The sequence below is a fragment of the Vicia villosa genome, linkage group LG2 (genome assembly GCF_029867415.1).
Source record: "Vicia villosa cultivar HV-30 ecotype Madison, WI linkage group LG2, Vvil1.0, whole genome shotgun sequence".
Lineage (NCBI taxonomy): Eukaryota > Viridiplantae > Streptophyta > Magnoliopsida > Fabales > Fabaceae > Vicia > Vicia villosa.
The window spans coordinates 169,805,990-169,857,764 of record NC_081181.1 but is presented as its reverse complement, the minus strand read 5'-3'; the positions used below and the strand labels follow the sequence as shown (position 1 = coordinate 169,857,764).

General features: G+C 32.5%; 6 protein-coding genes and 1 long non-coding RNA gene across 11 annotated transcripts in view; 4 read left to right on the top strand and 3 right to left on the bottom strand.

Annotated features, from left to right (window-relative positions):
* Positions 1-5,561: 5,561 nt before the first annotated feature.
* LOC131650618 (uncharacterized) lies at positions 5,562-7,267 on the bottom strand. Its single transcript, XM_058920321.1, has 3 exons — positions 6,901-7,267; positions 6,144-6,746; positions 5,562-6,061 (listed from the first exon to the last, which is right to left on the bottom strand). The coding sequence occupies exons 1-3, from the start codon at positions 7,265-7,267 to the stop codon at positions 5,562-5,564; spliced, it is 1,470 nt and encodes a 489-aa protein (XP_058776304.1).
* Positions 7,268-9,713: 2,446 nt separating this feature from the next.
* LOC131650617 (uncharacterized) lies at positions 9,714-10,739 on the top strand. The gene has a single exon (XM_058920320.1). The coding sequence runs from the start codon at positions 9,714-9,716 to the stop codon at positions 10,737-10,739; it is 1,026 nt and encodes a 341-aa protein (XP_058776303.1).
* Positions 10,740-11,007: 268 nt separating this feature from the next.
* Positions 11,008-16,696, top strand: LOC131652926 (uncharacterized). Of its 4 annotated transcripts, XR_009298879.1 has the most exons (5): positions 11,019-11,703; positions 11,815-11,982; positions 14,098-15,305; positions 15,373-15,477; positions 15,570-16,686. XR_009298879.1 is itself a non-coding variant. In XM_058922925.1 (4 exons), the coding sequence occupies exons 3-4, from the start codon at positions 15,256-15,258 to the stop codon at positions 16,541-16,543; spliced, it is 1,221 nt and encodes a 406-aa protein (XP_058778908.1). In that variant the 5' UTR covers positions 11,008-11,703; positions 11,815-11,982; positions 14,098-15,255; the 3' UTR covers positions 16,544-16,696. The 4 variants fall into 4 exon arrangements, 2 of the variants coding, with proteins under 2 accessions (XP_058778908.1, XP_058778909.1); XM_058922925.1 differs by having other exon boundaries at positions 11,008-11,703; positions 15,373-16,696; XR_009298878.1 differs by having other exon boundaries at positions 14,098-15,477.
* Positions 16,697-16,810: 114 nt separating this feature from the next.
* Positions 16,811-27,436, top strand: LOC131652925 (uncharacterized). Of its 2 annotated transcripts, XM_058922923.1 has the most exons (4): positions 16,811-17,506; positions 17,618-17,785; positions 24,795-26,002; positions 26,070-27,436. In XM_058922923.1, exons 3-4 carry the CDS (start codon positions 25,953-25,955, stop codon positions 27,238-27,240), a joined length of 1,221 nt encoding a protein of 406 aa, XP_058778906.1. In that variant the 5' UTR covers positions 16,811-17,506; positions 17,618-17,785; positions 24,795-25,952; the 3' UTR covers positions 27,241-27,436. The 2 variants fall into 2 exon arrangements, with proteins under 2 accessions (XP_058778906.1, XP_058778907.1); XM_058922924.1 differs by lacking the exons at positions 16,811-17,506; positions 17,618-17,785 and adding an exon at positions 24,050-24,442.
* Positions 27,437-28,049: 613 nt separating this feature from the next.
* LOC131652927 (uncharacterized) lies at positions 28,050-31,056 on the top strand. The gene is made up of 3 exons (XR_009298880.1): positions 28,050-28,204; positions 28,316-28,483; positions 30,674-31,056. It is a non-coding gene; the product is annotated as an uncharacterized LOC131652927 (long non-coding RNA).
* An 18,419-nt stretch (positions 31,057-49,475) lies between these two features.
* LOC131650616 (uncharacterized) lies at positions 49,476-50,724 on the bottom strand. Its single transcript, XM_058920319.1, has 4 exons — positions 50,481-50,724; positions 50,274-50,385; positions 49,640-49,892; positions 49,476-49,535 (listed from the first exon to the last, which is right to left on the bottom strand). Exons 1-4 carry the CDS (start codon positions 50,722-50,724, stop codon positions 49,476-49,478), a joined length of 669 nt encoding a protein of 222 aa, XP_058776302.1.
* A 210-nt stretch (positions 50,725-50,934) lies between these two features.
* The window catches only part of LOC131647395 (wax ester synthase/diacylglycerol acyltransferase 4-like), a 4,339-nt gene continuing 3,498 nt past the window's right edge, over positions 50,935-51,775 (bottom strand). The window contains exons 4-5 of the mRNA XM_058917293.1: positions 51,567-51,704; positions 50,935-51,359 (exon numbers count right to left, since the gene is read on the bottom strand). Coding sequence (XP_058773276.1) covers positions 51,210-51,359; positions 51,567-51,704 — 288 coding nt within the window. The 3' untranslated portion in view covers positions 50,935-51,209. The remainder of the gene's footprint in view (positions 51,360-51,566; positions 51,705-51,775) is intronic.

The following is a 51,775-nucleotide window of genomic DNA, read 5'->3' as shown; positions in this document are numbered from 1 at the left end:
AATCGTTTCCTAATAAAGCATGACTTTGACCTTAGTTGATTTAATTGTTTTGAATAATTGTGGCACCCTTGTGCATATGTTTTTACTCTGATTAATTATTAAAAATTGTCGCGGTGTTTAGAAGGGTGTTACATGTTACAACCATTGGAGATACCCGTGTGGAAGTGGTGTAATATTTATATGGGTTTTATTATTGGATTTCCTCGAACTTTTGATGGACATGATTTTTTATGGGAAATAATGGACAAATTGACAAAGTCAGCCCATTTCTTACTAGTTAAGACTTTTTACAAGGTCATTAACCTCATAAGGTTATTTGTGGCATAGATTATACAATTACATGGCGTACCATTCAACATTGTATCAGATAGAGATACAAAGTTCACTTCGAGATTAAGGGGAGCGTTCCATAAGGATATGGGAACAAGTTTGAGTTTGAATACTGCTAATCATCCTTAATGTGATGGACAAACAAAAAGAATGATTCAAACCATTAAGGATATGTTATGGTCATGCGTCTTAGAGAGTGGCGGAAGTTTGAAAAACCACTTGACATTGATATAATTTTCCTATAACAACATTTACCATGCCATTATTGAAATGGCTCAGTATGAAGTATTGTATGGGAGGAAGTGTCGATCACCGCTATGTTGGTCCAAAATGGGTGACAAAGGACTTCTTGGACTTGAGATATTTTAGGACACTATCGAAAAGATCAAGATGATCCTAGATAAGATAAGGAAAGCACAATATATCCAAAATAGTTATGCAGATAAGCGAAGGAGACCTTTGGAATTCCAAGAAGGAGATCATGTGTTTTTGAAGGTTACCCCAAGGTTGAGGTTGAAAGGATAGTTCAAGACGCACAAGCTTAGGCTGAGGTATGTGAGACCTTATCAAATTGTGAGTCAGGTAGGCAAGGTAGCATATCAGTTGGCGTTACCATCCTCCCTATCCGGGTTACATGATTTATTTCACGTGTCTCAACTTTGAAAGTACGTATTAAATTCCTTTCATCCTACTCTCCTGGATATAGTTGAAGTGAAACCAGATCTATTGTTTCAACCACTACCCAACCACATCGTGGAGTATGCTAGTAAGTCCTTGAGAAACAAGGAGATACCTCTTATGAAGGTTCTTTGGAAGGTGTCGCAGACGAAGCTGTTTGGGAGCTTGAATAAAAATTACGAGAATGGTACCCTTATCTTTTTTCAAGTAAACCTTACGAATTTAAGGACGAACTCTATTTAAGGGAGGATGTAATACCTTAACACAGCTATCGACTAATTAACACTTTAACGAATTATTAGTATGATTAATTAGGAGATTAGTAATACTAATGCCCTGAATAATTGAGAATTTATGGTTACAATAACCAACTAACAAGTTGAGGGAAAATGGTAACTTCACCCTTAAATAGTTGTGTAACACAAGTCCTTCTCTTAATTCCACATCTTTGCTTGTTGAAATTCTGAATTGAGAAGCGATAGAGGGAGAGAGAGAGAGAACCGTGAGAGTGGAAAAGAGAGAAAGAAGAAGGCTTCAAGCCCATCTCTCATTCTTCATGATCTTTAACCATTCCAAGTGTGCTTCATCAGTTCCTTCCTCTGTCCAACTCTGATCTTTAGTTTCTAAAGGTGATTCCCTAGTTAGGACTTGGGTTTTAGAAATCTAGGGTTTTATGATCATGTAGGGATGTCAATGGGGCGGGGCGGGGACGGGGGAGACATTCCCATCACAATCCCCGCCATTGAATCTATTCCCCATCCCCACTTCGGATCCCCGCTTCGAGGGTATTTTGTCCCCCATCCCCGTCCCCGCGGGTCCCCATGGATCCCCACGGTTCATGCGGAGATCTATAAACATGATTTTTTTATATATAATTTTAAAGTAAAAGCTTCAAAAACTAACCAATAAATATATTGTTTTTACAATATTTAATCTATAATATCGAACAAAATTTTCAAACTAAAAAAAATGAAAAAATCATTTATATCACTCTTTTATTAACAATATATATATATATATTTTAAATTTGTGCATAAGATTAATTATATAAAATGTCAAATAAACTTACATAATAATTTAAAATTATATATAAATTAAGGACATTATGCTATTTTATTCGGGGCGGGGACTCCACGGGGCGGAGGATATTTACGCCACCCCCGTCCCCGAAGTGCCTTCGGGGAGACTTTGATCCCCATCCCCATCCCCGCGGGGGGAAAATTCCCCATCTTTGGGGCCCCAAACGGAGAATCCCCACGGAGATCCCCGCTAACGGAGGCAAGTTGACATCCCTATGATCATGGGAGGGTTTGGGTGATATTGCCTGAAATCTTGTCAGTTGTATGAATTATTTGCTTAAACATGATGCTTGGTATTGATTACATGCTCAACCTAAATTTTTTCTTTAAATGTCCATGTCTGTAGTATTTATATATTCGGTTGCATTTTGAATGCTTTTTTTTGCATTTTCTGCTATCCTCACTTAACGAGAATTATGGTGGCTAAGAGAGCCTGCATGCACGGGTATTTTTCAACTTTCTAGGTCTGCTCGCTAAGCGACCCAGGGATCACTAGGCGAGCCTTCATGGATGAGATAAAAATAATTTCTGGGTTCACTCTCTAAGTGACCCAGAGCTTGCAAATCAAGAGTTATTTTTTGGGAAAAGTTTCAGTTCTAGACGGTCTATCTTGGATCTCGTTGGGAGTGGCTAAGCGAGCCTTTAAAGCTGAGATTTTTCGTATTACTAATCTGAACGCAGATTGAGCTTTATAATTCAGAATGAGACGTTGTTAGTTGCATTGGGAAGATAAAAGAGAGAGTTACAACATAGTAGAGACTTTGATGTCCTGTCACTTGTTTTCCCCGTTTTTCCGTTTCTGGTGGTTGAAAGTTCGGACGTAGTTTTTTTATTATGCTCGAATGGAGGAGAATGCCTAAGCTACTAGGTGGTAAACCACTTGGATACTCACCCGAGCTATTGATTGGTGTGCTTGTGTAGCCTTGGTTGGCATAATTCACTTGGATACTCACTTGATTTATCGATTGGTGTGCTTGTGTAGCCATGTAGGTGTCATGCATTAGGATATTCACCACATGTGTGCTTGTGTGACCATGTAGACGTGATTCACTTGGATACTCACTTGAGCTATTGATTGGTGTACTTTTCTAGCCATGTTAGACATTAGGCACTTGGTTACTCACCACAGGTGTGCTTGTGTATCCTTGGTTGGCGTAAATCACTTGGATACTCACTTCAGTTATCGATTGGTGTATTTGTGTAGCCATGTAGGTGTTATGCACTTGGATACTCACCACATGTATTCTTATATATCCATATAGGTGTAATTCACTTGGATACTCACTCGAGTCATCGATTAGTGTGCTCGTGTAATCTCTTGGTGTTATGCAATTGAATACTCACCATAGGCGTGCTTGTGTGGCCTAAGTAGAATGTTAGATACTTCTTTGGAATTCATTTGACATGTTATGAAATATGCACACATTGATTTACACCAATGTTAGAGTCAATCTAGCGTTTCCTGAATTAAGATGGTAATGGAATCCTAATATCATGTTATCCATTACTTGTATGTTCCGAAAATTGATAAGTAAAGAAACCATAGACCGATGGTATGATCCGAATAATTGTTCTTTATTTTGCAATATCTAATATCTAAGTATCAACCCTCCTAAGTGGATTTCACCCCAATATTTTCTTTTTGAAAATTCTCTTTTAAAATTCTAATTTATTAAGTATCAATGATACTTAATAAATTATAGGCCTTTTATAGGTTTTTTTTTCCAGTCTGGTTTGACCTTTTTAAAAGTCTGCCATGCCCTGAAAGCCTATTTAAAAGTCTATTTCTAATTAAGGTTTTCACTTAATTCGTATTACTTTAGAAGCCTTATAAGTCGGCCTATATATGAATATTTAGGTCGGTCTATTTAACATTTTTTAAATATATATGCATATATAGACCAACTTATTTAGCATTTTTCTAATATATATGCAAATATATGCCAACTTATTTAAACTATTTTTAATATATATAAAAATATAGACCGACCTATAAGTCTTCATACGCTTTTTTAATAGCCTAAGCCTGACCTATGTAATTAAATAGGCTTTTAAAAAAATCCTAAGCCTGGCCTTTTATCAAATAGGCCTGATCTGGTCTAGCCTTAAATAGGCTATGCTATAGGTCCCTGTAGACCGACCTGACCTATTCCCATCTCTAAATATCATAATCAAGAAATTCACATGTACTCCATTTCAATTCATACCGGACATTAATATTAACTATTATCATTATTCTTCTTTTACTCATTATAAGAAATTTTGAGGATGTTTTTTTTAGTAAGCAAGGAATTATATTAACGGGAGAACTAAGGGTTCTCCAATCTTCATACACAAAAAACGGACAACAACTATCCAAAACGGAAAACGAGATTACAAACAAATAAAGTTATGACATGAAAGACCAAGGATCTTTGATAAAATCGTAAAAGCTATACTTGGAATGAGTAATATCACCGAAAGAAGACCACCGCCACACCAAAAGTTTTATGTGCCATACCATATCATTAATATTCTAAACTTCATTGTTAAAACAAAATCCATTTCTTGTCAACCAAATCAACCACAAGGTGGCTAACCAAAACACCCCCAACTTGCCTTCTTTGATCTTTTTTACCGCCCAAACTCAATCCACTCCATAAAAGATGGAAGACACATAACTTCCTTTGGTTCCATAAAATCCACCCAAGAAGCTACCTCCCTCCAAAAAATTCTAATCGTTTCACACTTAAAAAAGGAATGGTTCCTATCTTCCGGAAGATAATCACAAAATATACACTTTAAGTTAGATAAATGAGCGTTATCCACTAAGAACCTAACCATAACCAACATGCCTCCCAAAAAGGAATGGTTCCTATCTTCCGGAAGATAATCACAAAATATACACTTTAAGTTAGATAAAGGAGCGTTATCCACTAAGAACCTAACTATAGGAATGGTTCCTTTTATCCTCCACTCCCCCCATAAGAAGTTGCTTTGGATCTTAGTAAATTCATGAACCACTTTGGCCCGCAAGCGGTTTCTCATCCAAGATGGACTTTAAAAGAGTGATCCTACCTCTAAGATTAAGAAAGCGATTCTTCCATCCTGCTAAGCGGTTTCTCATCTTATTCAAGAGAGGATTTCAAGAAGAAGCACTCCTAGGATTGAAGCCAATAGGTATTCCAAGGAAAGTGAAGTTACTAGCTTCAATTTTGCAAGAGAGGAAGCTAGCGGCGACTTCTAAAAAGTTATCCGAAACATTAATACCAATCAACTTACTTTTGTGAAAATTAACGCCAAGCCTCGAGACAAGTTCAAAAGCTCTGAAAACAATCTTCAAAGCCTTCACATGCTTCCAAGACCCATTTCCTACCAACAAAATATCATCCGCAAATTGAAGGACATCCACGCTACAACTTTTTTTAATAACAAACTTCTCAAATTCATCTATCTCAATCGATTTGTGAACCAACCTCGTTAGAGCCTCCGTCACTAAAACAAAGAGAAAAGGCGATAATGAACTCCTTGACTCAACCCTCTCTTGACCACAAATTCCGTCGTAGGACTACCATTGACTAACACCGACATGTTGCTTTTGAAAATAAGAATCTCCATCCACTTCCTCCATCTCTCTCCATACCCCATCCTAACAAGAATATAACGAAGAAAGTTCCAAGAGACACTATCATACGCTTTTTCGAAATCAACTTTGAAGAGAATGCAAGGTGCCCCCTCCTTTCTAGAATAATCAACCACTTCATTAGCTACAAGAACATCGTCTAGAAGTTGTCTCTCCGGAACAAAAGCACTTTGATTATAAGAGATTATGGAATTCAAAAACCTTTTCAATCTTCCCACCAAAATTTTTGTTAGCACTTTATACATACATCCCACCAAGCAAACGAGCCTATAGTCATCCAACGATAAAGGATTGGAAGACTTAGGGACCAATGCCAAAAAAGAAGAAGAAATCGACTTAGAAAGCTCGCCACCTACAAAGAAATGATAAAAAAATACGCACAAAGTCTTCTTTAAGAAAGTACCAACATCTCTTAATAAAAAGAAAAGAGAAACCATCTGGTCCCAGACTTTTAGATCCACCACAACCCCATATAGCTTCTTTGATTTCTACCTCTTCGAAAGATCTTTCAAGCCACCTACAATCCTCCTCATTAATCATATCAAAACGGATACCATCTAATAGCGAATTTTCCTCCTCTACTATGCCGAATTTGTTAGAGAAATGGCGCACTACTTCCTCCTTGATTTCACTAACCGAGTTTAAATTACCTCTTGAAGAATTGATCGGGCCTATATGATTATGTATTCTTTTATCCTTCATTACTTTGTGAAAATACCCAATATTAGAGTCCCCTTCATTAAGCCATTTCAATCTCGCCCTTTGAACCAACATATTCTCTTTTATTCTCAATTTAGACCAAAAACGAGAAGTCGCTTCCTTCCTCTTGTTGACAATTACGGAATGATAACTATTCGCTTCCAATTCAAACAGTGTGTCACCCAAATTGATATCCTTGGCTCCCTCCTCAACTTCCAAATCAATTATACCAAACACCTCCTTATTCCACCTTTTGAGTTTTTCTTTTAGGAGGCGTAATTTTTCTTTCAACACAAAGTCACCTCTTCCTTCTACTTTAAGGTCTTTCCATTCTTTTTCTACAAAAGGAACAAAAGATTTAAAGGAGAACCACTCATTATTAAATTTAAAAGGCTTTGGACCCCAATTGTTGTTATCCACTTCAAGTCAAATGGCCTACCACACCCTAATCATTCACCACCTTATCCGATACAAGGAATCTATCAATCCTACTACACGATTTCCCATCACCACTATACCAAGTATACTTTTTTCCTTTGCAAGGAATATCCACCAATCCACTTTTGTCAATGAAATCCGCAAACAAGTTCATCTCATTGTAATTCATGACCTCCGATCTCCCCCTCCTTTCATGACAATTTTTAATAGCATTAAAATCCCCCTTTAGAATCCACTCCCCGTCTTTGAACAACTCCTTCAACTCCAACAACTTTCTCCAAAGGATTTTCTTTTTATCCAAACAACAAGAAGAGTAAATATTCACCAAATAGTACAATTTATTCTTCTTCCGAAATTTAATTCCAAGATATCCTTCCCCCTTAAAACTAAAAATGACCTCCATTACCTCCTCTTTCCACATTGTTAGAAGACACCCCGAAAGACCCGAAGAATTGGAAAAAGAATAACCATTTCCCTCATTACTCCAAAAAATTTTTGCAACAAAATCTTGAAGAAAAGATATTTTTGTTTCTTGAAACATAAACACGTTTGCTTTGCCCTTGTTGATCAAAGATTTAAACCTTCGCCTTTTAAGGGCATTGCCACCTCCTCTAATATTTAATGAACCTAAAATCATGGATAACATTTTTTAGACCCCTTCAAACCTCCTCTTCTCAACAAAGATCTATTCTCTAACTCCTTAATCTTCCCAATAATATTCTTTCTTCCCCCCGGATTCACCACACCCAAAGCTTCTATACCGCTCCATATTTTATCCCTCGATTCTTCTGTTAACATCCCCATTTTCTACAATTATTTCTTCCAATGTCTGCACATTCCTTCTGTTGACCGTGACACTCCACATCATATACTACTGGAACCGACCAAATAGAGAGAAAACTTGATTCCTTCCCCTTGTCCGGATAACAAACTTCCTGGGAAACGACCTTGGAAAAAGAATTGAAATGGTGTCTCTTATTTTTTAGGTTAAGAATTAGCGAAATAGATTTTGAAGCTAGCATTCCATTAAAATCCTCAATCTTTATGTGTTTCAGCCCCTTCAGTTTTCAAATTCTCTTGTTCTTCGCCTTCCCCACTGCTAAATTGAAAACACCCGATACCTTGTTATTTCTAACGCTACTGCTGGCTCCTTCAAGATTCTCTACCTTTACTACAACGTTAGCTTCCAATAAAACACCACCTTCCATCGAGCAACTGACTTGAGAGACACTTTCCATCGCAGCCTTTTAAACTGAGAGAGACTGATTGGTATCAACATCTCTAGTCATGCCGTTGTCGCTATGTTCCTGCCCACACCCTATGCCTTCGCTAATACAGTTGTTGGATTGTCTCCCTGTACCTTCTATAACCTCCATATTTACTGCCAGATTCCCACCCTTAGCCGACCCAGCCGAACCTCCTTCAACAAAAAATTTCTCAATGCTATCGCCCGATTCAGAAACGAAACCTGTTGAAACTGTTTCAGAAACAAAAGCAGTGCCAGAAGTTTGAGAGAAAGAGTTACCTGGAAAGGGAAGTTGAAAGGGATGTTCTTCTCTAACAAGGAGAGACATTAGTTTGCCATCTATGTTGACTGCAACATACTCCGATAATTTAATCTCCAAAGGAACACTGATGCGCAATCTTGCTGTGCCAAGACTCAGACCCGATGCCGTTTTGTCATCCAAACATATGAAGGATCCCAATTGATTTGCAACCAATATAAAGAAATCCAAACACCAAGCATGGGCAGGAACCCCATGTGATACGAATCCATATTGCTCTGTCGTTATCGATCACCTCTTCATTCCATCTCTTAACCACCTCAAACCACTTCTTCCATCATACTTCCTCCTCCCCGAAGATATCCGACAAAAAACCTTCTTCTGTTTCTTCAATGAGACACCAGAAATCTCCCATTGGAGTGATTTTTGTTGCATAATAACCCTCCATTTCCATTACTGTTTGAATATTGACAGTTGAACCGACAACTATCACCTTCCTTACGTAAGCCCGACGTAACCTCGTTTTAATTTTCTCCGTTGAAGAGAAAACAATCTCCGGCGATTCATTCACCTCCACACTCGGAACAGAACCTGTTAGTGCATTAGCAAAAGTTTTGTACACCTTCCTTCCCCGAAAAGCCTCTCCCTCACGCCTCACAACCTGCTGATGTTTCCCCCTAAACTCATCCTCCCTCCTCCCACTTACGATTCTGCATATGACCCTGGAGCTTCTCCTATCAAATCTGGGTAAATTGGCAGGTATCTTTTTTCTCAGGATATGAATATTGTCCAATTTAACCGCCAATAATCTCAGATTCACCACCTCAGAAAACCTTGCAAAGCCAAATCTTTTTGCCAAACTTGTTTCGTCTCTGAGAGATAGCCACCTCCACGATGTTGCCATTGCACCCGAATAACTCAAATAACTCCTTTGCCTTCATGTGGTCTGGAAACTCAGAATAGTAGATCGAGATCAGTTCCTCTCTGTTGCCTAGAAAATGCATTTTCCGACTGGATAGGAGTCCCATTGTAGAACCCACCCTCGAAAAGCCTTCTTCCTCGCTTCCACCCACCCTCCTTGCTGAATAATAGGGCCACCGGACATGGGGAGTCGGAAACCCTTACCCCTCTTTTTCAAAATCGCCTCCACGCGGTAAAACACTTTTTTTCGTTATCTTTTCTTTTTTAGTTATCTTAATAACTATTATGTTCGTTTGTAGAAAAAAATTTATACTACTATTTATAATGATAATTACAATATATAAATGGCGGTGGAGGATCTTACAAGGGGGAGAAGCGCCTTGGTACAATGTTCTAAAAGCCCGGTATGGTGATTTGGTGATGAAATCATTTTGTGGAGGTATGTCTTCTAATTTTTCTTCTTCTTCCACTTCTTCTTCTTCTTCTTTTTCAGTGTGGTGGAAAGATTTGATTTCCATAGGCAATTGTTCGGCGGAAGACCCGATAGTGTCGAATTGTATGTTTGTGGTTGGAAATGGCTATAACACTCTGTTTTGGGAATCTTGTTGGGCGGATAATTATAGTTTAAAGGAGCGTTTTCCGAAGTTGTTTGCGTTATCTTGTTTGGTAAGGGTTTCGGTGGCTAGTATGGGAGGTTGGGTTCATGGAGTGTGGAAGTGGGGGAATTTAGGTGTGGTTTTGGATGAAGATACCGACCCTTCGGTGGTGGCCGAGAATGGCACGCTCCATTACTTGTTGGGGGGCCGAATTGTCCATACGGAGGGGAGAGATAAGGTTGAGTGGAGCGGTTCGGAAGGAGGTTCATTTTCCGTTGCTTCTTGTTATGAGTTTTTGGCCGGCTTAAACTATCCTTTTGGTCCTCCGAATAGACTCGAAGTTGTGAAGGATTTAATTTGGAAGGTGCATGTGCCGTTTAATATTAAGGCTTTTGGTTGGAGAATTTTAATTAATAGATTACCAACCAAGGATTTATTGATGGGAAGGGGTGTTCTTTTGTCAATAGAGAATTCTTTGTATGCTTTTTGTGGTTCTATTCCGGAAAGTTGTGATCATTCTTTTTTCAAGTGTAAAGAGGCGGGTGTGGTTTGGAGAGAGATAGCGGTTTGGGTTGGAAAACCGATTGGTGGTATGGAAGAAGATTGCTATCAAAGCTTTATGGATTGGTTCCTCTTTTGTAAAAAAAAGAAAGTTAAGGAAGGTAAATGTGGGGTGTTATGGTTAGCTATTGTTTGGATTTTTTGGATGTCTAGAAACGACTTTTTTTTCCGCAACGAAGGTTGGGTTGTTGATAATACGGTGTGGAATATCAAGTCTTTGTTATGGAAGTGGTCGTTTTTTGGAGAAATTACGCACCCAATATATAATTTTTATGAGTTTACTAAAGACCCTTTGTTTTTTCTCTCATAGCTATATTTGGTATGTAATTTCTTTTTGGCGGATTTTTGTTTTTTTCCGTCCTCTGTGTAATCAAGTTTGAGAACCCTTAGTTCTCCAATATATTCCATCTTACTTATAAAAAAAAAAAACAATATATAATAACTCAGACATAGAATAATGAAAATCATACATCTATTATTTTATCACATAGAGAAATTATCCTACTCACAATATTTAGTAAGTGAAAATCATACGTTGTTTTCTTTCTTTTTCTTTTCTTTTCTTTATTATTTATTTATTTCTTTCATTTCTTTCCTTTCCTTTCCTTTCATTTATTGGTTTTCTTATGAGATGTGTACTCTGCACATTAGCAAATGTTGAAAAATAAGTAATTCTCTTAAATTTTTTATCGTCTTAAAAAAAATCATTATTTTTTTAACCAATCTAATTCGTTAGCTATAGGCAAGGGGTCACATGAAGCAATCACACCTAATATTTCACCTTTATATATACTTAAATCCAACAATATACTTAATTAAAACTATTGCATCACTTTGGTATTAACTTTCATCCAAAAGTTAACTCATTTAATGTGTAAATATGTTGTCTAACAATAGTGTTCATATTTTGTGATTTTACCTTTCATATCATGAGAAATTAAAAAGTAAAAAAAAGAATTTAATATTAAATAAAAAAGAAGTCTTATGATTGAAATGTTTTTATGTGACCTTTTATTAAGTGTGCTAAAAAGACAAAGATAATACTTTGATGTATTTAAGAGACATTTTATAATAATTTTAATTTTAAAAATAATTTTCTACAATTTATTAGAGAGCTAAAAAATATTTAACTAATGTAAGGAGATGCCGGACTTATAAATTAGTGATAACCCGATTTTAAATATAAAACAGGAGAAATATGGTTAAAGCTGTTAAGTTTTATTATATAATGATTATCTTTCTTTCCTTATTTACTTTTTCAATGAACAGTAAATGTAAGCCATTTTTTTTTTATTTTCAAAATTTTTTATTTACTTTGTACTAAATATTATATCCTTTTTTCGTCACACTCTTTTTAATTTTTTTTATATATTTTTTTATTATAGCAATTTTGGTATGTAAAGTTAATGAGGATTGTCCAAAGGAATTGTGCGAGCCTGGTATGATAGTGAAGTGTAAGTTTAGGAGGTGTAATTGTTTTACAGTGTGGCAACGAGAAAACTTTGTGACCAAATGATTTTATATATTTAATATCTGACCAAGAGAATACACAGGTGATTTGCCAGAATATCCGTATTATATTATACTAATAATCAAGTGAAATAATTTGTGATTTATTTTTCTGTATCTTCTTCCATTTAGCAAATTTGTTTATAATTATATGATCTAAACTTATAATGTGTGATTGATAAATTTTTCATTTCAATATAGAAGATTTATAACTAAATTCAATATGATTATTAAAGTAATTAGTTTTCATTAGAATGACTTGTGATTTAAAATGAACATGTATTTTGTATTTTTTTTTTTTAAATCCAACGTTAATTTTAAAAAGCTAAATTTCTATGAGCATATACAAATTTTAACTAATGATGTTATTATATAGATTCAATAGTTACATATATGACTTTTTTTTTTTTATGCATGCTTATAGGTTGAGTTCTTTGTATTTTTGGAAGAAAAAAACATATAGATCATCTTATTATTCTTCAACATATGCAACATATAATAATAATAATAATAATAATAATAATAATAATAATAATAATAATAATTATTATAATAACAATAATAATAACAACGGAGATATTAATGGAACTGACCACTTTAGATGTTAAATATTAAGAGAACTATTTTAAAAAGATCTGCACATTGCGCAACATTTTATATATATATATATATATATATATATATATATATATATATATATATATATATATATATATATATATATATATATATATATATATATATATATATATATATATATATATATATATGAGTCTTGCAAATCAATACCCTCATTTTAAAGTAATATACATATATATACCTCGAAGCAATGTTAAGTACGAAAAAAGATGTTTTCTTTTATAAATACAATTATATTGTTCAGAGATAAATTCTTCTCTTACATTTTTTTTTATCTCGAATTATAAAAACTATATTGTTCTTGAATGAATCTAGTTCAGTAGCTATAGCTTATCCGTCACATGAAGCCATCACACCTGATGCACCACATTTAGCTGTTAACATAGATCAACCAATATTAATCCATAAATATGTTGTTCACCAATAAAATTCATATTTGTTAAGGCTATCTTTGCGAATTTGGAGAGGGAAGGGGAAGAAAAGACTTTTGAAAACAAAATTTTAAAAAATTATAGGAGATTATTTGGCATTTTTTAAAAAAATCATTTTGTTTAGAATGATAAAAGAGTCATTATTATTATTATTAAATATTTAATTTTTAGAATAGTATAACAAACTAAAATATATTTAGAAAATTTATTTAAGCCCTCAAAAACCCTCATTCAATACAATTTTTGAGTTTTCCTATTTTATGGGGTTTTTGATGTTATGAATAAAATCAAATCCTCCAAAACCACCCTCATACCCAAAATCTTTTTATTCTTTTCACCAAATTATTCCTATTTTCTAAAACCCTTCCCTCGCTTCCTCTCCAAACTCACAAACAAAGTCTAATTGTACCTTTTTCTATATTGAGAGGTTATAAAATAATTGAAATTTTGTAAAAGAAAGAAAGAACGAACTTGTTTGTTGAATAAGTTTTTTATGCGATCTTTTAATTAAGCGTGGTGAAGGGACAACCCTAACACTTTGGTGTATTTAAGAGACATTTGATAATAATTCTAATTTTAGGAATAATTCTTATTTGGATTAAGGAGATGATCATTATAAATCACAGTGATAAACTATTTTTTACATGCAAAAGGGGGAAATATGGTTGATTTTGTCAAACTTGTTTATAGTATGGTTATCTTTTTTTCCTTATTTCTTTATGGAATAAACGGTGTGGGTAAGCCTATCCATTTTAATCCTTTAATTATATTTAATTTAAAGTTCAGATTAATCTTTTGATTTTTTAGTGCCTTCTTAATTTCTAAAACGTTTTATTTTAATTTTTTAGTCTAATTAGAAGCTGATTTAGCGATAAATTTTAAAATTTTTATGTCACTAATTAGATAAAAATTACTAAAATAAAATATTTTAAAAGTTAAAAGATCATGACACGAAAAAGAAATTAATAAATTAAAATACCAAAATAAATATTTTATTTCTTTTCTCATTATGAAATTTCTTTATTTACTTTCTACTCTACATTTTATCTCATTTTGATTACACTTTTTTATTCTCCTTTTTACATACAGATTATACGAGATGTGTAACTATTGCAGATTGTCCCACAAATATGTGTCGACCTCATGAAATGTTGAAGTGTAAGAACAAGTATTGTAAATGTTTAACAGTGTGGACCACATATAAGTTTGTGCCCACATGAATATAAGTTTAGAGATAACGCTATAACCTTCATTTTAGGCTTATTGTAATTTTTTTCATTCCTACTCCATATAAAAATATCTATTAAATTGAAAAGTATTTTTCTTATCTTAACACAGATAAATAAGTTGGGATAGAGATGAATTTTTTTACCGATGGAATTTTGACTGTGATCTCTAAATGTGATACGAATCCATATTGCTCTGTAGTTATCGATCACCTCTTCATTCCATCTCTTAACCACCTCAAACCACTTCTTCCATCATACTTCCTCCTCCCCGAAGATATCCGACAAAAAACCTTCTTCTGTTTCTTCAATGAGACACCAGAAATCTCCCATTGGAGTGATTTTTGTTGCATAATAACCCTCCATTTCCATTATTGTTTGAATATTGACAGTTGAACCGACAACTATCACCTTCCTTACGTAAGCCCGACGTAACCTCGTTTTAATTTTCTCCGTTGAAGAGAAAACAATCTCCGGCGATTCATTCACCTCCACACTCGGAACAGAACCTGTTAGTGCATTAGCAAAAGTTTTGTACACCTTCCTTCCCCGAAAAGCCTCTCCCTCACGCCTCACAACCTGCTGATGTTTCCCCCTAAACTCATCCTCCCTCCTCCCACTTACGATTCTGCATATGACCCTGGAGCTTCTCCTATCAAATCTGGGTAAATTGGCAGGTATCTTTTTTCTCAGGATATGAATATTGTCCAATTTAACCGCCAATAATCTCAGATTCACCACCTCAGAAAACCTTGCAAAGCCAAATCTTTTGCCAAACTTGTTTCGTCTCTGAGAGATAGCCACCTCCACGATGTTGCCATTGCACCCGAATAACTCAAATAACTCCTTTGCCTTCATGTGGTCTGGAAACTCAGAATAGTAGATCGAGACCAGTTCCTCTCTGTTGCCTAGAAAATGCATTTTCCCGACTGGGTAGGAGTCCCATTGTAGAACCCACCCTCGAAAAGCCTTCTTCCTCGCTTCCACCCACCCTCCTTGCTGAATAATAGGGCCACCGGACATGGGGAGTCGGAAACCCTTACCCCTCTTTTTCAAAATCGCCTCCACGCGGTAAAACACTTTTTTTCGTTATCTTTTCTTTTTTAGTTATCTTAATAACTATTATGTTCGTTTGTAGAAAAAAATTTATACTACTATTTATAATGATAATTACAATATATAAATGGCGGTGGAGGATCTTACAAGGGGGAGAAGCGCCTTGGTACAATGTTCTAAAAGCCCGGTATGGTGATTTGGTGATGAATTCATTTTGTGGAGGTATGTCTTCTAATTTTTCTTCTTCTTCCACTTCTTCTTCTTCTTCTTCTTTTTCAGTGTGGTGGAAAGATTTGATTTCCATAGGCAATTGTTCGGCGGAAGACCCGATAGTGTCGAATTGTAGGTTTGTGGTTGGAAATGGCTATAACACTCTGTTTTGGGAATCTTGTTGGGCGGATAATTATAGTTTAAAGGAGCGTTTTCCGAAGTTGTTTGCGTTATCTTGTTTGGTAAGGGTTTCGGTGGCTAGTATGGGAGGTTGGGTTCATGGAGTGGGGAAGTGGGGGAATTTAGGTGTGGTCTTGGTTGAAGATACCGACCCTTCGGTGGTGGCCGAGAATGGCACGCTCCATTACTTGTTGGGGGGCCGAATTGTCCATACGGAGGGGAGAGATAAGGTTGAGTGGAGCGGTTCGGAAGGAGGTTCGTTTTCCGTTGCTTCTTGTTATGAGTTTTTGGCCGGCTTAAACTATCCTTTTGGTCCTCCGAATAGACTCGAAGTTGTGAAGGATTTAATTTGGAAGGTGCATGTGCCGTTTAATATTAAGGCTTTTGGTTGGAGAATTTTAATTAATAGATTACCAACCAAGGATTTATTGATGGGAAGGGGTGTTCTTTTGTCAATAGAGAATTCTTTGTATGCTTTTTGTGGTTCTATTCCGGAAAGTTGTGATCATTCTTTTTTCAAGTGTAAAGAGGCGGGTGTGGTTTGGAGAGAGATAGCGGTTTGGGTTGGAAAACCGATTGGTGGTATGGAAGAAGATTGCTATCAAAGCTTTATGGATTGGTTCCTCTTTTGTAAAAAAAAGAAAGTTAAGGAAGGTAAATGTGGGGTGTTATGGTTAGCTATTGTTTGGATTTTTTGGATGTCTAGAAACGACTTTTTTTTCCGCAACGAAGGTTGGGTTGTTGATAATACGGTGTGGAATATCAAGTCTTTGTTATGGAAGTGGTCGTTTTTTGGAGAAATTACGCACCCAATATATAATTTTTATGAGTTTACTAAAGACCCTTTGTTTTTTCTCTCATAGCTATATTTGGTATGTAATTTCTTTTTGGCGGATTTTTGTTTTTTTCCGTCCTCTGTGTAATCAAGTTTGAGAACCCTTAGTTCTCCAATATATTCCATCTTACTTATAAAAAAAAAAACAATATATAATAACTCAGACATAGAATAATGAAAATCATACATCTATTATTTTATCACATAGAGAAATTATCCTACTCACAATATTTAGTAAGTGAAAATCATACGTTGTTTTCTTTCTTTTTCTTTTCTTTTCTTTATTATTTATTTATTTCTTTCATTTCTTTCCTTTCCTTTCCTTTCATTTATTGGTTTTCTTATGAGATGTGTACTCTGCACATTAGCAAATGTTGAAAAATAAGTAATTCTCTTAAATTTTTTATCGTCTTAAAAAAAATCATTATTTTTTTAACCAATCTAATTCGTTAGCTATAGGCAAGGGGTCACATGAAGCAATCACACCTAATATTTCACCTTTATATATACTTAAATCCAACAATATACTTAATTAAAACTATTGCATCACTTTGGTATTAACTTTCATCCAAAAGTTAACTCATTTAATGTGTAAATATGTTGTCTAACAATAGTGTTCATATTTTGTGATTTTACCTTTCATATCATGAGAAATTAAAAAGTAAAAAAAAGAATTTAATATTAAATAAAAAAGAAGTCTTATGATTGAAATGTTTTTATGTGACCTTTTATTAAGTGTGCTAAAAAGACAAAGATAATACTTTGATGTATTTAAGAGACATTTTATAATAATTTTAATTTTAAAAATAATTTTCTACAATTTATTAGAGAGCTAAAAAATATTTAACTAATGTAAGGAGATGCCGGACTTATAAATTAGTGATAACCCGATTTTAAATATAAAACAGGAGAAATATGGTTAAAGCTGTTAAGTTTTATTATATAATGATTATCTTTCTTTCCTTATTTACTTTTTCAATGAACAGTAAATGTAAGCCATTTTTTTTTTATTTTCAAAATTTTTTATTTACTTTGTACTAAATATTATATCCTATTTTCGTCACACTCTTTTTAACTTTTTTTATATTTTTTTTTATTATAGCAATTTTGGTATGTAAAGTTAATGAGGATTGTCCAAAGGAATTGTGCGAGCCTGGTATGATAGTGAAGTGTAAGTTTAGGAGGTGTAATTGTTTTACAGTGTGGCAACGAGAAAACTTTGTGACCAAATGATTTTATATATTTAATATCTGACCAAGAGAATACACAGGTGATTTGCCAGAATATCCGTATTATATTATACTAATAATCAAGTGAAATAATTTGTGATTTATTTTTCTGTATCTTCTTCCATTTAGCAAATTTGTTTATAATTATATGATCTAAACTTATAATGTGTGATTGATAAATTTTTCATTTCAATATAGAAGATTTATAACTAAATTCAATATGATTATTAAAGTAATTAGTTTTCATTAGAATGACTTGTGATTTAAAATGAACATGTATTTTGTATTTTTTTTTTAAATCCAACGTTAATTTTAAAAAGCTAAATTTCTATGAGCATATACAAATTTTAACTAATGATGTTATTATATAGATTCAATAGTTACATATATGACTTTTTTTTTTTATGCATGCTTATAGGTTGAGTTCTTTGTATTTTTGGAAGAAAAAAACATATAGATCATCTTATTATTCTTCAACATATGCAACATATAATAATAATAATAATAATAATAATAATAATAATAATAATAATAATTATTATTATTATTATTATAATAACAATAATAATAACAACGGAGATATTAATAGAACTGACCACTTTAGATGTTAAATATTAAGAGAACTATTTTAAAAAGATCTGCACATTGCGCAACATTTTAAAGTAATATATATATATATATATATATATATATATATATATATATATATATATATATATATATATTTATTTATTTATATATATATATGAGTCTTGCAAATCAATACCCTCATTTTAAAGTAATATACATATATATACCTCGAAGCAAAGTTAAGTACGAAAAAAGATGTTTTCTTTTATAAATACAATAAAAGTTATATTGTTCAGAGATAAATTCTTCTCTTACATTTTTTTTTATCTCGAATTATAAAAACTATATTGTTCTTGAATGAATCTAGTTCAGTAGCTATAGCTTATCCGTCACATGAAGCCATCACACCTGATGCACCACATTTAGCTGTTAACATAGATCAACCAATATTAATCCATAAATATGTTGTTCACCAATAAAATTCATATTTGTTAAGGCTATCTTTGCGAATTTGGAGAGGGAAGGGGAAGAAAAGACTTTTGAAAACAAAATTTTAAAAAATTATAGGAGATTATTTGGCATTTTTTAAAAAAATCATTTTGTTTAGAATGATAAAAGAGTCATTATTATTATTATTAAATATTTAATTTTTAGAATAGTATAACAAACTAAAATATATTTAGAAAATTTATTTAAGCCCTCAAAAACCCTCATTCAATACAATTTTTGAGTTTTCCTATTTTATGGGGTTTTTGATGTTATGTGTGAGATTTTGGATCGAACTCTAGTATGGCCGAAGGGTAGCTTCTTGGTTCGACAGGGTTAAGCATGATGTCGAAGGTTGTTCACATGCTTGTGTCGAAGATGCTAGGGTTGTTAGCATGTTAAATTAGGTTTTAGTGTTTAAACCCTAATTTGTTAAGTTAGCTTGTTTATTAAGTTGGCTTGTGTAATGGGCCTTGCTGAAAAAGCCCATTAGTTAGTATGTTAGGTTTTATTATAAATAGCATACTAGTCTCTCATCATTGCTAAGCTGCAAATCCTAATTTAGGGTGAGAGAGGTTATTTGTTATTCTTGTAAACTTGTAATCTTGTTTTAAGAGAAAGTGAAAGAATAGCAGTTATAACAAATTCTTGTGTTCTTATTCTCTTCCCTAATTCCCTATTATACTTTGTTATTGGTATCGTTTTTCACAACAAATTGGTGCGGTGAGCGTGGAGAAGATGCCGTCAACAAAGTATGAGATTGAAAAGTTCACCGGAGTGAATGATTTCGGTCTGTGGCGCTTGAAGATGAAAGCCCTACTGGTTCAGCAGGGTTGTTTGGAAGCGTTGAAGGGAGAGGCAGCCATGAATGCTGCATTAACGGCAGCGGAGAAGACGGCTATGATTGAGAAGGCACACAGCGCAATTTTGTTGAGCCTTGGTGATAAGGTTCTCAGGCAGGTATCAAAGGAGACGACGGCATCAGGGTTATGGGTGAAACTTGAAAGTTTGTATATGACCAAATCGCTGGTAAATCGACTCTACCTGAAGCAAGCTTTGTATTCATTCAAGATGATTGAAGACAAAGTATTGGCTGAGCAGTTGGATATGTTCAACAAGCTGATTCTTGATCTTGAAAATATTGATGTGAAGATCGATGATGAAGATCAAGCGCTGTTACTATTGTGTTCTTTGCCTCGATCACATGCTCACTTCAAAGAAACTCTCTTGTATGGAAGGGAGTCCCTGACGTTTGAAGAAGTTCAGTCAGCCTTGTACTCTAAGGACTTGAATGAACGAAAGGAGCATAAACCTTCGACTGTTGGCGAAGGTTTGGCCATTAAAGGAAAACTCTTACGAAAGGATGGTAAGTTCGACAAGAAGAAAGGCAAAAGCCAGTCGAAGTCTTACAGTGGCGAAGCATCTGGCATTCGATGCTATCATTGTAAGAAGGAGGGTCACACAAGAAAGGTGTGCCCTGAACGCCTGAAATATCATGGAGGTAAGGATAATGGCAACGCTGCCATTGTTCAAGATGATTTCGAATCATCTGATGTTCTTGTGGTTTCAAGCAGTGACTCTAAGAAGGAGTGGATTATGGATTCAGGTTGCACTTGGCACATGACTCCAAACAAAGACTTGTTCGAGGAATTATGTGATCAAGATGGTGGATCAGTATTGCTGGGAAACAACAAGGCTTGCAAGATTGCAGGTGTTGGATCTGTGAGATTCAAGCTCCATGATGAGTCAATAAGGTTGTTGACTGAAGTCAGGTATGTTCCTGATTTGAAGAGAAATCTGCTTTCTCTTGGTGAATTCGACAAGAAAGGATATGTTTTCCAAGGAGAGAAAAGTATCCTAAGAGTCATGAAGGGTTCGAAGGAAGTCTTGAGAGGCGTGAAGAAACAAGGCTTGTATACCCTTGAGGCTGAAGTTGTAAGTGGTTCGACAAATGTTGCATCCACGAAACCTTTGTCGAAAACAGAAATCTGGCACATGAGATTGGGCCATGTCAGTGAAAGAGGTCTGGTCGAATTAGGGAAACAAAATCTGCTTGGTGGAGACAAAATCGAAAAGCTGAAGTTTTGTGAACCCTGTGTACTTGGAAAATCTTGCAGAGTGAAGTTCAACAAAGGCAAACAAAGAACACATGGATCCCTTGATTACATCCATGCTGATCTTTGGGGGCCTGCAAGGTGTGCATCACATTCAGGAGCAAGGTATTTTCTATCCATAGTAGATGATTATTCCAGAAAATTATGGGTATTCATCCAGAAGACTAAGGATGAAACTTTTGAGAATTTCAAAAGTTGGAAGACTCTGGCTGAAAATCAGACTGGCAGGAAGGTCAAGAGGTTGAGAACCGACAATGGCCTTGAATTTTGCAATGAGGCATTCGACAGTTTTTGTGCTGCCTTTGGTATTGCAAGGCACAGAACTACTGCAGGTACTCCACAGCAAAATGGTTTGGCTGAAAGATTTAATCGAACTATTTTGGAGAGAGTCAGATGCATGTTGACTAGTGCGGGGTTAAAGAATGTGTTCTGGGCTGAGGCTGTTTCGACAGCAACATATCTGATAAATAGATGTCCTTCGACAGCGTTAGATATGAAGACACCTGAAGAAGTTTGGTCGGGACATCCACCAGATCTCGACAAACTGAGAGTATTTGGCTGTGTAGCCTATGCTCACATTAGGCAAGACAAGGTCGAACCTAGAGCTCTGAAATGCATGTTCATGGGATACCCTGAAGGAGTCAAAGCTTATAGGCTATGGTGCCTAGAGCCAGGTCACAGGAGGTGTATCACCAGTCGAGATGTAGTTTTCAATGAAGCTGAAATGGCTTTTAAGAAAACTGATGATGTTGGTCGAAGTACAGAAACATCTGACGAAGAGCTGGAACAGGTAGAAATTCCTGTTGAGGTGGAGCATGTTGATGCTGAATTGCATATCCCAGATGAAGTCGAAGAAGAAGCAGAAGATGCTGAAGTTGAGGAAACTGACGATGACTACCTATTGTCGAGAGATAGGTCGAGAAGAGTCATCAAGCCACCTCAGAGACTTGGATATGCAGATCTTATAGCTTATGCCTTAATCTCTGCAAGTGAGGTTCTAGACGAAGAACCTAGAGACTATAAGGAAGTTATGAGGAGTCGAAATAAGACTGAATGGCTGAAGGCCATGGATGATGAGATGAAATCTCTTCATGATAATCATACTTGGGAACTGATCAAGAAACCTGTTGGGGCAAGGTTAGTCAGCTGTAAATGGATTTTCAAAGTTAAGGAAGGAATTGAAGGAGTGACGTCGAAAAGATACAAGGCAAGGTTAGTTGCAAGGGGTTTCACTCAGAAAGAAGGTGTCGACTTCAATGATGTGTTTTCTCCTGTTGTGAAGCATAGGTCCATTCGAATGTTGCTTGCCATGGTGGCACAGTTTGATCTTGAACTGGAACAGATGGATGTGAAGACTGCGTTCTTGTATGGTGATTTAGATGAAACGATCCTGATGAGGCAACCTGAAGGGTATGTCGAAAAGGGGAAGGAAGATTATGTGTGCAAGTTAAAGAGATCTTTGTATGGGCTGAAACAATCTCCTCGACAGTGGAATAGGAGATTCGACAAGTTCATGGCACGCATAAGTTTCATTAGAAGTCAGTTCGACCACTGTGTTTACTTCAGATTTCGACCTGGTAATTCATTTGTTATTTTGTTGCTTTATGTGGATGATATTCTCATAGCAAGCAACAGTGTCGAAGATGTGATGAGGGTGAAGGCTGAACTCAATAAGGAGTTCGATATGAAGGATCTGGGAGCTGCTTCCAGGATTCTTGGAATTGACATTCGAAGAGATAGAAAGAAGTCGAAGTTATGCCTATCTCAAGAGGCATATCTACGGAAGATTCTTGAAAAGTTTGGTATGTCGAATTCGAAGCCAGTTGTGACTCCAACAAACCCTCAATTCAAGCTGAGTATTGATCAGTGTCCCAGTACTGATGTGGAAAGAGCCTATATGAATAGCATCCCATATGCTAATATAGTTGGTTCTTTGATGTATGCTATGGTTTGTACTAGACCCGACATAGCATACGCAGTAAGTCTTGTAAGCAGGTACATGGCGAATCCTGGAAAGGCTCACTGGCAAGCATTGAAGTGGATTTTAAGGTACATAAATGGATCTCTGAATAGAGTCCTAATTTATGGTGGAGCCTTGGGTGAAGATGGTAAAGCAGTAATCGAAGGATATGTCGACTCTGATTATGCAGGTTGTATGGATTCCAGGAAATCTATTTCTGGATATGTTTTCACTATGTTTGGCACAGCAATTAGTTGGAAAGCAACACTTCAGAAGGTTGTTGCTCTATCAACCACTGAAGCGGAGTACATTGCATTAACTGAAGCTGTGAAAGAAGCATTGTGGCTTGAAGGTTTTGCGAAGGAGCTGAAACTTCAAGGTCGAGGTATCACTGTTAAATGTGATAGTCAAAGTGCAATACACCTGTCGAAGAATTCAGCCTATCATGAGCGAACTAAGCACATTGATGTGAGGCTGCATTTCGTCAGAGGAGTAATCGAGCGTGGAGAAGTCCAAGTGCTGAAGGTTTCGACTGAAGACAATGCTGCTGATATGATCACCAAGACATTGCCGAGTTGCAAGTTTTTCCACTGTATGCAGCTGATAAAGCTGCATGAAGAAAGCTAGTTTGTTCCCTTGATGTTGTAGAGTTAGATCCAAGGTGGAGATTTGTGAGATTTTGGATCGAACTCTAGTATGGCCGAAGGGTAGCTTCTTGGTTCGACAGGGTTAAGCATGATGTCGAAGGTTGTTCACATGCTTGTGTCGAAGATGCTAGGGTTGTTAGCATGTTAAATTAGGTTTTAGTGTTTAAACCCTAATTTGTTAAGTTAGCTTGTTTATTAAGTTGGCTTGTGTAATGGGCCTTGCTGAAAAAGCCCATTAGTTAGTATGTTAGGTTTTATTATAAATAGCATACTAGTCTCTCATCATTGCTAAGCTGCAAATCCTAATTTAGGGTGAGAGAGGTTATTTGTTATTCTTGTAAACTTGTAATCTTGTTTTAAGAGAAAGTGAAAGAATAGCAGTTATAACAAATTCTTGTGTTCTTATTCTCTTCCCTAATTCCCTATTATACTTTGTTATTGGTATCGTTTTTCACAACATTATGAATAAAATCAAATCCTCCAAAACCACCCTCATACCCAAAATCTTTTTATTCTTTTCACCAAATTATTCCTATTTTCTAAAACCCTTCCCTCGCTTCCTCTCCAAACTCACAAACAAAGTCTAATTGTACCTTTTTCTATATTGAGAGGTTATAAAATAATTGAAATTTTGTAAAAGAAAGAAAGAACGAACTTGTTTGTTGAATAAGTTTTTTATGTGATCTTTTAATTAAGCGTGGTGAAGGGACAACCCTAACACTTTGGTGTATTTAAGAGACATTTGATAATAATTCTAATTTTAGGAATAATTCTTATTTGGATTAAGGAGATGATCATTATAAATCACAGTGATAAACTATTTTTTACATGCAAAAGGGGGAAATATGGTTGATTTTGTCAAACTTGTTTATAGTATGGTTATCTTTTTTTCCTTATTTCTTTATGGAATAAACGGTGTGGGTAAGCCTATCCATTTTAATCCTTTAATTATATTTAATTTAAAGTTCAGATTAATCTTTTGATTTTTTAGTGCCTTCTTAATTTCTAAAACGTTTTATTTTAATTTTTTAGTCTAATTAGAAGCTGATTTAGCGATAAATTTTAAAATTTTTATGTCACTAATTAGATAAAAATTACTAAAATAAAATATTTTAAAAGTTAAAAGATCATGACACGAAAAAGAAATTAATAAATTAAAATACCAAAATAAATATTTTATTTCTTTTCTCATTATGAAATTTCTTTATTTACTTTCTACTCTACATTTTATCTGATTTTGATTACACTTTTTTATTCTCCTTTTTACATACAGATTATACGAGATGTGTAACTATTGCAGATTGTCCCACAAATATGTGTCGACCTCATGAAATGTTGAAGTGTAAGAACAAGTATTGTAAATGTTTAACAGTGTGGACCACATATAAGTTTGTGCCCACATGAATATAAGTTTAGAGATAACGCTATAACCTTCATTTTAGGCTTATTGTAATTTTTTTCATTCCTACTCCATATAAAAATATCTATTAAATTGAAAAGTATTTTTCTTATCTTAACACAGATAAATAAGTTGGGATAGAGATGAATTTTTTTACCGATGAAATTTTGACTTTGATCTCTAAATGTGATACGAATCCATATTGCTCTGTAGTTATCGATCACCTCTTCATTCCATCTCTTAACCACCTCAAACCACTTCTTCCATCATACTTCCTCCTCCCCGAAGATATCCGACAAAAAACCTTCTTCTGTTTCTTCAATGAGACACCAGAAATCTCCCATTGGAGTGATTTTTGTTGCATAATAACCCTCCATTTCCATTATTGTTTGAATATTGACAGTTGAACCGACAACTATCACCTTCCTTACGTAAGCCCGACGTAACCTCGTTTTAATTTTCTCCGTTGAAGAGAAAACAATCTCCGGCGATTCATTCACCTCCACACTCGGAACAGAACCTGTTAGTGCATTAGCAAAAGTTTTGTACACCTTCCTTCCCCGAAAAGCCTCTCCCTCACGCCTCACAACCTGCTGATGTTTCCCCCTAAACTCATCCTCCCTCCTCCCACTTACGATTCTGCATATGACCCTGGAGCTTCTCCTATCAAATCTGGGTAAATTGGCAGGTATCTTTTTTCTCAGGATATGAATATTGTCCAATTTAACCGCCAATAATCTCAGATTCACCACCTCAGAAAACCTTGCAAAGCCAAATCTTTTGCCAAACTTGTTTCGTCTCTGAGAGATAGCCACCTCCACGATGTTGCCATTGCACCCGAATAACTCAAATAACTCCTTTGCCTTCATGTGGTCTGGAAACTCAGAATAGTAGATCGAGACCAGTTCCTCTCTGTTGCCTAGAAAATGCATTTTCCCGACTGGGTAGGAGTCCCATTGTAGAACCCACCCTCGAAAAGCCTTCTTCCTCGCTTCCACCCACCCTCCTTGCTGAATAATAGGGCCACCGGACATGGGGAGTCGGAAACCCTTACCCCTCTTTTTCAAAATCGCCTCCACGCGGTAAAACACTTTTTTTCGTTATCTTTTCTTTTTTAGTTATCTTAATAACTATTATGTTCGTTTGTAGAAAAAAATTTATACTACTATTTATAATGATAATTACAATATATAAATGGCGGTGGAGGATCTTACAAGGGGGAGAAGCGCCTTGGTACAATGTTCTAAAAGCCCGGTATGGTGATTTGGTGATGAATTCATTTTGTGGAGGTATGTCTTCTAATTTTTCTTCTTCTTCCACTTCTTCTTCTTCTTCTTCTTTTTCAGTGTGGTGGAAAGATTTGATTTCCATAGGCAATTGTTCGGCGGAAGACCCGATAGTGTCGAATTGTAGGTTTGTGGTTGGAAATGGCTATAACACTCTGTTTTGGGAATCTTGTTGGGCGGATAATTATAGTTTAAAGGAGCGTTTTCCGAAGTTGTTTGCGTTATCTTGTTTGGTAAGGGTTTCGGTGGCTAGTATGGGAGGTTGGGTTCATGGAGTGGGGAAGTGGGGGAATTTAGGTGTGGTCTTGGTTGAAGATACCGACCCTTCGGTGGTGGCCGAGAATGGCACGCTCCATTACTTGTTGGGGGGCCGAATTGTCCATACGGAGGGGAGAGATAAGGTTGAGTGGAGCGGTTCGGAAGGAGGTTCGTTTTCCGTTGCTTCTTGTTATGAGTTTTTGGCCGGCTTAAACTATCCTTTTGGTCCTCCGAATAGACTCGAAGTTGTGAAGGATTTAATTTGGAAGGTGCATGTGCCGTTTAATATTAAGGCTTTTGGTTGGAGAATTTTAATTAATAGATTACCAACCAAGGATTTATTGATGGGAAGGGGTGTTCTTTTGTCAATAGAGAATTCTTTGTATGCTTTTTGTGGTTCTATTCCGGAAAGTTGTGATCATTCTTTTTTCAAGTGTAAAGAGGCGGGTGTGGTTTGGAGAGAGATAGCGGTTTGGGTTGGAAAACCGATTGGTGGTATGGAAGAAGATTGCTATCAAAGCTTTATGGATTGGTTCCTCTTTTGTAAAAAAAAGAAAGTTAAGGAAGGTAAATGTGGGGTGTTATGGTTAGCTATTGTTTGGATTTTTTGGATGTCTAGAAACGACTTTTTTTTCCGCAACGAAGGTTGGGTTGTTGATAATACGGTGTGGAATATCAAGTCTTTGTTATGGAAGTGGTCGTTTTTTGGAGAAATTACGCACCCAATATATAATTTTTATGAGTTTACTAAAGACCCTTTGTTTTTTCTCTCATAGCTATATTTGGTATGTAATTTCTTTTTGGCGGATTTTTGTTTTTTTCCGTCCTCTGTGTAATCAAGTTTGAGAACCCTTAGTTCTCCAATATATTCCATCTTACTTATAAAAAAAAAAAACAATATATAATAACTCAGACATAGAATAATGAAAATCATACATCTATTATTTTATCACATAGAGAAATTATCCTACTCACAATATTTAGTAAGTGAAAATCATACGTTGTTTTCTTTCTTTTTCTTTTCTTTTCTTTATTATTTATTTATTTCTTTCATTTCTTTCCTTTCCTTTCCTTTCATTTATTGGTTTTCTTATGAGATGTGTACTCTGCACATTAGCAAATGTTGAAAAATAAGTAATTCTCTTAAATTTTTTATCGTCTTAAAAAAAATCATTATTTTTTTAACCAATCTAATTCGTTAGCTATAGGCAAGGGGTCACATGAAGCAATCACACCTAATATTTCACCTTTATATATACTTAAATCCAACAATATACTTAATTAAAACTATTGCATCACTTTGGTATTAACTTTCATCCAAAAGTTAACTCATTTAATGTGTAAATATGTTGTCTAACAATAGTGTTCATATTTTGTGATTTTACCTTTCATATCATGAGAAATTAAAAAGTAAAAAAAAGAATTTAATATTAAATAAAAAAGAAGTCTTATGATTGAAATGTTTTTATGTGACCTTTTATTAAGTGTGCTAAAAAGACAAAGATAATACTTTGATGTATTTAAGAGACATTTTATAATAATTTTAATTTTAAAAATAATTTTCTACAATTTATTAGAGAGCTAAAAAATATTTAACTAATGTAAGGAGATGCCGGACTTATAAATTAGTGATAACCCGATTTTAAATATAAAACAGGAGAAATATGGTTAAAGCTGTTAAGTTTTATTATATAATGATTATCTTTCTTTCCTTATTTACTTTTTCAATGAACAGTAAATGTAAGCCATTTTTTTTTTATTTTCAAAATTTTTTATTTACTTTGTACTAAATATTATATCCTTTTTTCGTCACACTCTTTTTAATTTTTTTTATATATTTTTTTATTATAGCAATTTTGGTATGTAAAGTTAATGAGGATTGTCCAAAGGAATTGTGCGAGCCTGGTATGATAGTGAAGTGTAAGTTTAGGAGGTGTAATTGTTTTACAGTGTGGCAACGAGAAAACTTTGTGACCAAATGATTTTATATATTTAATATCTGACCAAGAGAATACACAGGTGATTTGCCAGAATTTCCGTATTATATTATACTAATAATCAAGTGAAATAATTTGTGATTTATTTTTCTGTATCTTCTTCCATTTAGCAAATTTGTTTATAATTATATGATCTAAACTTATAATGTGTGATTGATAAATTTTTCATTTCAATATAGAAGATTTATAACTAAATTCAATATGATTATTAAAGTAATTAGTTTTCATTAGAATGACTTGTGATTTAAAATGAACATGTATTTTGTATTTTTTTTTTTTAAATCCAACGTAAATTTTAAAAAGCTAAATTTCTATGAGCATATACAAATTTTAACTAATGATGTTATTATATAGATTCAATAGTTACATATATGACTTTTTTTTTTATGCATGCTTATAGGTTGAGTTCTTTGTATTTTTGGAAGAAAAAAACATATAGATCATCTTATTATTCTTCAACATATGCAACATATAATAATAATAATAATAATAATAATAATAATAATAATAATAATAATAATAATAATAATAATAATAATAATAATAATTATTATTATTATTATTATTATTATTATTATTATTATTATAATAATAACAATAATAATAACAACGGAGATATTAATGGAACTGACCACTTTAGATGTTAAATATTAAGAGAACTATTTTAAAAAGATCTGCACATTGCGCAACATTTTAAAGTAATATATATATATATATATATATATATATATATATATATATATATATATATATATATATATATATATATATATATATATATATATATATATATATATATATATATATATATATATATGAGTCTTGCAAATCAATACCCTCATTTTAAAGTAATATACATATATATACCTCGAAGCAAAGTTAAGTACGAAAAAAGATGTTTTCTTTTATAAATACAATAAAAGTTATATTGTTCAGAGATAAATTCTTCTCTTACATTTTTTTTTTATCTCGAATTATAAAAACTATATTGTTCTTGAATGAATCTAGTTCAGTAGCTATAGCTTATCCGTCACATGAAGCCATCACACCTGATGCACCACATTTAGCTGTTAACATAGATCAACCAATATTAATCCATAAATATGTTGTTCACCAATAAAATTCATATTTGTTAAGGCTATCTTTGCGAATTTGGAGAGGGAAGGGGAAGAAAAGACTTTTGAAAACAAAATTTTAAAAAATTATAGGAGATTATTTGGCATTTTTTAAAAAAATCATTTTGTTTAGAATGATAAAGAGTCATTATTATTATTATTAAATATTTAATTTTTAGAATAGTATAACAAACTAAAATATATTTAGAAAATTTATTTAAGCCCTCAAAAACCCTCATTCAATACAATTTTTGAGTTTTCCTATTTTATGGGGTTTTTGATGTTATGAATAAAATCAAATCCTCCAAAACCACCCTCATACCCAAAATCTTTTTATTCTTTTCACCAAATTATTCCTATTTTCTAAAACCCTTCCCTCGCTTCCTCTCCAAACTCATAAACAAAGTCTAATTGTACCTTTTTCTATATTGAGAGGTTATAAAATAATTGAAATTTTGTAAAAGAAAGAAAGAACGAACTTGTTTGTTGAATAAGTTTTTTATGTGATCTTTTAATTAAGCGTGGTGAAGGGACAACCCTAACACTTTGGTGTATTTAAGAGACATTTGATAATAATTCTAATTTTAGGAATAATTCTTATTTGGATTAAGGAGATGATCATTATAAATCATAGTGATAAACTATTTTTTACATGCAAAAGGGGGAAATATGGTTGATTTTGTCAAATTTGTTTATAGTATGGTTATCTTTTTTTCCTTATTTCTTTATGGAATAAACGGTGTGGGTAAGCCTATCCATTTTAATCCTTTAATTATATTTAATTTAAAGTTCAGATTAATCTTTTGATTTTTTAGTGCCTTCTTAATTTCTAAAACGTTTTATTTTAATTTTTTAGTCTAATTAGAAGCTGATTTAGCGATAAATTTTAAAATTTTTATGTCACTAATTAGATAAAAATTACTAAAATAAAATATTTTAAAAGTTAAAAGATCATGACACGAAAAAGAAATTAATAAATTAAAATACCAAAATAAATATTTTATTTCTTTTCTCATTATGAAATTTCTTTATTTACTTTCTACTCTACATTTTATCTCATTTTGATTACACTTTTTTATTCTCCTTTTTACATACAGATTATACGAGATGTGTAACTATTGCAGATTGTCCCACAAATATGTGTCGACCTCATGAAATGTTGAAGTGTAAGAACAAGTATTGTAAATGTTTAACAGTGTGGACCACATATAAGTTTGTGCCCACATGAATATAAGTTTAGAGATAACGCTATAACCTTCATTTTAGGCTTATTGTAATTTTTTTCATTCCTACTCCATATAAAAATATCTATTAAATTGAAAAGTATTTTTCTTATCTAACACAGATAAATAAGTTGGGATAGAGATGAATTTTTTTACCGATGAAATTTTGACTTTGATCTCTAATTTTTTGGTCGCAAAACATATTAACATATATTTTTTATATTATTTTAACCTCACCTTATGAAAATCTAGCTTATTTTTTGTATTTTAAAAAGTATTTTGTTACTCTTTCAACTTTAAAGTCAATTTCTCTTATTAGATAATATATAATCTAGTCTATCATCTTTCGTTATATTTAAATTTCTAATTTTATTTAATTTAAATCTTAGTGCTCTGAAATCAAAAATATCGAAATCTCCTTGTTTCTTAAAATAATTTTTTATAATTTATTTTTCTTGTTTTAATCATCGTCTAAATAGTCTTAAATTGTATTATTTTTTATTAAATCTAAATCTATTATAAATTTATTATCATATATACTTCAACTAATAAAATATGATCTATATCACTATTATATAATCTATTTCATTTTAAAAAAAAATATAGTTTGTCCACATAATTTTTCATACTATTTACATATTTTGTTATTAGGTCATTTGGTAAGTTAAATTTCCAAATACATCTTAATTTTTCATAAAAATATTTTTCATATTATCAAAATAAGTTTTATACATATACTTAATTTAAATATCTTAATTTTTCTTTATTTTAAATTATAATTTACATATCTTAATTTTATAATTATTTCGTTTTCTGTTATACTAAATTCAGCAATACTCGTTTTGTTTCAAATTTATATTCTATTTTTTAAATATGTAGTTAAGTCTTTTACTTGATTTGATAATTTATCAGTATCACTTTCTTCAATTTCAAATTCATGAAATCTAAGTGGTATTGATATAAGTTTTATCAAAATAAGTTTTTTCTTTATTTTAAATTATAATTTACATATCTTAATTTTATAATTATTTCGTTTTCTGTTATACTAAATTCGGCAATACTCATTTTGTTTCAAATTTATATTCTATTTTTTAAATATGTAGTTAATTTTTTTACTTGGTTTGATAGTTTATCAGTATCACTTTCTTCAATTTCAGATTCATGACATCTAAGTGGTATTGATATTTGATTTTTTCTTAATTCAAAAAATTTAATTTGCTCATAAAAGTTCCGAACCAATTTATTCATTTTTCTTTGGATAGTAAATTTTTCTATATCCTCAAAAAGACTTAGAATATCATTTCTTTTGTTATTTCTAAACATAATTAATACCATAAATAATTGAAATTTTTTCTATAGATCTAAAAGACTTAGAATATCAATTCTTTTATTATTTCTAAACATAATTAATACAATAAATAATTGAAAATATTTAACTCCTGGTCTCATTAAACTTCCTCTAAAAAAATATGTTCAAGTTAGAGTTTGGTCTGGTCTTTGAGTATATAAAGTTATTTCAATATTAGGATGTATTTCAAATTTTGTTTAACATAAGATAAATTTTCTTCTACAACTCTAAGTATTTTATGTTGTAAATTTTGATGATATTTCAAAGTTTTAAATAGTTTGTATCTCAATTTTAAGTGAAAAATAAGATAAAATATTTTTAAAGAAAATTACTATTATTATTATTTAATTTATAATTTAAAGCAAAATTAATGTGGTCCATAATGAGTTTATTATAATATTGACTTGACTTAGTCCAAGCCATAAAATACTATTCTCTTATATGTATATATGTCTACTCTCTTACTTTTATAAATGGTAGGAAAAATAAAATACTTTAACGTGATAATCTAACCAAACCTCTTTTATTCTTCCTTTTCTTTTGTTGCTCTTTTGTTTTTGGATTACATCTTCCGGTCATCTCAAAGAGTAGTTCTTGTTGTTCTGATACCTCAGATTTAAAATGAGAATCTGGGAAGAACCTGTTGAATCCTGGGGGATTTGCGCTTATGAGGCGGATAAATCCTTAAGGACAGTGTTTTTACACGCCTCAGGTTTATATAATTGTTTATTGTTTTGCAGGTCAAAAATCAATGATTACAAGAAAATGGAATCAAACTACATGGGTGATCAAATTCTACAACAATCTTAAGGATTTATCTTTGTTAATAGTCGAAAAGACATAAAGAGTTTTGACGAGCATTTGGTTTTGTGAAAAAAAAAATGATGGCATAATGGATTACTCTAATATTTGACTCTGTAAAAATCACGTAAGTTTTTCTTCCTCAATAATTTTATTTTATTGCTTAAGAATTGTGTGAATAAAAAAAAAATTCTTATGCGAAAATAATGATTACTTTTTATGATATATGATATAGATTATATAAAATTCGTGTTTAATTAGTTTAACTGGAACTAATTACAGTATTTTTTTATGGCCAACATAATTTAATGGTATGTGTGTATTGTTGTTGAAAGAAAAAAAGTATTGTTAATATTTGGTGATAATTATTCATTTATTTATTTGAATGATGTGTGGTAACTAAATTAAAAATATTTATTTTTCTTAAACATTTATCATAAACTATTATTCTGTCTTAACTATATAATATAATATTATTAAATTTTACTAAATAGAAATGTTCTTTTACGTTAGAGATTATAGAAATTATGTTTTCTTTTATGCCATTAGCATGCCGTTAGGAATAATACGACGTTGGTATCATTATTACATACACTGATGCATAATTATCATATATTAATAATTAATTTGCCCTTATGCATCTAACTTTATTTTACAAATGAATATTATTAAAGATTTTTTTTTTAAAAATAAAATGTTGAAAATGAATATAAGTTTTGATTGAAATTATACAGTTGCTAAAATATTTATTTGTAGAATACTTTGTTATTGATGTTTTGATCCGTAAAAATAAAAGAAAAACAAGTCTTTTTATTTCTATAGTGACTTAATGAGGATTCAATGTCTATTTGTGATTGTGGAGTTTTGTTTACTCATTTATTATATTTCAGTGATGAATCTTGTGTTTAATTCTTAATTATATTAATTAAATAGAGTTTAATACTATTTAAAATAAATAATTAATTGAGTTAATTGCTTAGTATTGAGATATTCTTGTTATAACATATATTTTTGTGATAATAAAATATATTAATATGTGTATTTTTAATTTGCGAAAATATATTTTATCGTGGGGGCATATATATAATAATTATATTATGGGAACTTAATTTGATATACTCAAACATGTATGAATAGTAATATTTGACATATTTTATTTAGTTTTACTTTACTAAAAATCATGAAGTAATTTTAGATATACATGATTTGATTACAGACCAAGTGAAATAGAAATGAAATTATCTATATTTGACAGGATCATGAAATATTTGTGATATCATAAATTATTACATATGATATTTGTTATTATTTTAGCATAGTATGAAAATGCTTAATAAAGTTGATTATATGAGAATAAATATATTTATTTTTATTGAATTAGTGTGTAATTTATTTTTCATTTCTATTGAGTTAATGTGTAATGAAGGAGTACCCTTGTGGTTTGACTGGTTAAAAATTAAAGTTGACTAGTTATCGTTTCTATGGGGAGTGAAAAAAGAAATTCAATTTATTGGAAGGTTAGTGTTTAATTTATTTAATGAGTTATGTGAAATTTTTTATGATGATTTTTAATCACATAAAATATTTGAAAAGAATATGTTAATTATCATATTATATTGAGATGGACAATTGTATTAAATTAATACAATGTAGATAATTGATTATGCTTCTAATAGTATATTTATTTATTTTTTAATCTGATGAAAAGTTGTCGCTCGAAAACAGACCTGTAAGATAAATATTTAAATAATAAATTTATATTTATTATTATTGATAGTGGCGTCGCTTAATGATCATATAAGCAGACCTGTATAAATGTAATGTGGAAATCAAAATACTTTTATAAACTTGAATAAGATTAATTGTGGATATCAAGTTTATTGAGTAAAAGTATGAGATTGATTGACTTAGAGACGTCTTAGTCAATATTTATTTATGGGAAAAAATATGTGTCTTCATTTGTGTATAAAGTAGCTACTAAAAGATGAGATAATATTCTCAATTTATGTGAAGTTAGATCAGAATGATCTTGGTCAATCCATTGACGAAGCCCCTGGGAAGAAATTAATTTGTGACACATCGAGGGGAATTGGACTTAGCCAATTGAAACTAATAAGTGATGGGAACCCAACCTTTGTGATTGGAGATCCCATGAAAAAGGTTCATATGGGTAAGAACAAGTCACTTGTTAGTTCTGCTAGCACCAAACATTATATAATTAATTTTTGATTGTGTCTTTTTCCTATGGTGTAAATTGAGAAAGTGCTAGACACTGCATTATTGAGAGGATAAGCTTATGTAGCTTTTAATGAATTTCATATCCTTTATAGGTGGTATATGATTTGCAGCATACACTTGATGAAATCACCTATGTGAGTGTTGAGTGGGGCCGCTTGTATGAGATCTAGGCGAAATCTCTAGAGCATTCATGAAATAACCAGGCACGCGCACGGCCTATTAGCGCACCACAGCGTCAACAACAAAAACCGTGGGGGTGTGATGTGAGTGGTAGACCTCTAACATACATAAAGTGTCTTTGGTTCATATAGCTTGCTACACCAATTTCACTGTATGTTAAGTACTATCATTCTAGGACTAGTTCATATAGCTTGCTACACTAGTTTGATGTATCACATCCATGATGTTAATCCATGAAATTCTTTTATACAACTTTTAATAACTTTTGAAATATGTGGGGGATTGTTGTAAATTTTGATGATATTTCAAAGTTTTAAATAGTTTGTATCTCAATTTTAAGTGAAAAATAAGATAAAATATTTTTAAAGAAAATTACTATTATTATTATTTAATTTATAATTTAAAGCAAAATTAATGTGGTCCATAATGAGTTTATTATAATATTGACTTGACTTAGTCCAAGCCATAAAATACTATTCTCTTATATGTATATATGTCTACTCTCTTACTTTTAGAAATGGTAGGAAAAATAAAATACTTTAACGTGATAATCTAACCAAACCTCTTTTATTCTTCCTTTTCTTTTGTTGCTCTTTTGTTTTTGGATTACATCTTCCGGTCATCTCAAAGAGTAGTTCTTGTTGTTCTGATACCTCAGATTTAAAATGAGAATCTGGGAAGAACCTGTTGAATCCTGGGGGATTTGCGCTTATGAGGCGGATAAATCCTTAAGGACAGTGTTTTTACACGCCTCAGGTTTATATAATTGCTTATTGTTTTGCAGGTCAAAAATCAATGATTACAAGAAAATGGAATCAAACTACATGGGTGATCAAATTCTACAACAATTTATCTATTGGGTATGTAATTCTATCATCTTTTATTATTAGCTTCAATGGAGAGTTTATTCCTTCCTGAAAGTTGCTTTGATTAATACTTGTATTGCTCCTATATGAATACATTCTATTTCATTTCTATGTTCATCTTCTTTATATTTTTCTTGAGTTCCATGAGTGTCTTTTTATTTAATAATTTTATATAAGTATGTTATTGGGCATCGACTATGTTTGTTGGTGTTTCAATAGTTAGTTTCTCATAATATATAATATTATCCTTTTGATTAAATCTCTTCATTATTCTTCCAATTATTTCTTTATCCTTCATATTTGGATCCTTAATTAAATCTAAGTGTTCTATATACTTCCTTTGTAATTTTTATCTTCTACAGTAATATGTAAGTGTTCTATATCACTTGTTATTTCTTTTTCTATTTTACTATGATAAATATGTAAAGTAATTTAGGAAATGAAAGAGATCATAACACTTAATATAAAGTAAGTAAACAAAGTAATTATAACTAATCAAAGTAATTATAATACTTAAAGACTACACGACAAATGACTTAGTCTTATATTATTGCTTCATTCTTATCTTCTTCATTAAGACACATAGATTTCTCAAGACACTTGGTAATTTCTACAATATTATTTTCTTGGAAATCTTGCTCCCATGCATGGTTCTCATCCTTCTTTATGATAGAGCATAAGTCATCGAGTGCACTTGTGCTATAAGTCATTGTTTCCATATTAAACGCATAGAATGAAGACTCAAAAATAGTTAATAAGTGAACATCGCTATCTTTTAATGTATTTCCACTTGTCTTGCTTTATAGTATGAGATTGGATGTCTTGTATAATACATTTACGCATGATTTCTTTTTAATAGTTTGATATTGGAAGAATATACTTGAAAGTTAATTAGATAAAATCTTATTTAATTGAACATCATCATATATTTCCTCTTTGGATTCATCTCTGAGAGTAAATTGATTATTACTTAATCCAATAAAGACAAAGTGCTTTGCCGGTTGATTTGTAATAAAATCCTGATAAGCTGAGTAAAACTTCCTATAAATATTTCTTTCTTCCATTCTTTTTGAAATTCTAAACTGATTCTTTAAAAATTATATGAGAATAGATTAATTTCTTCTACACTTTTACTCAAATAAAGGCATTCAATACGTCCAATATTATAACATATTAAATGGTAGTAATTAAGGTGTTTCAGGAGTAATTATAGCTTTACTCCAAAAAAACGTTTTCTATCCACCAAATAAAAGCAATTAGTATTTTCCGTACCAGTCCATCGAGTAAGTATTTTGTTATTCTCCTTAACTTTTTCTTTAGAGAATTTTACTTGTATTTCATGTTCTCTTCGAGACATAATTGGTAAGTTATCTAAATAAGAAGAAATTATTCTTAAGATTTTCATCGATGTTCTTCCGGACGCATTATTTTTTGTTGTTTCAAAAAAAGTTTTTAGGCCAAGATAAATTTCTTTTCTTGATTTTTCTAATTCCTTATGATCATTCATTGCTTTTTCCGCCTCTTCTTTTGTCGCATAGCCTTTATAAATAATTTCAAAGATCTTTGTACACTGAAGAGTTGCTTTATACTATTCAGTGTAAATTTCTAGAAATGGTTCATTACTTACTACCTGCTACTTATTGGATTCTTTTACTTTAATTTCTTCAAGTGGACTGTTTCCTATAACTTGAAATTTTATAATTTCTATTTCCTTCTCAATTAATTCTACTTCATTTCCAATCAACTCCTGCTCTTTCATTTTGTGAATTTTGAGTGTTTTTTTAACTCTAATTGTTGTTTTAATTCAAGAGTAAGTTTTTTTTGAACTTATTCTAAACCATAGCCTTTAAATTAAATTTAATTGAATGATTAATTAAGTCAAATGCTAATTTAATCATTTAATTAGATTCAATTTAAAGACTATGATTTAGAGTAAGTTAAGAAAACGTACTCTTGGAGTAAGATGATCTCCACACACACACACACACACATATATTATTGTGAATTACGACAAAACTCAATATCAATGAGGTAAAGAATAGTAACAACCAAAATAAATTATCTACAACAATAATAATCTGTACACAAATAATATAACATAATAAGACGAGAAAAAGATGAAGGTTTGTTTACCCTGTTCGATCAAACGATCTACACTGGGGGGGGAGAGCAGCTCCCCAATTTATTATACTCAAAAAGTTGTTACAAGAGATTACAGATGAGTTACAAGAAAATAGCGTTCGTAGTTCCCAAAGAACAAACCCTATTTTCTACCCTAGTGTTTCCCAACCTCTCCAACTCTCAATATATGAATCACTCAAACCAATGGTGTTTAGAAGTATTTTTCAATCCTCTTAGATAACTCCAAAGATTTCCCAAAAACCTTTGTCTTTCTAAGTTTTTCCTTGGAATTCCCTAAACCCTTATTCTCCCTTATTGTAGTAAGCTCAAAGATTATCACACTATAATAATAGAAGAGATACATATTTATAATAGGCAAAATCCAACAAATCCATAACAAATACCAAAACATGTCTCCTTAATTGTTAGAATAAAAGATATTATTATAATCTTATAATATCTCTCAAATATTATGAATATATCTTATAATATCTCTTAGACTATTAAAAATATATATCTAATAGAATATTATAAATATATATCTTATAATATCTTTTCAGAATATTATAAATATTTAATAATATACTTTTATATTAATTTATATGATCTCCAAAATAATATAAAAAATTCTAGGCTTAATTCATCTTTTGGTCACTTAACTTAATTTAAAGTTTTACTTTGGTCCCTTATTTAATAAACATTACATTTTAGTCCCTCAAAAACAATTCCGTTAAACAATTTAGTCCATTCTGTTAACTCTTAACTTTAAATATCTTAGGTGAGACAATATTTTTGAATGACCACCATAGACTCTATTATTTTCTTTAATTTTGATCATTAGATCTTTTTAACAAATATCAAGATGATAGTCTATTGAAAGTTACAATGAACTATTGATTTCCAGTGCTTCTATTGAGGATAGAAGACAAATTCATGTCTTGTTGTTGATGGGATGAGAGGATAAAAATTCATCGTATTTTATGAAGATTTTAATTTAAAATTTTCTGAGTTTTCTATGAAGATGTATGAAGATGATGAAAAATAATATGGAAAAAATTAAGATATGTAAATAAAATTCGATGTTGATGATTTACTTTTAGATTTAATAAACCTGTGAAATCAGAGCGTTTGATTTTTATTAAGAAGATCTAATGGTTAGTTTTTTATTAAAAAAGGTGTATGGTGAGCATCCAACAATATTGTATCATATAAGACATTTGTAGTTTAAAGTTAATGGAATGGACTAAGTTGATTAACGGAATAGTTTTTAAGGGACTAAAACATAACGTTTATTAAATAGGGGACCAAAGTGAAATATTAAATTAAGTTAAAGGATTGTGGCACTAGTTAAGTCAAAATTCTAACATTAATGAATGGATCAATGAACCGAATCGACCGAGTTCGATACCCGTGAACCGCTCTGACCAGACTATGTTTTTACTTTCTGATTTCTCGCAATCTCAAAACATGTTTTCTTTCTCTTTGTCAACAAAAGTTTTAAGGCATACTTCAAAAATTTCCACCTTGACTTTAAACCGTGTTGAAACTCTAATCAAAACCATCAACAACATTGCTCCTCTCTACCAGGTTGAAACTCTAATCAATAACCTTGATCAAATTCAAACAACCCGTGAATCTTGATCTTGCCACTTGCATCCATTTGTTTCCAATTACCTTTTTTTGGCTAGATAATTTAACAAGCCTACAAGTATGATTTTTCAACCACCCTTGACTCCAAGTGTTTTCAAATTCCTCCTTGAAGGTTTTTCTTCTTTTATTTTGCAGTCATCCAGTCACATGAAAAACATAATATCCAAGACTAGCATAATTGTCCCTCTGAGATGCTACAATAAACCTCCTTACCTTATCATGAGTCAAATGATAAACAGAGATTAGTGTAACCATTCCCTCACTACTACTCATATCCATAATACTTATTAACAACAATTTTCGCTTGAGTTCTGGAACATACCTCACATTGTGAATAAGAATATCACGATCATCAAATATATTAACTCTGACTGTACCAGTACCATGAACCTTGCAAGAATTATTATCACCAAGGCGAACTACTCCACCTTGCATAATCTTCAAAGTTTCAAAGTACTATATTCTTGGACACATGTGATAAGAGCAACTCGAGTCAATGACCCAACTTGAAGGTGGAGAAAAACACAATAAATGGGGGTTTGAATTGGGTTTTCCATAACTCACTTCCTTTTTGAAAACTCTCGCGTGGAAGCTTACGAGGTTGCTATTCATCAGAAGCTATAAGTTCTCACATATCAGAAGCTTATCGTTTCTCAAAAGATGTCTGCCTTCTTCGAAAGTTCAGACTTTTTGAGCTTCTGATAATTGGAAAACATTAAACATTAAAAGAATAAATGAACACCAGATATATCCTGGTTCACTTGAGAGAATCTAAAGCTAATCCAGTCCATCCTTCCGAGGTGATTTTTCCTTAAACAAGGTCTTAATCCACTATAACTAATCTAATTGCAATTGCATTGGCAACAGCCGGTGACTAACGTCGCAAAGACAACCCTGTGACTAACAACCATGCACGTGCAACAACCAGTGACTAACAACCAATGACATGTTCAGTGATATGAGTTAACAGATACAACATTCATTGTTCCATGCACAGGCACCCCTATGACTAACAACCCTTTGCACAAGTACCCCTTGTGACTGACCAACAATGAACTGTTCAGTGATGTGATCCACATATATAACATTAATTGTTACCTATACAAACCTTCATTTTTGACCAACACCCTTGCACAAGAATCACTTATGACTAACAACAATGAACTGTTCAGTGATCTAATCCACAGATATAACATTCATTGTCCCCTTTAGACTTCTGACCTTCACTCAGTCTTCTAAGAGGATTTCCCACAATGACCGCAGTCAGTGTCTTCTCAAGCCTCTAACCTTCACTCGGTCTCTCAAGGAACAATCAATATCCAGTTTATAAACTTGTGTTTACATAAGTGCTTCTTTTAAGCAGATTACACAAATACATTAAGCACATATTGTTTAACACATTTACAAGCAACAACTCATGTGTTAGAACAATTTACATGAATAATCCTAGACCTAAAACACTATACGAGCAACAACTCTTGTGTTTATTACATTGTTCTACAAAGATTTATATGATTGAAAGTTGAGTAGCATCTTGTAGTGGTATTCTTCTTCATCTTCTTGTTGAGCAGGATCCGAGCAGCAACTCCTTGTTTCTTCTGATTTCTTCCAAGATGCCTCCGATGATAGTTGAATGGAATGTTGAAGAATCTTCTTCCGATAAACTTTGGCATAAACAGCTTAGGCTCTTGCAGTAACTAAATTGCCCATCAGTATTATGATTGGTATGTGCTTCAGCTTCTCATTTTGACTTATGCTTTTTGATATCACTTTGATAGCATATTATTCTTCTTCATCAGTTAGTTCATGTTAATATTTGTTGGTTAATTTCCATCTCAAACCATATCACAATTAACAACTACAACGACAACAACCTTTATAGCAGTAAGAACATGATTGTGACATCTATTTTTTTACCGATGCCAACGGCATCAGAATCTAGTTGGATGATTCAATCTTCTTATATAGTTCTCAAAAGAGACGTTGAAGGGTAAGAAGGTCTTTTGAATCCCAACGGCTAGTTCCCAACTGATAGAATCAAGCTTTTGCTGTGGATAGCACTTGGATAGTACTTTCTTTTGTCTTGTAGCTTGTTATGTTGTAGTTGTAGGGAGACATCTTCTAAGGAATAGTACGTGCAGATGGTTGAGAGATGTACTACTTCACTATTTCCTTCTTGATGAAGTTCTTTGATATTTTCCTCATATAATGTACTTTTGGTTATGAAGTAATGAGTCTGGAGGAGATAAACTTCTCTTCTTCTTTTTTATAATGATTTTGATGTGTAGTTCAGAAACTACTTTGAAAGAAGAGTATAATCATTATCCCATGAGAGTCAGAGTAACATTTATCATAATTGATAGCATCGGCTCTTCAGAAGAAATGATACTTGAATTATGATCTGGAGTTGACATGTGGCATTGTAGCTTGTCCAGATTTTGCTTCAGAGTCCTTAAAGTTATAACATTACTTTTCAGATATTTATGACAACAACCAATTTGAAAAAGAGTTCTTCCATTGATGAAGGCACTTCTGATTCTTGAATCTTCGTCTTCTGATCTTCAATACATCCTTGAGTCTGATCTTCTTATGCTTGACTTGACCTTTGATGTATATGATCTGTATTCAAAATCTTCGACAGCAGCAGCTCTTATGGTGAACAAATCTTAGCTTCTGATTTTGGCTTGAAAGCTCAATCTTGCATGCTGATATCTAATGTCGGAGTACTGGTTCTGACGTTGACTCCTTCTGATTACTTGCAGCTTCTGAAGTAGCAGCTTGTGGAGAAGTGCACAGTAACTTCTTCTGATGATCATTCAGCAGCGAATAGTGTTTTCGAGTTTCCTTGCTTGTTTCTAATGATTCTTTGGGGACAACAATCCAGAATCTCTTTGAACATAATATCTACACACTCAAGAAAACTATTAGAAACTAAATTGTTACATGCAAAATATATATGATGTTATCGTCAAAACATAGAGACTTATTGCTTGAACAAATCTTTGTCTTACTATCCCCCCTTTTTGATGATGACCAAAACATGTTTTTTGATGGAACAATTTTACAGGGTAATATCATGAAAAATAAATTTTTTGTTAAAAACGATACCCCCTGAGTCTAAGACTCATGACATGTTTCTTCTATCAAAATCATCCATCTCTTCTCCCCCTTTTTGTTATGATAAAAAAGATGTGAACATTGAATCACAAGAGATATTCGATGATGTCCTTCAGATTCGGATAACTTTAGATCACACGGTATTCAGAGTTTTTAGTAACAACTCCCCTTGAATGTGTAACCTCCAAAAATTAATTTATGTTTGTTCAGAGTTATTCTGATCCCAAGACTTACAAAATTAGTACTTTTTGGTTATCGGAACATAGAGTGATATTTCCAGATAGTCTTTCAGACTATAAGCCTTTAGCATCTGGACTTATTCATCATAACTTAAGTCTTCATATCTTCAGAGCTTGTTGTCTTTAGACATTAGAGCCACATCACTTCAGAGACTCTTAATGTTAGACTGCTACTGTTCATCAGAACATGCATAGCATAGAAGCAAGAGTTAGGTTCTACTGAGGTAGGCCACGCCGTTTATCAAAATCTGTTACTCAAATGAGACACTCCCCCTGAATATCAGACTTGATAAAGATTAGATATCCTGACTATGAACCATCTTGTGTAACTCCCCCTGGTTCCAATAGATTAGATACTATCTTTAGGTCTTGATTCATGAGAACTCTCATTATTAGAGCTTGATTGACAGATTCATTTCAAAGCCTGATTTCCATTATGGAAAATCCAGTGCCTAAATGAAATCTTTCAGAGCATGATTTCATTTCTTCTGATTGAGGTCTCTCAGATCGTCATCTTCAATCTCCAAGGCTTGGTTGCTTAAATTCAGTCTTGATAAGCTCAGAGTCTGGTTTATAAAATATCTTATTAGAATGTCAAGGTTCATCTTGACATAACTTCTGATCCTTAATCCTCTTTCTGATGTTTGCAGACAGTCTTCGACTTCTGATAAGTTCATCTCTTATGACGAGAGTCTTTAGATGTTGACTTTGTCTTGACTCTTCGACTGCTTTTAGTGGAGATTTGTATTCTAAACATTCTGTTCTTGGTGTCTTCTAATGTCTGTCTGATTATGAGAGTTCTTCGGGTCTAGTGGATTTCTCCCATCTTGACCTGTCAAAAAATGCCTTGTGAACTTGTTCAGAGTTCCTCGGTTATCAACAAGCAAACTAACATCAGTGGTAAATGCTCAGAGTCTGATTCTCAAGGAACAATCAACATCCAGTTTATAAACTTGTGTTTACATAAGTGCTTCTTTTAAGCAGATTACACAAATACATTAAGCACATATTATTTAACACATTTACAAGCAACAACTCATGTGTTAGAACAATTTACATGAAGAATCCTGGACCTAAAACATTATACGAGCAACAACTCTAGTGTTTATTACATTGTTCTACAAAGATGTATATGATTGAAAGTTGATTAACATCTTGTAGTGATTCTTCTTCATTTTCTTGTTTAACAAGATCCGAGCAGCAGCTCCTTGCTTCTTCTGATGTATTCCAAGATGCATCTGATGATAGTAGAATGGCATCTTGAAGAATCTTCTTCTGATCAGCTTCAGCATAAACAACTTAGGCTCTAGCAGCAGCTAAATTTCCCAACAGCATTTTGATTGGTATGTTCTTCAGCTTCTCATTTTGACTTATGCTTTTGAAATCAGGTTGATAGCATAGTCATCTTCTTCATCTGTTAGTTCATGTTAATATGTGTTGGTTGATTTCCATCTCAAACCATATCACAATTAACAACTACAATGACAATAGCCGTTATAGCAGTACGAACATAACTGTGACATCTATTTTTGTAGCGATGCCAGCGGCATCAGAAGCTACCCTTATATATGAATAAAAAAGGTGTTCCCAATGTCATTACCTTTTGTTGGATGCTTCAATCTTATATAGTTCTCAAAAAAGACGTTGAAGGTTAAAAAATTCTTTTGAATCCCAACGGCTAGTTCCCAACTGATAGAATCAAGCTTTTGTTGTGAAAAGTACTTGGATAGTACTTTCTTTTGTCTTGTATCTTGTTATGTTGTAATTGGTGGGAGACAGTTTCTGAGGAATAGTACGTACAGATGGTTGAGAGATGTACTATTGTACTATTTCCTTCTTGACCAAGTTCTTTGATCTTATCCTCATATAATGTACTTCTGGTTCTGACGTAGTGATTTTGGAGGAGATCAACTTGTCTTTTATTTTTGATAATGATTCTGAAGTGTAGTTTAGAAACTACTTTGAGAGAAGAGTAGAATAATTATCCCATGAGAGTTAGAGTCTCATTCAGCAGAATAGATAGCAACAACTCTTCTGAAGAACTGATACTTGACTTCTGATATGGAGTTGACTTGTGACATTGTAGCTTGTCCACATTTTACTTTAGAGTCCTTAAAGTTATAACCTTGCTTTTTCAGATATTTATGATAGCAGCCAATTTGAAAATGAGTTCTTCCTTTAATGATGGCACTTATGATTCTTGAATCTTCGTCTTCTGATCTTTAATACATCCTTGAGTATGATCTTCTTATGCTTGACTTGACCTTTGATGATTTGATCTGTATTCACAATCTTCGACTTTGTCTTCAGAAATGGAAGCAACAGCTTTTCTGATGAAAAAATCTCAGCTTCGGATTTTGGCTTGAAAGCTCGATCTTGCATGTTGATTTTAGATATCGGAGTACTGGTTCTAACTTTGAATCCTTTTGATTACTTGCAACTTATGAAGTAGAAGCTTGTGGAGAAGTGCACAGTAACTTCTTTTCATGATCATTCAGCAACAAATAGTGTTTCTGAGTTTCCTTGCTTGTTTATGATGATTCTTTATGGAAAGCAATCCAGAATCGCTTTGAACATAATATCTGCACACTCAAGAAAACTATTAGAAACTAAATTGTTACATGCAAAATATATGTGTTGTTAGTGTCAAAAAAATAGAGACTTATTGCTTGAATAAATCTTGTTCTTACACAACTATCTTCTGTTTCCAAACTCGATACTACTTATGCATCACATCCTTATAAATTTCCTCACCCAAGGAAATTGCAGCTTGAGCAGAATCTTCATTGACCTTTCTCTCAGGACAATCCCTTTTAAAATGGGCGATTTTCTGACAATTAAAACATTTTATCTTTGACTTGTCATACCTATTTGATTTGGACATCCCTTTACACTCACCTCCTCCTCTTGACACATTTAAGCCTTCACCACTATCTTTAATCTTCAAATCTTTCGACTTTAAAAACTACTTGGATTTCACCGCCGTCTATAATTCATTCAAAGTAATAGTAGCTTCCTTAACATAAAGAAGAACAACATCCTTAAAGTGCTAAAAGGATATGGGTAATGGACTCAAAAGAGCAAAATCTTCTCCTCATCATCAATCTTCACTTCAATATTCTCAATATCATCTATAATCATGTGAAATTTTGTAAGTTGCTTAACTATGGATTTGTTCTCCATCATTCGGAATGAATAAAGTCGCTGTTTCAGATATAACGTGTGAGCCAAAGACTTAGTCATATACAATGATTAAAGTTTTGCCCACATAGCATCCGCAGTTTGCTCCCCGACGACTTCTCTTAGAACTTTATCCCCGAGGCACAAGATAATGGCACTCATGGCCTTATCCATCATCTTGGTCTTCTGTACCTGTTTAAGACCTACAAGCATCAATGTTTCACTCTTCAAATCATCAATACACTTCTCTTGAATTAAAATTTCTTGCATCTTAATTTTCCACAACCCGAAGTTATTGTTACTGGAAAATTTCTCGATCTCCCATCTAACTATGGTGCTCACTTGTAAACAGTACCTCTTTGTTCCACGCTCACCGCACCACTTGTTGAGAATTACAAAAAAAAATCACTATCAATTTGTGTGGAAAAGAATAGTAGAAACCAAAATAAATGGTATACATCAATAATAATCCGTATACATATAACATAATAGAATAAGGCGAGAAAAAGACGAAGGTTTGTTTACCCAATTCGATTAAATGATCTACTCTGGGGATAGAGCAGCTCTTCAATTCACTATACTCAAAAGGTTATTACAAGAGATTATATATGAGTTACAAGAAAATAGCCTTCGCAGTTCCCAAAAAACAAACCTTATTTTCTACCTAAGTGTTTCCCTACCTCTCCAACTCTCAATATAGGAATCACTCAAAACCAATGTGTTTAGAAGTATTTCTCAATCCTCTTAGATAGCTCCAAAGGTTTCCCAAAAACCTTTGCCTTTCTAAGTTTTCCCTTGGAATTTCATAAACCCTTATTCTCCCTTGTTGTTGTAAGCTCTAAGATTGTCACACTATAATAACAAAAGAGATATATATTTATAATAGCAAAAATCCAACAAATCCCAAAATATATCTCCTCAATTGTTTGAATAAAAGATATTATTATAATCTTACAATATCTCTAAAATATTATAAATATCTTATAATATCTCTTAGACTATTATAAATATATATCCTATAATATCTTTTAGAATATTATAAATATTTGATAATATATTTTTATATTAATTTATATGATCTCCAAATTAATATAAAATATTCTAACATTAATGAATGGGTCATTGAACCGAACCGACCAAGTGGATTGACAATAACACTGGTGTACAAATAGATGAACTAGGAGTTACACATGTTGACCTTCACAAGGCAATTTATATGAAAGAAACTTTCACCATGGCCTCCATAGAAAAACAAATGTTTTAAGTCAATGATCCTTCTAACAATAGATGGTCACTAGTTATCCAAAAAAAACACATTCCTGCTAGTGACGAAAAATCAAGATTTAACTCTTGATATTTTTGATACACCTTCTTTCTCAACTCACGTGCGTACATTATATAAAGAAAATGATGAAGATGGTGTGTAAATGATATTCTTTACGATCATCAAGAATGAATATGGGAAAACTAATAAGAATTTTTTTTATTGATTATCCATAATTTATTGGTATATTTTATTTTAATATTTATAGTTAATATTCTTATATCTTTATGTTATTAATTAGATATTCTCTTTTGTTTAAACAGATAGATGGATGATTCATCCATCACCCCTCCTGCAATTGAAGGTTTCTTTAGTTAGTGAAAGAAAACAAAAAATATTATATGTGCCACAATGATGAAAGCATTGACAAAAGTCCACAACTAATGTATTAGTTATAGGGAGAGTTTAATATGTGAAATGAGAGGTGTTATGGTAAAAAATTTCCATGTTTAAGATTTATATGACATTTCTTGGTCAAATCCTAATTAGTCTTTTGATAAAAGTGAAAGAGAACCCAGAGAAAAGGAGGATACAACACATATGAGGCTCCACCCTTAGTTGCTGAGAAGATTGTTAGCAAATTCATTTGTGAATAAAATTAGTTGTAGGTTACTTCACTTTAGTGCTGAAATTTTATTTGTGTTGTAGAAATTGTTGGTTGAAAAGACCAATGAACATTTTTTATTTCACATGGACATCGTGATATATTAGTAGATTGAAACAAATGACTATGTGGGCGTGCCCGTGATATTGGAAAGGTATTAGCCTAAGAGAATATTTTAGATAATTTTAAGTAATGTAGATGTGTGCTTCACAAAGACAAAAAAACAACTTACTCAGGGGTTTTGATGTCAATTGGAGGATATATTATAGAAAACTATAATAGTGGTATGTATATGTTTTTTTTTTGTGTAACTAAGGGTTCTCAAAACCGGATACACAAGATAACGAGATAAAATCGACAAAAAGAAATTACAAATCAATTGACTCTACGATAGAAAAAACAGCGACTCTTTATAATAATCGTAGAAATTGCAATTGGGATAAGTAATCTCCCCCCATGAAAGACCATCTCCAAATCAACGCCTTAATGATCAAAACCGTATTAAGAACGCTCCAAGAGTCTTTCCGGAAAATAATACCGTTTCTAACTAACCAAATACTCCAAGTTATAGCCAATCAAATGCAACTAAGTCTACCCTCCTTCATGTTCATGTTTTTGTAATAATTGTAACAAAACATGAAACTCCCCTTAGGATCATCCTCCGTTACATCCGACATACCAATCCACTCCTCTATATCCCTCCAAATTAACTTTACAATAGAACACTTGAAAAATATGTATTCCATTGTTTCAAGAGCAGAATCACAAAAAACACAATTAACAGAATCATCCAAAAAATTGATACCTCTAATCTTCAAGAGATCCTTTGTTGGTAACCTATTGATTAAGAGTCTCCATTCAAATGCTTTGATCTTGAAAGGGACAACCATCCTCCAAACAAGATTTAAAGCCTCATCATGCAAATTAAAAGAACCAAAAGGATTTAAAAAAACCAGCATAATAATTGTAACAGTATTTAATTGAAAAAACATCATTGATATCAATCTCCTAAGAAACTGAATCGCGGCCAATTGGACTGCACATAGCAGCACCAACTTCCGCCTGCAGCTGCAGAAAACCGCAGACAGATCAGAGATGTGAGTTGCTATCATGGTGATACCGAAGCTCCCCCACTATCATAAGCCATCCCTCCAATCCCCCATGCTAGCTACCGAGACATTCTTTAAAAGAGACGCCACAAAAAGCAAGGGGAAGGCAACCTTTAAAGATGAATCAAGAAGCCACTTAGAGGGCCAAAAAGAGGTAGTGTACCCTTTACCAACCTTGAAGTAAAAATTGTTGACTATGGCGTCCTTAGAGGAGTTCTTCCCAAGAGATAAAATATCCTTCCACCAAGTAGATTGAGAAGAACAAAGCGAAACAAAATCTCCGTCGTGGGTCACTTGCAAACAAATATCACCGTACCTAGCACACAAAAGATTGTACCGAATAGAATCAGAGCCTTAAAGAATCCTCCATCTCCATTTGTCGAGAAAAGAGAAATTAAAATCATCGATCTTTTTAACGCCTAACCCTCCCTTTTCAACCGGTAAACAAAGCTTATTCCACCCCACCCAATGGATCTTTCTACTTTCATTTGAACCTCCCCACAAAAATCTACTTTAAAGCTTTGTAATCTCTTTAACTATCTTCACCGACATACTAAAAAAAGACATCGTGAAAATAGAAAGAGAACATAAAATAGATTTTAGAAGAGTAATCCTCCCTAAAAAATTGAGAAAACAATTTTTCCAAATCAAAAGATGATTCTTGACTTTCTCCAAAAGCGGGTTCCATGTCGAAAACCTCCTAGGATTCGAACCAACAAGAATACCAAGAAAAGTGAAAAATTTTCCTTCCACCTTACAAGACAAAAGAGATGAGGCCGCTTCTAACAAATTGTTGCTAACATTGATTCCTATCAATTTACTTTTGTGGTAATTGATACCGTGACCGGAAACCATTTCAAACCCTTCAAAACCGTCTTGATGGCCGAAATTTGCTTCCAATTACCTTCACCAATCATTAAAGTATCGTCCGCGAATTGAAGAATGTCCACCACACATTTACCGTTAATGAGAAAACCTTCATATTCCCATATGTCGATTGCTTTCTTCATTAAAGCCGTGAGACCTTCCGCCACTATGACAAAAAGAAACGGAGAGAGAGGATCTCCTTGCCGCAATCCACGCTCCACCGTAAATTCCTTAGTCGGACTCCCATTGACAAGAACCGATATTTTACTTTGAAAAACCATTAATTCCATCCATCTCATCCAAACCTCCCCAAAACTCATTTCCTTCGACATAAACCTAAGAAAATTCCTATGTATGTATTATACTTGTTCATATGATTATTAAGTGAACCATTTTTAAAAAATAAATGTAAATAATTTCCATAATATAAAATTTCGAATATATATAAATTGATCCCTTAAATATTTGAAATCATGACTAGAATGATAGACTCAATTTAAAAAATGACAATCTTTATTTTTTATTTCAACAAAAAAAATACATATTACACCTAACCAAATCACAGTATAAACATGAATGACATATTTGGATAAAACACTTCATCAACAACAAGAACAAAGTTGTTTATATGAACAAATAAGAATAATCTCTCAAAGTGGATGGTTGAATTGATCCTCCAAATTAATCTGTCTTTAAATCAAATATCAATTTTTTCAAAGAAAAAACAAATAAGAATGTAGTGGAAATGTGTTTTGTATGATTTTATTTAGAATTCTTTCTTTCTTGATGCTGTAATCATCATCTCAAGAGAGGTCTCAATGCATGACATGAATTTTTGCTTGTCAATGAAATCTTTCTCCAATCCAAATGCAATTCTTAACTTTCCCATGTAGCTTGTCATCGTTATTGTTAAACTCTACACACACAAAAAATCATATTAAAATTTCCATGCTTCTATTCATTGGAATAAAATATATAGTCTAAATAGTTTATTTATTGACAGTATAATATAAATAAATTAAAAAAATACAACTAACATTAATGGAAAGCACATGTGAAATAATGGTGAAAAAGATGGATATCTAGAAATATTAATTACTATAATTTAATATGAGTCACATACCTCTGGTGGACCTACAACCATAAAGTATAAACCCTTAATTGGATGGTTAGCCAAAGCCATTTGCTCCACTGGTCCAATTATGTTGGAAATTGTTGCACTTGAATTTCTCAAAGTGGTGTATACAAATCTAGCTGAAGCCTAATAATCAATATTAAAAATATTCTATAAAAATTAAATAATGTTTTATAAAAAAATTAAAATAAAATGAA

Excerpts from the sequence above, each read along its gene's own strand:
- LOC131650618 (XM_058920321.1), bottom strand. The coding sequence starts at position 7,267 with ATGTGGAAAGAGGAGGTAATGGAGGTCATTTTTAGTTTTAAGGGGGAA. Across the intron at positions 6,747-6,900 it reads TGGTGATGGGAAATCGTGTA|AAAAAGAATGGAAAGACCTT; the intron begins GTAGGATTGATA and ends TTCCTTTTGTAG. Across the intron at positions 6,062-6,143 it reads TAAAAGTCTGGGACCAGATG|GTGGCGAGCTTTCTAAGTCG; the intron begins GTTTCTCTTTTC and ends ATTTCTTTGTAG.
- LOC131650617 (XM_058920320.1), top strand. The coding sequence starts at position 9,714 with ATGTCTTCTAATTTTTCTTCTTCTTCCACTTCTTCTTCTTCTTCTTTT.
- LOC131652926 (XM_058922925.1), top strand. The coding sequence starts at position 15,256 with ATGGGGAGTCGGAAACCCTTACCCCTCTTTTTCAAAATCGCCTCCACG. Across the intron at positions 15,306-15,372 it reads TTCAAAATCGCCTCCACGCG|AAAAAAATTTATACTACTAT; the intron begins GTAAAACACTTT and ends GTTCGTTTGTAG.
- LOC131652925 (XM_058922923.1), top strand. The coding sequence starts at position 25,953 with ATGGGGAGTCGGAAACCCTTACCCCTCTTTTTCAAAATCGCCTCCACG. Across the intron at positions 26,003-26,069 it reads TTCAAAATCGCCTCCACGCG|AAAAAAATTTATACTACTAT; the intron begins GTAAAACACTTT and ends GTTCGTTTGTAG.
- LOC131650616 (XM_058920319.1), bottom strand. The coding sequence starts at position 50,724 with ATGGTTTTTCAAAGTAAAATATCGGTTCTTGTCAATGGGAGTCCGACT. Across the intron at positions 50,386-50,480 it reads TACTTTAATGATTGGTGAAG|GAATCAATGTTAGCAACAAT; the intron begins GTAATTGGAAGC and ends GTAAATTGATAG. Across the intron at positions 49,893-50,273 it reads GTTGGTTCGAATCCTAGGAG|GTACGGTGATATTTGTTTGC; the intron begins GTTTTCGACATG and ends TTTGTGTGCTAG.